Source organism: Ascaphus truei, assembly GCF_040206685.1.
Source record: "Ascaphus truei isolate aAscTru1 chromosome 12 unlocalized genomic scaffold, aAscTru1.hap1 SUPER_12_unloc_8, whole genome shotgun sequence".
Classification (NCBI taxonomy): Eukaryota; Metazoa; Chordata; class Amphibia; order Anura; family Ascaphidae; genus Ascaphus; species Ascaphus truei.
The window spans coordinates 308,628-380,716 of NW_027453844.1; the positions used below are offsets into that span (position 1 = coordinate 308,628).

The following is a 72,089-nucleotide window of genomic DNA, read 5'->3' on the forward strand; positions in this document are numbered from 1 at the left end:
CGCGCCCGGCTTCCCCGTCTTCCCCGGCTTCCCCAGGCTTCCCCGACACCCCTGGAGTTCAAATCTAGGTAAGCGGGGGTGCGGGGAAGCAGAGGGGCAGAGTAGAAGCCGGGTTCGGGGTGTCTTTGGGGGGGTAATTGCGCGCGATGTGGAGGGGGGGTGCGTGGGGGAAACGCGGCGGCGCGCGTTTCTGACTGGCGGCAGCTGGGGTAGATCCCGACATGCCGCCGGCATTTACTAGAATAAAAGATGTCGCTACTGTACGACACAATCAAAAGTATGTACTCTGAAAACAAAGGCTGCGTGAAAGTTAATAACTAAAGGACAGACTTCTTCCATCAAGGCCGTGGAGTTAGACAGGGCTGCAGTGTGAGTCCCACACTTTTTAACATTTACATCAATGAGCTCACAGCAGCCCTAGTATCCTCCTCAGCACCTGGGCTCAACTTGGCTGGAACTGAGGTTAAGTCTCTACTATACACAGACGACCTGCTCCTGCTGTCTCCAACAGAACAAGGCCTCCAACAGAAACTGGCAATACTAGAAAAATTCAGCCAGGCCTGGGCACTCTGTGTGAACCTAGAAAAAAACAGAATAATGGTATTCCAGAAAAAATATAAAAAACATCCAACCATATCGCAATTCACACTGGACGACAATGCACTGGAACAGACAGCGAGTTACACATACCTAGGTCTAACAATCAGCTCATCAGGGAAATTCAGCCTGGCCATAAAAACACTGAAGGAGAAGGCCCGCAGAGCATTCTACACAATAGGGAAACAGATGTACCACCTCAAACCACCAATACAAATCTGGATGAAAATATTCAACAGCATCATCACACCCATCCTTCTGTATGGCAGCGAGGTGTGCGGCCCTGTAACATTCCCAGACTCCACAAAATGGGATACCAGCCCAACAGAAATACGGCGTCTGGAATTCTGCAAAACACCTTCTCCAAGTACACAGGAGTACATCAAACAATGCATGCCGGGCTGAGCTGGGCCGCTTTCCTCTACTGCTCACTGGACAGAAGAGAGCACTGACATGCTGGGCCCACCTAAACACCAGCCATCCACAGTCTTACTGCTACAGAGCAATGAGAAGCCAGGACCTCCTCACTAAACCCTGTGACATCAAATAACTTGTCCTCACACTCCAAGGACAAAACCCCACACAGATCAACAACCTGCCGAAAAAATAAATCAACTCAATCGCCAACGAAATGAAGAAGCGGTATGTGACTAGGTGGGACAATGAAATCCAGCGCTCAAAGAAGCTGGAAACCTACCACAGCCTACAGAGAGAATACACTCTGGCACCCTACCTACTGAAGGTAAAAGACCCAAAGCAGAGACAGACCCTGGGCCAGTACAGAATATGTGCCCACAGCCTAGAAATAGAAACAGGCAGACACAGACAGAACTGGAAGCCGCAGGAGATGAGACTGTGCCAAAGATGTGAGCTAGGAGAGGTAGAAGATGAAACACACTTCCTGTTGCGTTGCACACAATACTCTGAAATGAGGAGTGCCCACCTAGAGAAACTCACTGCACTTATCCAGAACTTTAATAATATAGAGAACCAAAAAATAGCGATCCTCCTGGGAGAAGATGAAACCACAGCAGAACTGGCTGCACACTATGTCAGCACCTGCCACAGGCTGAGAGACATCCACTAACCCCCACATCCCTGTGTGAAACTGTTACCCATATACTGTGCAACCATTATACCCTACCCCCTAGTATTCATGTAATCATTGTCCCCCACCCCCTATTATTCACGCGAGGGCAAGACAGAGGGCGAGACTTCAACTTACACACACACACACACACACACACACTCTCCCACACACACACACTCCCCCACTTACACACACACACACACACACTCCCACTTACACACTCCACTCTGGTATGCTGCATCTCCCTCCTCACACACAACCACACTCTCTCTCTGCCACTTACACACACACAGACACCAAACCCCTCCCCTACGCGAGAGCGAGTGTCCGCCCTCTCAAATTCCTCTCTCTCCCTCTTATCAGCGGTGCCGACAGGAGATGAAATACAGCAGTGACCGGGTGGATGCTCTTATGTCTGAAGCCGGCTCACTGGAGTGGTATGCTGCATCTCCCTCTCCCCCCCCCACTCTCTTACCTGCCATGAGAGTGAGGAAATCCAGCCTGGGGGGCTCCCTCCGTCCGCCTCGCCCGCGATACACATGGAAGCAGCAGCAACACGAGCAACACTTCCTCCAGCCACACAGCGCCGCTCCGCAGACACATCCAGCTAAAGCCACAATCTCCAGGCCTCTCTCCGCCTCTAGTCCCGGCAGTTGCTAGGAGATCCTTAGTGCGGGAGGGCGTGCCTGTATGCGCCTGCGTTGGTGTGTGGCGTAGCGTCACTGCAGTGCCTCCAAGGGATGTCTTCGGCTGGGCTATCCTTACGGCGTCCCGCGTTGCTAGGTGACCCGCTTGATCGTGTCCCGGCATCCTGAAATGAGCCACAGCACAGCAACGGCACTCTACAGGGGGTTAAATGCACTCCTCCGGGCGATCGGGGGTTGCATTTGTCGAACACTGGCCATAATCATGTGTGTGCATGGTCCATCTCAGCTTCAAACACTCTCCGGATTGGACAGCTGATTAAAGAGACAATGCTGAATGGCCTAGCCGACCCCTCTCCATGGTTTTGTATGAGAACCAAACCTATATAAGCCCAGAAAGACTTCCAGAGATTCAGAGAAACTCTGCGTCCGGTGGAACCGTTTGTTGACTGTTTTGAAGCAACATGCTCCAGCTGCTGGAGGTCCTCACCCAAACCTTTCTTTCTTCCAGAGGCCTCACAGTCTGCAAGAACTTAACCACAGGATAAGCAAGCTTAAGCGACATCATGAACTCTAGTAAGAGTTTATGTTCTATGTTTTCCCCTTTTAATTTCTATTGGGCTAGGCCTGTACTATTACCTCGTCCCCCTAGGATCCCTAGAAATGGTGTGATCTGCATCCGGGTCATGACAATGCATATGCAGAAAACACGTCCCCATCAAGCTCTTGCAATATCCACAACTGGGTGTGTTGTCTCAGACAGAGGTAAATAAGGTTTATGTGCAATGCAGCAAGTAAAGTGTGGCATAGATTTCCATATCCCAGTGGTCAGCCAACTACGTTACAGATGCACATCATACACAGATACAGTTGTATTGAGGCATACTCACAGACACCATGCAATGCCGATGCCGATTTGGCAACCAATTGTTTCCTGGCTGGCGAGAGCTGCTAACCCCTATTTGTAGTAGCACTGGTACTGCTTGTTGACTTCCACAATGGAGGTTGAGTATTGCCGGTAGACCGTGTAATCTTCAGCAGCACACCTTCAATTATAAATGCCATTTACAATGAATGTGATATATTACATACAAGCTTCATTACCCTGTCAGAGAGACGGAAATACGTCCAAGGGGTATGGACATTCCAAGAGCTTGATCACAACTGTTATAATGCAGACAAATACTTTTTGAACTCAGAACAGCTCAAGATACTTCAACAAGTGGGGCGGATTACTTGGCACCGAAAGTCCCCTATGGCCTATTATGGAGACTGAACCAAAACAACATTGTAATTGTGCATTAGGTGAGACTTATATTTGTTTGTTGAAGGGCATTCAGGGAGACATACTTCCAATTATACCACTATCCTGCTTATTATTGTAGTTTCTATGCACCTCCTATAGTTTTTTTTTTAGATTTCTGAGGCATGAAGAAGTGTGGTAACTTTGCAACATAATCCTACATTTCCTATAAGGATATGTAATGATAGCTCAAACTTTTCATAACTGTGCATTGTACCATAATTTACCACATCATTGTTTTAGCATAGCACAATTATCGCCAGTGTATATTCCTCTCCCCTGTGCCTTATTCTGTCTGGTGTAATTGCTAATTTCCGATTATAAGACAATGATAAAAAGATGGGCCAATGGGGATCATATTAATAAAGGTTAACCCATTGTCCATACACTGGCGACACACTTTATTCGAGCTCGGCTAGTCCCACGAATTCGGGTATACCCGGGTGTATTGAGGTTTGTGACTGTTTTCTGCCCGAGTGCATTGGGTTATTTTCCAAGCAGGGATTGAAGCATTTTATTCCCGCTGGCTGCAATACTGCACAGTATATATATATATACTGCATTACAATTCATGAATTTATGCCATCTGGTAGACACGCGAAGCATTGCAGCCTATTAAATCCTAATCATTATCATTTAACAGATCAGCCGCCCGTCAGCCAGGCATGAACCCAGGCTGGGAAGGCAAACGCAACGGGGCTTGTCAGAGGTGAGGAGCGGCGCATTCCAGGTATCTGCCAGGTACATACTGGGTATTTGCTCGAATAAAGTGTGTCGGTGCAGTACCTATCTTAAGGGATCCTCAGGGGTTAACCCAGTATCCCAGAGAATAATGTGATTGGGTTTATGTACCTCCCTGGTTAGAATGAGTATGTTTTGCTGCTGCCCATGTGTGCAGGGCTGGTAATCACTCACCGAGCCTGCACACACAGAGATAGGGTCCTGCTATCAGGAATGTGGGTGGGGAAGTGCCCCAGCCATTGTTAGGAGTGGGGAGGAGCGCTGACTCAGGTCTGGGGAACAATGTCTCACCGAGTGGCGCTATTGTTCAGTCCAGATTCTGAGGCGCCTATCTCTGAGGGATATATTGGGTTGTCTTGGGGAACCGTTGCTGGGTATAAGCCCCGTAGGTACAATTTCTATTTGTCAGTTTGAATTTCCCACACCTCTTCAAACCCACCTCTGTGGGGTGTCTTAGGGGCACAGTCACCTCCTGTGTCCCGGATTGGCCGATCAGACGAGCCTCTGCTCGGTGATTAGTCAGCACCCCGTCTTCCATGCTTTGCTATTAAGACAGGTAACCTATGTAAAGACAGAAAGTTACTCCCTGCACTTCAATCATTGGGTAGCAATACATGGGGAAATAAATATACATAGTGTAAACTAAATCTAAAAGACAAAGGAGACTTTTGGTTACATCCTTTGATCAAATAATGCCAAGCTTGGTAACCAACTTCAAGGTAAGTCTCAATAGCAGGTCCCTATGCTAAATGCATATACATGTTCTGTGAAATATACCCTGTAAAGAGCTGCCAATTTCTCATTACTATGCCATCCGAGGTTTGTGCCGGAGATAAACCAAAGTGAGGCGTGTAAGTGGAGGCGAGCAGGCGATTTGAACTTGCTATAGTGCAAATATCATCCCTGGATTACTGCGTTACCCACAGCGGACGGAGCGTGGAAGCCTCCCGGGTTAGCCTTGGAAGCGGCGCCTGGCACCTAGTTGAGAAAGGATTCCCTGTTTGGGTGTATTTGTGCCCAAACTGTGGGTAGCGCCGTCTGTCGACCTCATTCAAAATGTGTGTGTGTGTGTGTGTGTGTGTTCCCGATGTTAAGTGTCCTTGTCTCCTGTGACTGATATCACAACCTGCAAATAATATTCACCTCCCCAGGACCAGCTGTGAGATGAGGGCCGGATCTTTTCCTGGGAGTGCGTCTGTTTCTCTCCTGGGCTTTGCATGCACAGTAGACCGTTGGCATCTCGTTTCTCAAGGTTACGTTTCCTAGACAATGGAAAATTAAATAGAAACGTGTTATTGGGAGTTTATAAAACCCACTATTTTGGGGTGGGGAGGGGGAGATATTTTGCACACCCACAGGTTCCTAGTTTATGGTTGTGCTACTCCCCAATGTTGCTGTGATTAAGGATAAACAGCTCCTATAAAAATAAGAGTTTTCTAAGAGGTTTCAAATACGATGTTATGTCAATGTTTCTCCATAAGAGGAAACATTGAGGAATTCAAAATAAAATGTAATATAAAAATAAATATAAGCAAAGGTGAAGACGCCGCAAAGCCGCAATAATGGAGAAGGCTGATGGATGAAAGGTATTGATCCTGTGTTGATGCTGTTGGGTAATAATGTACGTATTCTTTTGGTGGGAGATGCATATTTGCAGTACTTACAGAAACCACTTCCATTCACTTATCCATCTCACCATTATGTGTCTGTAGTGACGATGATGGGATAAGCTGCCTAACCAGGATCACCTTACAGTGGGTGATTTGTGGAGACTAATTAGCAGAGAAAGCATTATCCTCCTGACAATGATGGATGACATTAAACTATGAGGTCACATAGAAAGCTATCACAGAGCCCTTACCCCACCTCCTCCCACCCCCTCCGCACAGCGCTAGGTACATGGCCGCCGCTGCTTCTCCTCTTGCTCCTCCGTCTTATTACATGAACCACATTCACCCACCGTGCAGCCTCCGAACTAAAGCCCGGTGCGCGGGGGATCACGGGAGATGTAGTTCCGGGGAAGTGAAGCTGGGAGTCAGGGACATGCATAGTAATGTATTGCAATGAAGACCTTACTGCGCATGCGCATTAAAAAGAGTCTCGGTCACCATAGAGATGAAAGACGATGCACTCGGCGGCCATGATTACTTTGGGCAGATCCCATTGAGTGTAATGATAACTAAGGGCAGAGGAATGAGGCAACCAAACTGTGCAAAACAATGTGACTGGAATAACATGGGATCTTTGAATGAATATTACGGAGCTTGGATTTAGAATAGAGACAGAAATTGAATAGATGTAAAAGTTTCACAAGTGATGTTGGGATAGTGAAGGAACAGCCCAAGTGTTTCTTATTAATGCGAGTTATACATTTGTGTTTTGCTGCCTTTCTCCCTCTATAGATGTTATGGGGAATGTGGCATCTCTGGCAGTCTCAGCACCTGTACATGTATTTGTGTGTTTTGCTCAGTGATCATTTTGCAAATTCAGGATTTTACTCAATGTTTTTCATTACATTATGGGCTATTCAAGGGATTAAACCTAAATGTATCAAGAATGATGCAGCAATGTCAGAGTCCTATTGATTTGGACTTAATTCACACCAATTCTTTTAAGGGAAGCCACACAACGTGCAGTGTGTCACAGAACTATCTGGGGGTAAAACCTGATTCAGATCATGTGAGAAATCCAGGTCTCCGGGATACACGTTAGTGCCAAAGCAATACCGCCACCGTGTGGTGTGTGTGTGAATGGCAGATATTAAATCCTTTGGCCCTTTTTACCTTCTCTGTATATTTGTGTTGCTTTTTTTTTTGTGTGGTTTTAGGATTAAAAAAAACAGGACGTGATAAATATTTGCGATTTAGAGTTCTGACAAGTTATCACAAAACCACATCAACTGCTACTGAAATCTGAGGGAACACATGTTGCTCAGCCTTGTTTTTATACTAAAAAGGTGCAATCCTTGATAACAGGTTGAACAAGGTGACAATAGAAGCCTTTAATGTAACACATCCCAGCCTATTTAATGCAGATTTGACCGATTTCTAAATTAATGTCCAACCCAACAGGACAATAAGAAATATCACTTGTTACATTTATGTAAATGGAATAAAAAATGTGCGACAAACTATAAAAGGCCAATTCTGATAATGCAAATGAATGTGCTCGTATCTAACGCATGTGGCAAACACGGATTGCATGGTCTGTTACTAATCCCAAACTGCACTAGGATTTTCCCCCGATCAGATGCGTTATATACCATGCGGGTGTGAGGGCATCATTTCATGCACACTTATTCTGACACGTGCACATATAATCTGTATTTTAGTGAGGCTCAAAAAAAGTAAATGAGGGAAAATAATCGCAGGTTATTAACCCCAAATCCCACTTCCCGAGCACGAACTCCATTACTAACACAGCAGCGCCACCCTGTGGGATGTGTGTGAACTGCAGATTATCTGAAGGGGATTCTCGGCGATTGTCACTTTGTCTGCGGTTCTCCCGCCTCTTACTAACAAAACAACACAAGTGCAGCGAACACGTGGCTGGGTAGGAAGACAGAAAGAGCTAAAAATACATCACATAAGATACTTTATAATATATAATAGTTACAAAAGCAAATAACTGAAAAAGTGCAATGTATAATAGAACACTTCCCTTTTATCCCGAGCACAGATGACATATGAGCATATCTCTTATAGTGATAAAGTGGGTGGCTCTTAGAAGAGCCTTTATGTTTGTGGGTCAGTGATGAGATCGGGGTTACTTGGCGCTGGTGTACTTGGTGACCGCCTTGGTGCCCTCGGACACGGCGTGCTTGGCCAGCTTTCCCGGCAGCAGCAGGCGCACAGCGGTCTGGATCTCCCGGGAAGTGATGGTCGAGCGCTTGTTGTAATGAGCCAGATGGGACGATTCCCCTGCGATGCGCTCGAAGATATCATTCACAAAGGAGTTCATGATGCCCATGGCCTTGGAGGAGATGCCGGTGTCAGGGTGAACCTGCTTCAGCACTTTGTACACGTAGATCGCGTAACTTTCCTTCCTGCTCTTCCTACGCTTCTTCCCATCCTTCTTCTGGGTCTTGGTCACCGCTTTCTTAGAGCCCTTCTTGGCCGCTGGCGCAGACTTGGCTGGTTCAGGCATGTCGGGCGATGCTTCTTCTCCAAACAGCAGAGAAACAATGTCACCTAAACCCCCAGCAGCTCTATTTACAGGAGTCCTATGCAAACTAGCAGCCCCAGCATTCTGTTCTTCTATTGGCTGACTTTATCATGTGACCGTTTATGACATCATCAGTTTTCTTTCAAATTAGATGATTGGTGGTTTCAGGATTATGGCACTGATTGTCTGTTTTCAAAACTGACCAATCACAGAGGAGTTCAGCTGCTGTCTGAGTGTATAAATAAGGGCACAGGGGGCTGGGTTTGTCACTTCTCTTGTTACCCGAGCTGCTGTCTGAGTGATACACGATGTCTGGAAGAGGCAAACAAGGCGGGAAAACTCGCGCTAAGGCCAAGACTCGCTCATCTCGGGCTGGGCTGCAGTTCCCAGTCGGCCGTGTGCACAGGCTGCTTCGGAAGGGAAATTATGCTCAGCGTGTGGGGGCCGGAGCCCCGGTCTATTTGGCCGCAGTGCTGGAGTATCTGACCGCTGAGATCCTGGAGTTGGCCGGTAACGCCGCCCGGGACAATAAGAAGTCCCGCATCATCCCCCGGCACCTGCAGCTCGCTTTGCGGAACGACGAGGAGCTGAACAGGCTGCTCGGAGGGGTCACCATCGCTCAGGGGGGTGTCCTGCCCAACATCCAGGCCGTGCTACTGCCCAAGAAAACCGAGAGCCACAAGCCGGCCAAGAGCAGCAAGTGAGCTTCACCCCCGAGACCAGGAGCAGAGATCCCCACATACCCAACACAAAGGCTCTTTTCAGAGCCACCCACAGCATCAAAAAAGCGTTATAGTATTTCACATTTCCTGCAGGACATGTTTTTATTATATTTCTATCTCCATTCTAAGTCACTTTAATTGTTTATGATAATAGTTCTCTTCATTTGTAAAGTAATGTATAATTAAGTCCATGTATGTGGAGGTGTCAGTTCTGTCATTAGAAACAGTACTGCGTTTGATACGACACTGCAGAAAGCAAATCAATATTTAATACCATAAGGCACCTACTGTATATATAACTTGGGGGTGAACTTTAATTACCGACATGATGATTTTAAGGAAAAAATCCCATAAAATTGATGAACTGATTAAAGTGCATTTAGTTTGCTGGAACCATAACTATAAAGCTAAAAAAAAAAAAATATTCAACCAACGTTGTTTACAGATTGCCCTCGAACATGCAAAATCAAGTCATAATATAATTAATGTTGACATGTTAGAAAATAAAATAGCATAATGGTATGGAAAGATTCAATAACCAAAAGGCAGAACACATAATTACAGCATCTGGTCTTCGAAATAAACAGCACAAGTTTTTTGGAGGTACAATTTATCAAATTCATTCCTTTATGAGCAAGAACAATAATCAGAATTTATTTTTGTACCACTAATATACTCTGTGCTATAAACTAAAAATTACAGAACCTGTCCCTGGTCCATCTGTGAGCATGTGGCCCATATACTATCTGTCACAGACCGCACACAAGTGAGCATGTGATATGCAACCAGGGTTAATACACACGGCTACTCTAGCCAACTCACCTTTCTCCTGCACAAAGTACTTCCAATATGTTTATATTAACCCATTACTCAATTGCAATCCCATCTATGTGCGTACATCACTGGATAATTTAGGCAAAATATGTAATTATTTACCAGAGTCTCAGGTCCCTGTTTATTATAGAAAAAAAAAAATTGTGCACTTAACACACAATCAGTTGTAGCTAAATGTGGCAGCAATGAAAATACTCTGTACAAAGCGTGCACCAGTTTATTCTGAGCCCCAACACATTACTTATTAAATGTTTTAATACCCCCGTCCATGGTCAGTCCGGAGTCCCTGGGCTCTGTTCCCTGTATGGGAGCTGGCGGCACTCACAAGCCAATCGGATCTGGACTCAATGACCGGTTTGGCAGCATGCTGCCACATGCCGTCTAAACACGGGCCACCTGCAGGGACTTAGGGGCACCATCGGACAGGTGGCAGATGCTCTGGCCCAAACATATCAGGTTGGACAAGAGTGATGACCGTGCCAGGGTCCAACTGGCTGGCCACCATCATAGTGCTGATGGTATAAGGGCACAAATATTTCAACCGCACAATGATCTGCTCTAGCCCAATGGTGGCTCCTCTTTGTGTTGCAGCACAGGCAGCAATCTCGGCAGCCTCGGAGACTGGGACCTGTGTTTCCTGGGTGATATGGTGGGTCACCTGCTATTGCTCGAGCATGGGAATGTGACTTACCCTGGCGTTTATATGAGGAGCTGGGTTGTGGGTCCCATCGCAGGTGGATCGGTTCAAAGTGCAGTGGGGCAAACCACCCTCAGGTGGCACGCCCTGTTGAAACCAAAGCATTACAACTTATGGGTAAACTTGGTGGTCGGGTTCTGGAACTAGGGGGCACTGGGCAGCTCCACAAAGATGCATCGGACCTTGGGGTTTATGTGTGCCGAGGAGGTTGGTGGCCAGGAACTGGAACACTCGGTTGGGGTTGTTGCCAGAATAGGAGTCGAGCCGCCATGAACTCATCCGTAATCTTGGCAGTTTGCTGAGCCATTGATGGTTTGCCATCCATAATGCATTCACTCACCTCCGGGAAATGTTTGAGTACAAATTGCTCCTTCACGATTAAGATAAGGAATACATTGAAGGTACTCACTGAACACACAGTTACTCACCTCTTTGCATGATGGGCTGACCGGGCCACAGAGTCAGTGTGCAAATCCGTGGACCCCTTGTGCATGGCATGAAACTGGGTCCAGTAAGTCTCGGGCGTGATCTCATACTGAGACCAGAGCAGTGCTTTTACCACCTGGTAGTCACCAGCATCCTCCCAAACCATTGCTTGATAGGCTTCCATATCTTTCCCACGCAGCTTGGGGAAGAAGCCTGTCACGGGAGACCAGAATTTTTAACACACTTCGCCAACTGGGGTCTGAGGGAGAAGAATCTAGCCTCAACTAGGTGCAGGGGACTGCTTCAGTAGATTTGCCCTGTACAGCTCCTTCTCAGTGCTATTGTCCCAATAGCACTATTTTAAATCCCGCCAGTCGCCTGTCCGATCAGCTTCAAAACTTGTCTGGTACTCTGATAGGCTTCTCCCCTTACGTAGCTCTCGGGCTCCTATACTTTTCATGGAGTAGGGGCAACAAGCCAATCGGAGGACGATGTCTTGTCCGGCTGTACAAATCAGAGGAGGGTGCTGGCTTAGTCACCCTTGACCGCCCCTCGAGTAGGGAGGGTCTAGCGAGTGGGAAATTTGAAATAGCCAATGGAAATTATGCCTATGGGACTCAGACCCGGCAACGGTTGAATTAGCCAGCCCCATACATCCCGCTGGGTAGGCACCTCAGCCTCTCAGGTGAAAAAAGTCTTTGCACCAACGAGAACCAGTTCCCCGGACCTGATTACCATCCCTTCCCTACTCACCATTGTCCTCATACTCACACCGACCCCACCTTCTGTCACAAAGCAGCTTTTCTCCGAAATGCTAGCAAAACAAAAGGCAGTGCTCCTGCCTTACTAAATGTATGGGGAACATACTGTACTACTACAGGGCACAAAAGTGCCTTTTTTTACCGATACAATCCCTGTTCCCAATTCCTACCGTTTTCCCCCTTCTAGAGATTACACAGTGATTAGCTCTTTTCTTGAAGAGGTTACACACAATACATTATACACAGGCCAAACGAGCCTCACCGAGGTGGCTATTACACACAGTTTTGGGGTATCCAGTCGGGCTTCATCTTTATTATGTGAGGTTGGCTACCCCATACCATCAAATATCCCCCTTTAAGATGAAGGCTATGGGAAAGCTACCCCATCAGGTGTCTCTCCAAGACTGAAGACCCTGGAAGTCCATTTGTCGGGGCTGGGATCGTCGTGCTGGGAATGACTATTGGCGTTGCTGTGCTCATTGCACTTTTTTGTGTTGAATGGTAAAATTAAACTCCTGGAGGTCACACCAACTTCCCATTTTCACCTTACACCCGCTGCAACAAGCTAAGGGGGTTGTGATCAGTGATCACAGTGAAAGGCTTCCCGTAAACATGACCTATAACTTCTTGAGAACCCACACATTGTTGAGACCCTCTTTCTCGATTGTGGCATAGGTGACCTCCCAAGGCAACAGCTTGCAGCTTAGGTCGGTTAACATAGCCTTGCTGCAATCCTCACCTACTTGGCTTAGCACAGCACTGATGCCATAAGTTGAAGCATTGGTTGGCACCAAGAATCTCTTGATGTTATCGAGGACCACCAGGATCAGAGCACTGGCTCGAGCATCTTTGAAAGCCTGTAACGCTGCCCACACTCAGGAGACCAGGCAACTAGCACCAACAGCATCTTCTTTGTTAAATCAGTCATGGCTTGAGCCAGGGCACTATACTGGGGCAAAAACATTTTATAGTAGCTGGTGGTACTTATAAAAGTGATTACCTGCTTTATAGTGTGGGGGACTGGCCAGTCCACTATTGACACAACTTTCGTGCGCTCAGGCTTGAGATGAGCCCGGCCTACCCGGTAGCTGCGGTACAATACCCCCGCCATGCCGACTTGGCACTTGGATGGCTTTAGTGTCAGGCCAGCCTCCCTGATCCTATCTATGACTGCTGCTACATTAACCAGATGAGTATACCAGTCATTAATACAAATGGCTAAGTCGTCCAGATAAGCCCTAAAATAGCCCTTAATCCCTTCCAGCAACCGGTTGACAAGGCGCTAGAACGTGGCCGGCGTTTTCTTCATCACAAATGACATGACCAAACATTCTTACAAACTACGGATGATTAAAGATGACCTTTCCTACGCCTGCTGGGTCAATGGAATCTGTACAGATTCATGGTGGCCAGATACCTGGCCCCGATGAGCTCATCTAAGAGCTCATCCATGTGGACAAAGGATAGGCATTTGCCACGGTCTGAGTATTAAGCTGACGTTATTTTACACAGAACCAAGTGGTCCCACCCTCCTTGGCACCACAAATACCGGTGAAGCCCAAGGACACTGAGCACGAGAAATTACCCCTAATGCCATCATCTCCTCAACCTCCCCCTTAATGCTCCAGTTTACCTCCGCAGAGATCCATTACGCTTCTTGAGGAGCGGCCAATGATCCCCGGTGTTGACCGGGTGATCGGTTAGATGGGTAATGCCCTGATTATCTGTAAACATGACCTGGTACTGCTCTAGCATCTCTCGCACCAGCTTGGGAACCGTGAGTTGGGAACCCATCTCCACCTGCTCCACTAAGCCTCCCTGCCGGGTTTCTCCCAGGAGATCGGGCAGAGCCTGGCTTGCTGGATCCCCCAGCAGCGGGCTACAAATAGCAAACACCTCCGGACCGCTCTTGTGATACTCCTTTAGCATATTGATATGGTATGTTCTGTGTCTACCTGTCTCTGGATCCTGGTTTACCACATAATTAAAAACATACTGGACACCTAACAAGCTCCTATTAAACCCCCAAAATACCCACAACATATATATAAGCATATGAGTGTCAGAGGAGTGCTACTGAGCATGGCAATATGCATTAAAACCAGAGACATAACATAAAACACAGACAAAGCTCAGTTTTTAGCACATCTAGTGAGACTCATACACGGTACAGTGCCTAAATATATATGGATAAATATCTAATAAGTAAATGGTCTTTTAGTTTGACATTTTTGGCCAAAATTGTTGTAAGCCCCTGAGCCAACGCCAAGGCAGACCACATATCAGGGGTCCCTAACGCTAATATAAATTCTTAATAACCTGTTTAATAACAGGAAGAATGATTTATAGTAAATCTGTCAATATTAGCTGCAAAGTTCTGTCTGACTGAAGCTTTTATTAACCTGTACATTACCAGGTTAATAAAAGCTTCAGTCAGACAGAACTTTGCAGCTAATATTGACAGATTTACTATAAATCATTCTTCCTGTTATTAAACAGGTTATTAAGAATTTATATTAGCGTTAGGGACCCCTGATATGTGGTCTGCCTTGGCGTTGGCTCAGGGGCTTACAACAATTTTGGCCAAAAATGTCAAACTAAAAGACCATTTACTTATTAGATATTTATCCATATATATTTAGGCACTGTACCGTGTATGAGTCTCACTAGATGTGCTAAAAACTGAGCTTTGTCTGTGTTTTATGTTATGTCTCTGGTTTTAATTACCACATAATTACACTCATGCACCCGCCGGTGAACTGTGTACGGGCCTGCCCAGGCGGCAAGTAGCTTGTTCTACCAAGTGGGCTTCAGAACAAGCACCTGCTGCCCTGGGATTAATTCTCTACTATGGAAACTCCTATCATACCAGCGCTATTGCCTGATCTGAGCTGCCTCAATTTAGCCTGTTCCAACCCCATGTGTTCCTCTATCTGGTCCCTGAGCCCCACCACGTAATGTAGCACCAGAGCATCAGTATCTCCCCCTCCCAGCCCTTATGAAACAGATTGAGTGGTCCACGGACATGGCACCCATAGAGGAGCTTGAAGGGGGAACGGATTGTAAACTCCTTTGGCACCTCTAGCTACGCGAATAGCAGGTGATGTAAGTGAGCTTGTCAGTCTCACCCTTTCAGCTTCCACAAATGCGTGCAACATTGACATTAAGGTCCCATTGAACCGCTCACATAATCCATTCGTTTGGGGATGGTAGGGGGTTGTACAGAGAGATTTGACCTCGCACATTGCCAAGAGACATTGGAGCAGTTTGGACATGCACTGTGCCCCCGGATCAGCCAGGATCTCACTTGGGAAACCTACCCTAGTGAATATCTCAATCAAAGACTCTGCCAATTGACGTGCTTCAATCAAGGACAGAGCAACTGGGATCATGTGCGGATCCACTATATTTACAGCTACACGCTGGAAGGACTCACCGATCACCGGTAGCGGTCTCAGGGGAGCCTTTGTGTGGTCACTCGACTTGCCCACTAGGTGGCAGGGATTACAGTTATGGCAGAACACCAATACCTCCTGTTATGACGCCGGTGAGTAGAAAGTCTGTAGTAGCCGGGCTATAGTATGAGTGACTACCTGATGCCCCTACCAGCAGGATCACATGGCATATCTGCATCAACTGTGCCCTATACTCATGAGTAACAACTATCTGTCGCCTTCATGTCCCTGATCTGACCAGAGCACTCTTGGATTCCTGTTATGAGACACTGTGGTGCCAAAGGAACCGATGGGACACACCCTTGGAGTCAGACTCGGTCGCCCGAGTATCATGCCCTCCAGTTTGGGGTCCGATCACACAATGTCCATGAACTCCTGGCTCAGTTCTGGTAGGTTGGCCCTGTCAAACAGTCAGAAGAAATGTTGGGACAGGGTTCGGGACAAATGTCTGGCTTGTGCCTGCTTACCTGCTTGGTGTCCACCGGGACTTCAGCTCTCTTTGGCTCCAAAAGCTGGGGAGAGATAATTGGGGTGGTGTGCGGCAATGCCAAAGATACTTCCACCTGGGCAACTGCCTGACTTTTGCTCGGGGTAACCGCAGCCACTGGTGCATTGTCCTCAGCGTAGGAGCAAATAAAGTGCCCCAAGTCATTGCCCAGCAGGATGTTGGTGTCCAAGCCGGGTTACACTGTGACATCGCAGACTCCTCTTCTAGTGCCCTGATCAAGTAACACCCGGGCAACTTGCAATAACTTGGGGGCTCTGTCCAGCATTCTCACCGGCATCCCCGTGCCTTGGAGAAGTTTCTCTGGGCTGACCATATCAGGTTGCACCAGATTACCGTAACACCGGTGTCCATCAGGCCGGCCACCCGGAGATGGCCTCTGGTAACCGGGCACAAATATTGTTGGCGGGCATCATTGGATTCCAGCCCGATGGCTGCGATTCCATGTCCCTCCAGCTCCACTTCTGCATCGTTGACGGCTGCTGCTAGGTCTGCTGCTGCACATTCTGCACGGCCTCCACTTGCTATGCTTTTGGGGCCAATCTCACGTAGGGGATTGGTCTCGCTGCTTGTGAGCATTGCCCCATGTTGGGGTTACTGGAGCAGGGTGGGTTGGGGCAGTCCACCCGCAGATGGCCTATCCAATTGCACTGGTAGCACCGGCGCTCATGGGCAAACTCTGCAGGCTTTGGCTGCAGCACCTCCGGCACTCCACTTGTTCCATCCCAGTTTAGTGGCCTTGGGACAGTCAGCTGCGTTAGGTGGTGTTGTCGCTGGCACTGTATCGGGAGTCAGGACCCACTTCTCCAACTGTGGCCGCATGGTCACAAATTCATCTGCCATCATGGCGGTCATCTGGTGCATTCTCGGCTTATGCTCTATGACCCACTCCCGCACCTCCGGTACATATTTGGGCAAAAACTGTTCACGGATGACAATGTCCATCCTGTCTAGGAGCGAGGTGACTCTGCATCTGGCTACCCACCGAGGGCTGTGAAGGTCTAGCCAGGAGTTGAACTCCATGTAGGTGCCCCGCCTCCTTTGTCCAGAGCCCTGAACTGGGCACAATAGAACTCCGGTGAGAGGTGCACTGGGCTATGCTCATTATGTTTGGAACTATCGGTCCTGCGGTCTTGAAATCACGAACTACTCAGAAATAAAAGTCCCGCAAGAGATTCAGAACTGGGCCAAGTGATGTCCATTACTATCCACCAGATAAAAAGCCTGTCACAGGAGACCAGAACCTTTACACATCCCCCGGGATCACACAGTGATTAGCTCTTTTCTGGAAGAAGTTACCACTCAATACATTATAAACAGGCCAAATGAGTATCACAGAGGCAGCCATTACACACAGTTTTGGGGCAGCGAGCCGAGCTTCCCCTTTATTATGTGAGGCTGTGATAGGATGAGGCGGAGGAGAGCATAGTTGGTGATGGACTGATTATGGTTTGTGAGGTTGGGTTGAACAGTGGTAGTTCATCAAGGGTTAGTGGTAATTTTAGTGGGGATAATTAATGGAGGTGTCAGTTAATAATGGAGCAATCTATGTAGGGTTTTACAGGTACAGTTAATGGGAGAATCATTTTAATAAGGACAGTCATGTGTTAGTATTTGCGAGAGGAGGTGTAAATCTTGAGAGCACTGGGAAGGGGACAATCAGAATTTGGAAGCATTGTGGATGGGAACAATGAATTAGGAAATCACTGGGGAACAATGGATTATGAACACTTTGAAAGGGAACAATCTGATTAGGAAACAAAGGGGAAGGGGCCAATCTCCTCACTACAATAGATTAGGAATAATTGAGGGACACTACATTGCTTAGTACTTGAAACCAAGCATTAGGAATGCCATGGAAGTAGAGGCGGGAAATAATACAGAGTGCGACCGCTGGGGAAGGGAGCAACCCACAAACTATTACAAAAAGAATTAGGTCAATCTTGAAACACTTGAGAAGTGGACAATCAAAACAAGGCACTGAGGGAGGGAACAATGTGTTCTGAGCATTGGGCGAGCAAGAATGAGAACAATATATGAAACAGGTCACGCCGGATAGTAAGGAGGGGAGCATAGTTCTCGTTACATATTGCTTACTAACAATAGTTGCCACAGCAGACCAGGACTCTTTCACTGGATCACGTGCCAGACAGGACACAGCGATCAAATAAAGAGGTGTTTATTTCAGCAGTAGCCATCAGACACAGCACAGAATCTCCTAAAAGAGCTATACTCGCACCAACCAGGGAATACAGGGGGAATCCTAGCAGTCCTAGGTGCCCAGTGCCACAGAAATGGCTTACCCGGAGCAGCTTCCACTCTTGTAGAGGATCAGGAATTCCGGCAGTGCTGAAAACAAGTTGCAAGCAGGCAGGTTTAAATCTTCTGCTTCAGAAAAGCACACAGCCTTGTCTTGGGTGTCTCTGGCATGACATCAGAGAATACCATTTAGTCCATCTCCACGCCAGTCCAGAAATGATCTGTGGAATTGATATCTGCCACCCCGTTTCTAGATTCCTGTCTCCAAAGCAAATCATGGAGATAGGGTGGTGACCCATCAGAGTGCCTGATGTGTGTGGACACAATCACAGTTCCCCAGGCCTCAGTACACACCCCTGGGACCAGGCTTAACCTGTATTATTCTGGACCCCGTCCCTCCCACCTACCTGTCCTTTCCTGGGGCTCATCTGGTAACCAGACCCTAGTGCTGCCCCATTTTAATGTGCCATGCAACCCCTTCCATACCCTGTAACTGTAATTCTTTACTCTCGTGTTGTAAACTGTACCAAAGTATACACTGTGTGTGCATATATAAAGCATAGCCAAGGTCTCTGTACATTGGGCTGAGAATCCCACTGAGCAGCCCACATGTCCGGAGAACTGCTATTGCTTGGAGTGGAGGGGGAGGAGAGGGGCAGGAACAAAGGGAGAGTGGCTGGGGAAGAGATCAGGCTGACGGGCAAACACCCTAAAAGTGCAGCACTCCGCTGTATCCCGAGATATCGCCGATGCTCATGGGAGATATTCCTGATGGCCGGGAAGCCGCTGCCAGGCTCCCACTGACAGGCGCCGCTCCCACTGACAGGCGCCGCTCCCACTGACAGGCGCCGCTCCCACTGACAGGCGCCGCTCCCACTGACAGGCGCCGCTCCCACTGACAGGCGCCGCTCCCACAGACAGGCGCTGCTCCCACAGGGACGTTCATATTTCTCCAAAAGCCCTTTAACTTTCACCCACCCCGCGCCCAGCCATGATTGGCCAATGCAGATGTGACCTCACGTCCTGTCTCCCATGCAGTATCCACACATGATGGTCGCGGCTCCATCTACAGCGATTTCCTATAGCAGCGGGGACTGTATGTAAGGGGAACCCAGCAGCGCTCAGGGTCAGTGTGATCCCAGCGTGCAGGGAACTAAGCTGTGCGCCCCAAGGCTGCGCCAGAGACACCTTCACACGGCGCTGGGAGCTTCATCCAGCGGGAGATGTGAAAACGGTTCCGTGCTGCGGGACAGAGTCTCAGAAAGCAAACAGGTTTGAAAGCGCTGCAGTCTCAAACCCCACAGGAGTGGGAGCAAACCCTGGGGAGCCTTGGAAGTGGCGCCTGGCACCTAGAATCCCCTGTATTCCCTGTTTTGGGGAGTGTAAGGGGTTTGTGAGTTTGTGCTGTGCTGGATACGGACAGAATAAATTCTCTTTATTGAAACGCTTTGTCCGTTCTGGTGCCTTGATCCCGGGGTTACGTTCTGGTCTCCGTGACAATCTTTGAGATAAAGTGTGACTGAAATAAAAAAAACAAAGGATCATTGAATTAATTGAACAGATTGATTTAGTAACATTGTTCACAAAAGTAAGGAAGACCCCAAGTGTTTCATGTTAATGTGAGTTACACACGTGTGTGTGTTTTGCTGCCTTTATTTTGTTGCTGCTGCGTTTTCCCTGTATAGATTGTGTGGGAAATGTGGCATCTTTGGCAGTTTCAGCCCCCACATCAGTCACATATTTGTGCGATTTAAGAAGTGATGCAAGAGTCCTGTTGATTTTCAACTTAATTCACTAATTATATTAAAGGGAATCCGCAAAACGTATTTAACACAAATATCTGGAGGTGAAACCTTTGATTCAGATCATTGTGAAAAATCCAGGTCTCCAGAATCCAGATCATTTCCAAAACAATACTGCCACCGTGTGGTCTTTGTTTGAATGACAGATAGTAAAGCTTTGGCGCCTTTTTACCTTCTCTGTATAATTGTTCCGAGATCCCCAAACCGAGTGTTTTACACATGAAATGCGGGGTTGTATTTATGATCATAAAACCAAAAAACGTGTTCAATATGTATGAGATTTACAGTTGTGACAAAGAATCATAAAAGTCACAGAAAGTGCTAAAGAAAATCCGATTGCATTTTTTTCTCATCAAAAGCTGATACATGATGCCCAATATATGGGACTATTTAATGGAATATAAAAGGAGTGACTATTTTATGAAACATTTGCATTGGGGATTCTGTTTTAAGAGCAGAAAAGACAGCAAAATAATAATGAATGCTCAAACATTGTCATTGTTTTATGCAAGTCTATAAAAATGTAATTGTTTTCATAGCGGTTAAAATCAATACAGATAAGGCATTTATCAGATACATTTTCTTTTGCAGATTGTACCAATGTGTAATGTAAAAAAATATGTATATGGATCGAGCAATTAAAATCACGTATTTAAATCTATGTCAAGTGCAGGCACTTCTAATTCAGAGAAGTTATATCAAAAAGTGAAACCAATATTTGTAGTTTGCTTTATGAATGAGCAGTTAATAGCATGAAGGGAGTATAGCAAAGTTTATATAACTCACGAGTGTACATGTCAATTCATAGAAAAGAATCGTACATAAAGCGCTGTAACAAAATGCTGTAACATAATGTGGGTGGTTTTGTGGTGAATTGTATTTCTCTAACCCGTTTCCAATATGAAATATTGAGTCCCGTCAGAGACAGCAACATGAAAACGGGTAAGAATAAGATGGCGGTGTAACCAGAGCTCTATACAGGAGAATGTGGGTGGCCCTTAAAAGAGCCTTTGGGTTAAATGAATGTGAATTCCGTATCATCAGTTGGTAAGAAGTGTCACCGTTTAGCCTCCGAATCCATAGAGAGTGCGGCCCTGGCGCTTGAGAGCATACACCACGTCCATAGCGGTGACTGTCTTCCTCTTAGCGTGCTCGGTGTAGGTGACCGCGTCCCGGATCACATTCTCCAGGAAAACCTTGAGCACCCCACGGGTCTCTTCATAGATGAGACCGGAGATGCGCTTCACTCCTCCTCTGCGAGCCAGGCGGCGGATAGCAGGCTTGGTAATGCCTTGGATGTTGTCACGAAGAACCTTCCTATGCCTCTTGGCACCTCCTTTCCCGAGCCCTTTTCCTCCTTTCCCGCGACCAGTCATTCTGCAAAGTGTCAAAACAAGAAGCGAATGAGGTAATTGCGGTAAAGCTGCTGCTTATGTGCAGTATGAGCGGACCTGAGTGAAAACCACAGACACCCCATGAGGGGAGAAAGTGAATTGCACTGGAAGACGTTCCTTGATTTTGATTGGCTGAAAAAGTCTTTAGTCTGATTGGCTCAGTGAAAACCGTTACTTTTTATAAAAAAAGGCCGCGTGGTAATGGGATTGGTTGGAAGTTTATCTCATTAAAACTGTGATCACATTTGCTTTGCCTAGTATTGCCCAACTCACACGAACACATTTGTGTGCCATCTATTTCATGTATTTAATTATATTGTGTCTGCATCTATATGTCTGTAAATGTAATTCATTTGTAATATGTAGATGTGTATGATCAACTACATTCATCAGTATTTTGTTGAATAAATATCCCTGTTTTATGAATTTGCTTTTATTTCTAATTTACCCTGCATGAGGTGACACGGGGAAGAAATGCAGACCGGGGAAACAAGTTCAGCAAACACAAATCCTCCAGTAGAAATGTCTGAAGTTGACAGTTACTCCACAGGGTGGCAGTGCTGCTTCGAAATTGAAGTCACGTGGGAATGAAGTTTTTTGCTGTCCTGACAGAGGAGACAACAAGCGCTTGGGAGGCGGGTAGCACTGTGTGTGTGTGTGTGTGTGTGTGTGTGTGTGTGTGTGTGTGTGTGTGTGTGTGTGTGTGTGTGTGTGTGTGTGTGTGTGTGTGTGTGTGTGTGTGTGTGTGTGTGTGTGTGTGTTATATAAAATTTTAAAAATTAAAAAAAAAGACATGTTGTGAGAATAAATTATTTATTAACATTGTGCAACTTTGATAAATATATTCACGCACGCACGCGCACACACGCATGCATACACACACACATGCATACACACACCCACACATGCATACACACACACACGCATACACACACACGCATACACACATGCATACACATACACACACACATGCATACACACACACACACATGCATACACTCACACACACACACACACACACACATGCATACAGACACACACACACATGCATACACACACACATACATACACACATGCACACACATATGCACACACACACACACACACACACACACACACACACACACACACACGCATACACACACACACATACATACACACACAATGCACACACACACACAATGCACACACACACACAGACACACAGGAGACAGGGATCGGGCAGAAGGGGGACAGGGATCGGGCAGAAGGGGGACAGGGATCGGGCAGAAGGGGGACACGGATCGGGCAGAAGGGGACAGGGATCGGGCAGAAGGGGGACACGTATCGGGCAGAAGGGGACACGTATCGGGCAGAAGGGGGACACGGATCGGGCAGAAGTGGGACACGGATCGGGCAGAAGGGGGACAGGGATCAGGGCAGAAGGGGGGCAGGGATCGGGCAGAAGGGGGACAATGATGGGGCAGAAGAGGGACAGACCGTCAGGGGGCGGGCCGGGGGCAGGCCAGTGACGTCTCGGAGCTGGTTCGCCCTCATTGGGCGAACCGCTCCCGTGACCGGCGTGTCTCGCTGGCAAGCGGGGGAATTTTAAATTCCCCTAAGACCTGCGCTTCCGCAAGCGCGCGGAAGCATAGGTGAGCCCCTACTAAAGCCGCTCTAATTGCGGCTGTAGGGGCTCAGTGCTGAGCGGGAGCGCGCGTTAGCACGATCCCGCCAGCAAGCGCCAAACATGGCCAAGGCCTAAGGCTGTGCCTATAGTTATAGTGCCGGCGACACGACGGGTGACGTCACCCGTCGCCACCGGCGAAAGTTATGTTTCGCAGGGGCGGCGGCGGCGCGGGATTCCGGGCATTTAATTGGTTCAAGGACCATCACGTGACACGACGGCCCTTGAAAAATCAAATTTGCCGGCTTCAAGTTTTCGCGACGGCGACGTTGCTCCGTCGCTTTGTCGCCGTTGTGTGCACTATAAGCGCACGCAGCGGCGGCAATGCTTTTGTGTTTGTGCGATGTTGTGTCACTGTCGCAGGCACTATAAGCACGGCCTAAGGGCTGTTAAATAGTGTGTGCAGCCGTGCACAAATGTATTACATTTGTGCACACACAAATTGCACACACACAAATACATATACACACACACACGCACACATATACATACACATGCATACATATATGCACACACACATATACATACATACATATATACACACATACACACATATACATACATACATATACACACATACACACACACACACACACACACACACATACATTCAGCGCCGGTAGAAGCGTAAAAAGATTATTTTTCCCGTTTTCGCCGCTGTCTGTCGGCTCCCCGCTCCCTGGCGTGCGCGCGCGGCCCTTGTATAGAAGGGCTGACTCACCTCAGCCATCTATAACTGCCGTGCGCGCACCCCCACCACTATAGAACGGCCCTAAGGCTGAGGACCCGCTGCGGACGGCCGCGCGCGCGGACCACCAGCCCCTACCTGCTGCCCATCTGTCCCCGCTGCCTCCTTCCGGCGAGGCTCACTACGCGCTGTGACGCGTCAGCCGCCTGGGGATGCAAGAGAATTGCGATCCCGAGCGGTGACGCGTCACGTGGTGCGCTGGTGAGTCTATCAGCGCTGGGTCAGGAGTGTTAGAGGCAGCTTCCCCACCTCCAAAAGGTGGGGGGTAAGTGTGTGTGCGCGTGTGTATGTATGTGTGTGCATGTGTATGCGTGTGTATGTGTGTGTGTGTGTGTGTGTGTGTGTGTATATATGTGTATATATGTGTATATATTTGTATATATGTGTATATATGTGTATATATGTGTATATATGTGTGTATATATATGGTGTGTGTGTGTGTGGGGACCGATCGACTGGGGAGGGGTGAGGGGGAGGAGGATCAGCACGGAGAGCCCTCCGCTCAAACCACACGCCCCCCCCACTCAAGCTCCCGCTCCCTACAGCCCGCAGGTTGAATTGCCTCTCAGCGTGCCGCCTGCATGCAGTGCTTAGCCTAAACTATAACAAGCTGTGCAAATCCAGCTAAAGGCAAACAGCCACCAGGCACTTTTCTTGGCTATAAAGGTGCAATTCCTGATAAGAACATATGTTGGAAAGGGAAATAAGGTGAGGAAGCATGTTAGCAAGGTAACACTCCCAGACTATTTAAACATAGTCACATAATGCCACAAAATCAGGTCCTCAGCGGGAAAAAAAATAAGTTGCATGCATTTATCCCTAACCACTTTGCTGTATGGTGTGTGTGTTGTGTTGTGAACCCTTGTAGAGGTGTAATGGGTAAACAAAATGTATATAATTACTCATTGATAAAATATAGAATACATTTTTAATAGGGATAGATTTAAAAAAAATTGCTTGTACTTTATAAAACATTAATGTAAATTAATCTGTGCGATCATATCTGTGTTAAATAAATGTTACGCTGTGCTCACCACGGACAAGGAGGGTCCCCGAAACTGAGGTGAGATGGGTAACAAACTGCACCCACAGCTACGGGGACACGCCTGGAAAGTGGAAAATAGGCGTCTGGAACCGTCTGGGAGTATAAGATAAAGTAAGATACTCGCCAGACGAGAAGGGAGGTTCCAGAAGATAGGTGGTACCGAGAGCCTGGGGTCCAGAGCCGGGAGGTAGGTCGGAATCCGCAAACCGAGGTGGAGGGGTCGGGGAGTCCAGAAGGTCAGGATACAAACCAAGGGTAGAAGACCAGAGCGGATCCACAGCCAGGCCGGTTCGGTACACAAGGGATCACTAAGGAGACAAAGAGACAGGAACTGAGGCAGGCACGACCGTGGTTAACACAGGTCATATAAAGCTATGCTCAGTCAAAGAATGAATGGCTGAGCAAGGTATAAGTAGGAGGAAGGACCAATAGGGAGAGGGGGAGTAACGAGGGAGCGGTCCCAGGAAAGATAGGGAGTGGTAGGGAGAAACTCACCACAGCTGTGCTAGATGTGCAGCTTGTGAGTGGTGCACGCGCATCAGGCGTGTGCGCCACGCGGGAGAGGCGTGCACGGCCTCAGCTGGGGGCGGGAACTTCCCCTGAGGGAGGATGTAAAAGTCCTCTGCCGTGCGCGAGATCAGTAGCCGCCGTGGGAAGCGGAGGAGAAGGGAGATCCCGCCCGCGGCGGCAAGAAGGCAGAGCTGGAGCGGGGGTGAGTAAAGTCACGGGGGGAAACCCTTTAGAGAGAGGTGTTCCCCCGGACCTTACAGTACCCCCCCCCTTGAGGAGCGGCCTCAGGACGACTCCAATATGGCTTTTGGGGATATTTGGAGTGAAAGAGTCTCAGCAGTCTGGGGGCATGTATTTGATGGTAGGGTACCCAAGATCTTTCCTCTCGCCCAAAGCCCTTCCAGTGAACCAGGTATTGTACCGAACCCCTCGTCCTCCTGGAATCCAAAATAGACTGGATTTCGTACTCTTCCTGCCCCTGAACTATGACTGGTCTAGGGTCAATCGGTGTCCTATGGAACCGTGGACTCTGGGACACAGGTTTCAGCAGTGACACATGGAACACGGAGGGTATCCTCATGGATGGGGGAAGTTCCAGACGATATGCCACAGGATTGATCCGTTCTACTACTGAGAATGGACCCAAGAACCTGGGAGCCAGTTTGTGGCTTGGACCAGTTTGTGGCTTGGAGTCTTCAGTTTAATGTTCTTGGAGGAGAGCCAGACCTTATCACCTGGTTTGAAGACTGGTGCCTGACAACGGTGACGATCTGCCTGTGCCTTTAGTCTATGGGTTGCGTTTCTCAAAGCCTCTTGGATCCTTTTCCAGGATTCCTGAAGATCCTTCATTTGGTCTTCGGTCGCTGGAACCCCGGAAGGAACTGAGGTGATGGGCAGCTGACCCGGGTGAAAACCATAATTAATGAAAAAAGGGGATTTCAACGTGGAGCTGTTCTTTAAAGAGTTATGGGAGAACTCTGCCCACGGAAGTAAATCTACCCAATTGTCCTGGCTGTCTGCGATAAAGCATCGGAGGTATTGCTCCAGAGTTTGGTTCGTTCTCTCGGTTTGCCCATTAGTTTGGGGATGATACCCGGACGAAAAATGGAGGGTGATATCCATCCTGCGAGCGAAAGCTCGCCAAAATTTTGAGACAAATTGTGTACCTCGATCGGATACGATGGAAAGAGGAACTCCGTGAATGCGGAATATTTCCTTAACAAAAATGACTGCCAGGGTAGGGGAATTGGGAAGGCCTTTGAGAGGAATGAAATGGGCCTGTTTGGAAAAACGATCCACGACAACCAAAATGGTATTCATCCCTTTAGAGGTTGGCTGTTCCACCACAAAGTCCATGGACAGATGACTCTATGGGCGTTCTGGTATAGGGAGGGTTTGTAGAAGGTGTAGAAGGCCGTATGGCTTTTTACGAGCGGTCTTATCCTGGGCGCAGATTGGACAAGTTTTTACGTACACTGAAATGTCCTGCAACATGGTTGGCCACCAAAAGGTACGACCAATGAGGTCAGAAGTCCTGCTAATGCCTGGATGACCGGCTGACCTAGAAGAATGACCCCACTCAAGAATCTTCTTAAGGAAGCGTGGAGCTGCATACAGACGGCCGACCGGCACCTTAAGGCCCCTCGGGAGATTAGACTGTGCTGCCATGACCTGATCCAGGATATCAAAAGAATTGGCCGAAACAATATATTTGGAGGGTAAGATTGTTTCGGAGATAATCTCGGAATTATCTTCAAACAGGAATGTAAGATATGAGATAATTAAATCTCGAAAAAAAAAGAGACCATCGATCCTGACGCGCCCCAAGGCGACGTGCACTCTCAATGTAAAGTAAGTTTTTATGATCAGTAAAGATCGAAATGGGGATCTCCGTTCCCTCCAGAAGATGTCTCCATTCCTGAAGGGCAAGTTTAATAGCCAGGAACTTTCTGTTTCCGACGTCATAGTTCCGTTCTGCCAAATATTTTTTTTTTTTAAAAGAACCCACAGGGATGAAGTTTGGCCTGTGGGGACTGTCTCTGAGAGAGAATGGCACCAGCACCGATGTCGGATGCGTCTACCTCTAGGGAAAAGGGGAGCCCGGGATCAGGGTGACGCAAAATAGGAGCAGAAGCAAAAGATTTCTTGAGGGAGTCGAAAGCTTGGAGAGCTACAGAAGACCAGACTGCTGTGTTAGCTCCCTTTTTGGTGAGGGCAGTCATTGGGGCCATGGTAGAAGAAAAATTATTGATGAATTTACGATAGTAATTCGCAAATCCCAAGAATCGCTGTATGGCTTTCAGGGAAGTGGGTTGTGGCCATTCTAAGACAGCCTTGAGTTTGACTGGGTTCATAGAGAAGCCAGTGCTAGCAATGATATATCCAAGAAAGGGAATGGAAGAAAGATGAAAAGAACATTTCTCTAGTTTAGCATGGAGATTGTTCTCCCGAAAGCGGGACAGGATTATCTTGGTGTGTTGAATGTGGTCAGAGAGGGATTTTGAAAAAATAAGGATATCGTCAAGATATACGATAACGAAGCTGTCGAGGAGATCACGGAAGATCTCGTTGACAAACTCCTGGAAGACCGCCGGGGCATTGCACAGGCCGAAAAGCATGACTAGATATTCATAATGCCCATCCCGGGTGTTAAAGGCGGTCTTCCATTCGTCACCCTGACGGATGCGGACAAGGTTATAGGCTCCGCGGAGATCAAGTTTGGAAAAATTGTTGCCCCCTGTAAACGTTCGATGAGTTCGATAATAAGTGACAGGGGGTAACGGTTCTTGATCGTAATTTTGTTAAGACCTCTGTAGTCAATACAGGGGCGCGAGGCGCATGCGCGAAGCCAGGGTGAATGGCTGCTTGGGGATTTAGCTCCCTTCACACTGGCAAGAATTATATAGCACAGTGACAACAAAAATCAACATAAAATCCTCCGGAAGGCTGATAAACTTGGCAGAATACCTGGGGATGCCAGGAAAAGCAAAATCGAAGCAAGAGGACCCCTCGGTCAAGCCATATTTTAATAAAATCACTCCGTCGGCAGCAGGAGGCTCCGTCTCACCCACACCGACTATGCATTCAGAGTCCGACAGCGAGACACTAACCCCACTGGCAGATGACCAGGAACTGGTCAGGAGAAAGGATCTACGAGAATTTTGTGGGGAAATGAAGAACTTTTTCCGCAAAGAACTGTGGAACCTGCGGAGAGACCTGGACGCGGTGGGCGAACGGACCGGGACCCTTGAGACAAAAATGGATACCAACACGAGGGCCATAGTACAAACTAACAAAACAGTCTCCCAACTGGCAGAGAAGGTCTGCGAGATAGCAGACAAGCAGGAGGATTCAGAAAACCGGGACCGCAGGAACAATGTTCGCATAAGGGGGATCCCAGAAACTATCACTGACCACGAGGACTTTGTGCAAAAATGGCTGGAGCATTTGCTCCCAGATAAATCTGAGCAGGAATAACACTTAGACCGCTGCCCCCGAGCACTCTGTTCAAAACCGCAAGCGGGAGACCCTCCTCGAGCCATAATAGTGAGTTTCCACTATTACCGCATCAAAGATGCTGTCTGCCAGATGGCGAGGGAGGCGAGATCCCTGGAGTTCGAGGGATTAAGGCTTAAGGTCTTCCAAGATCTATCGTCAGCTACCCTTGCCAGACACAAGGGTCTAGGCCCTGTAACAAAGATATTGCAAGAGAAAGGGACCCGCTACCGGTGGCTGTTCCCGTTTGCCTTGCTCGTGGTAAAAAACGGAATCGCAAACACGCTTAGGAAGGTGGAAGATGGCGACGCATTTCTAAAGAAGCTGGGACTGTTGCAGAGAGCGCCTAGCCCTGGTCCCTCCCAACCTCCTCACCTTAATCCGGAGCCCGATCCAGTGCTGGAGGCATCCTGGCAGAGAGTGGGGACTTCGGTAGCTGCTGATCAGTGAAGAGCCGTGTCTCCCCGCAGCAGCCGTGTCCAATTAAACATTTAAAGGCAAAGTGCCCTATATCCCCACCCCACAGAATACATGGCCGCCGGGTTCCCTTGCCTGTACCTGTTTTCTTCTCTCTCCGTCTCCCCCTGGTGGTTGTCCTCGAACATTGCAGGCCGCATTGGAAGTAGACAACCATCCTCGGCAGCGTTTGGCGGGAATCCAGGAAAAGAGCGCGAAGGCAGCGGAGGCGGCATCGTAAGATTGAAGAAGGCTCCGCGTCACCACTATGCCATGGCCCATGTGACTTCCGCCTGTCCCGGCGACCTCTGGGAAAGCGGAACTTCCGGTCTGACGCACACGGAACCATTATTCCTCCACCGCGGCAACAGGAGGATTACACCCTCCACAGAGGGGCGGCGGCCTTCACGGGCATGGCCGGGAGGAGGGAACGCCGGGGACTGCAGAGGGAGAGACGACTGGACTCAGAGGGGTGGGAGAGGCCAGATTGATGACCTGATCCCCGTCGCCCCCCGGGGATCCCACGGGTGGTAGCTGGGCAGGCCGTGTGCAGCGGGCAGAGGGAGGATACCCAGAGGGTCCCTCAATCTTCATCATCATGTCCCGTTCCAGTCGGGGCCCGGGGGGGCGGGGGAGGGGGGGACAACTCCCTATACTGAACACCCCTCAGATGAAAGGGCCTAAAGGGTTGCTTAAAAAGACACGGTTATGCCAGAAATACCCAAATTGTTTGCTGTCTAGTTCAAGAGATAGCCTAATGTTGTCTTATTTTACATTTTCTTTATCTCTACAGCAGGCGGTGGGACTGGGAGTCCGGGGATGCCCGTGATGGGGCTCGCCTCGTGTGCCCCGCTGCCCGACAGTGATGTGGATCCTGGCTCGGCCCTGCCCTTACCGGAGGGCACGGGCGAGTCAAAGAATGGCAAAAATAGTATAACAGGGAGAGGTGCGGCAGTAGAGACGAGGGGGACCATCCCGTCAGCGGGGATCTCCGGACGTCCATCCACAGCTGCTAGACTAAAGTTAAGTCAAGTTCAGTTAAAATTATTCGGAGTTGTTAGGAGGTTTTACACTTACACTGTGCCACTTTTTATACTATGTTGACTTGCCGGTGTGAACTACCCTGGTAGTTCGTCGGCGCCTCGAAAGGTGCCTCATGGAACTAGTCCATGAGGACCGCTCTTCCCTACAGAGGACAGAACTACAAAGGCCTGGTAGCCCAACCCAGCGGTACCAGGCAACTGTCCAGTCCGTAGTGCTGAAGAGCCGGCTCTGGCTCACCCCAGACAGGGCTCTTTCCATTTGTATTATTCTTTTTGCGCGTTTCCACGCTCCCTCTCTGACCCCCTTCCCCAGGCCACCCCGCCATACCTGGGCGCGGAACTCCTATGATAAAAGATCACCGACAACTACTGCAGCCGAGACCCTCAATGTTCACTCCATTTAGTACAGATCACGATGCGTACACATACAATTTGAATGGCGTTAAATATCATATCTAACAACGTCAACGGCTTTAATAGCCCCATAAAAAGGAAAGCCGCATTCATAGATTACAAAAGGAAAAAAGCAGACATGCTCCTCTTACAGGAAACCCACTTCAGTACCAGTAGGTCCCCTAAATATTTAGATAACCACTACAAACAATTCTACCTAGCGTCTGCCACAGAGAAAAAGAGAGGGGTAGGGATCCTCTTTCATAATAGCGTACCATTTACAATGCAGACACTAAGGAGGGATAGTGCAGGCAGATTCCTGATTGTCGTGGGAATTATCCACGAACAACCGATAACCCTGGCGACGCTATATGCTCCTTGTGAGCAAAGTCATGATTTCTTCAGAGATTTCTTCCAAAAACTGTCCCAAGCAGCCAAAGGCAACATTATCCTAGCAGGTGACTTTAATCTCACGATGAACCCAAACCTAGATAGGTCAGGCACACCTAGGAGTGGGCAGCGAAGGGCTCTGGAGGCTCTAAAGAAGGGACTTAAGAAAAATCAGCTGACTGATATCTGGAGGGAGTTATATCCCACAGAGAGAAATTACACCTTCTATTTCCATCCTCATGATGCATATAGTAGAAATGACTATTTCTTCATCTCTAGTAGACTGGTCCCCTTGGTCTCCTCTACAAGGATACATGATATTTCATGGGCTGACCATGCACCTATAGAGCTACGGTGCACTCAAATTCATTCTGATAGACCTGGTGCAAATTGGAAGCTTAATGAGTCACTGTTAAAAACTCCAGATATCTGCGGAGCAGTGAGGGAGGAAATCAACCAATTCTTTAAGATAAATCATGGTTCAGTAAAATCATACTTTACCCTTTGGGAAGCCCATAAGGCAACCATAAGGGGCACATTAATTGGTATAGCAGCTCGCAGAAAACGAGAGAGAAACACCAAATTGGTAATGCTCCAAAATAAACTACATGCCCTCACAGCAAGGCATAAAAAACGATCTGACCCGCAGACATTAACTGAAATAAAGAACACCAACATTGAACTTAATCTTCTGCTGACCTCGCAGGCAGACAAATCATTGAGTTGGTCAAAGAGGAAATACTATGAAAAGGCAAACAGGCCAGATACTGCTGTGGCACAGTTTATTCGAGCATTTGCCCGTTCTGTGCCGCAGCAGTAGCCTGGCGCGCGCCCGAGTGTGACGGGCGCACGCCGAAGCAGCGGAAGAGCGCCCTCCGATCGGGGCGCTCTCCCTACCGCTGCCGGGTCCGCCGGGTCCCCCGGAACCCCCTGCCGCTGTCCCGCGATCGCGGGACACCAGGGCTCCCTCGGGGAGCCCCTGGACACGCGTGCAGCGGGCGCACGCTCCCGATGACGCGTGACTGCGCGTCTATGACGCGCGGCACGCCGAGGGGCGGCCACTAGCAAGCCGGGAGATTTCCCGGCTTGCGGTACCGACCACACTTCAATAAAGTGTGTCGGTAGTGTACTATGCTAGCGCGCAAATTACAAACCAAACACTCAAATTATAACATACAGGCGATTCGCTTAAAAACTGGAGCCTCTACATCAAATCCGAAAAACATAGAGGAAGAATTCAAAGCTTTCTACGAAAACTAATATAATGGAGAGAAAGTGGCACATAATATCAAAACCACAAGGGCCGCAGAAGATTTTCTGGCAAGCGCCAAACTGACGGGGCTAGATGAGGTGGACAGAGGGGTGTTGGAAGCAGAGTTCACGATAGAGGAACTTTCCCAAGTCATAACTGACCTCAAGCCTTCTAAGGCCCCAGGCCCTGATGGCTACACAGGGCTGTATTATAAGAAGTTCATTAAGAACCTAGCCCCATGGCTGCTCCGAATGTTTAATGCCGTATTGGCAGGAGCCCCGATCCCGGAGCAGATGCTACAAGTGTCTATCTCAGTGATTTATAAAGAAGGAAAGATCCGCAAGATTGCAAAAGTTATCGCCCAATCTCCCTCATTAATACTGATGTTAAAATATACGCCAAACTAATAGCCAATAGATTGAGTCACATCCTGCCCAGACTTATACATCCAGATCAAGTCGGCTTTATTAAGGGTAGACAAGCTGCGGACAACACCCGACGAATCATTGATCTGCTAGAGATAGCCAATAATAAGAAAATACCATTTGAGCAGCTGTGTTCCAGAGATACGGACACAAGGGGACTCACGTCTAGAATGTACAGGGAAGTGATCTGCCAGAAGTCGCCCATTGACAATAGACTGAGTTACATGAGACACTGGGAGTCAGACCTAGGAGAGACTTTAGAGGACGACGAATGGGACAGAATTATTCAGGCGGCGGCAAAAAGCTCAATCTGCACCACATTAAAGGAGAACGCATATAAAGTCCTTATGAGGTGGTATTACACTCCGACGCGCTTAGCGAAATTTGTAAAAGGCTACTCCCCTCTCTGCCCTAAACAGTGTGGGGAAGCAGCTGACCTCCGACATATGCTGTGGTCTTGCACTAAGGTGGCCCCTATTTGGGAACAAATCAGAGATTGGATTCAGCGGATTCTCGATTTGGAGATCCCCCTAGACCCGTGGCTGTTCCTATTGGGCAGGCGGATCCAGGGTCTGTCAAATGCGTCGCATAAATTAATCGCGCATTTTGCTACTGCCACAAGATGTGAGATCGCAGCATTATGGAAACAGCAGGAGATACCAATTATCCCTAAGATCAAAAATAGAATTTGGCATGTCTGCCGGATGGTACAATTAACGAGTTTAGTTAATGACTCCGGCACAAATTTTCTAAAAGTCTGGGACCCATGGTTGACCCAGGTAGACATCCCAAGAGTGGAGGCCTCCTCAATCTTGCACTAATAAAAATAGGTGAGTTCTCCTTTAAGGACAGATTAGACAACATGACTTAGCGACGCACAACTAGCAGACCTCCCTGTAGTCATAGAATTGGGAAAAACAATTGAAAGAGAGAAACCCCAGAAGAACCTGTCCCAGTTAAATTCCTTAGTGAATACCTAAAAAAAATTAACAAGAGATACCTACATACCTACTCCAGAGCATGGCAACCTACCACCTCCCTCCCCGCACCCCCCCCCCTAGCCTCTATCCCTGTCCCCTTGTCTACTTTTTCTGGTCTTGTTTGTAAAGTGTTAAGTGGATATGTCTTCAAGGCGTCACTATATGTGTTTGACAAAACTGGAAATGTAATGATGGGATGTGGATCATTGGCTGTATTTGTACTTTCCAATAAAAATTTAAAGTTGAAAAAAAATAAGAAAATACCAGCTATGATGTTGAGTCTGGATGCAGAAAAAGCTTTTGACAGGATTGACTGGCCTTACCTACAAAAAAAGCTTGGGGCATTTGGCTTTGGGGACAAGGTGAGTGGCGCTTTAATGGCGTTATACTCTGGCCCTGCTGCTAGGGTCATACACCAGGGATTCCCATCAAACACATTTCAAATTAAAAGCAGTACACGTCAGGGGTGCCCATTATCTCCCTTTTTATTCGCCCTGTGTATGGAACCACTAGCAGCGCAGATCCGCAACAACCCGGATATCTCAGGGATTAATATAGACTTGAAATCCCACAAGGTTGCCCTGTATGCTGATGACATCTTATTGATGATCTCCAAACCCCTTACCTCTCTGCCGAACCTATTTGACCTGTTGGAAAAATTTAATAGGATATCTGGCTTTAAAATTAATCAAACCAAATTAGAGGCCTTGAATATCAGCCTCCAAAAGGAAACAGAAAAACTACTGAGTCTGAACTTCAATTTCAATTGGCAACCAAAACACATTAAATACCTAGGAGTTCATATCACTAAAACCTATAAAGGCCTCTACGAAGCAAATTATCCCAAACTGATTTGAACGCTAAAAGAGGATCTGAGAAAGTGGATGCCATATAGGATCTCCTGGATTGGTAGGATACATAGCGTAAAGATGAATCTCGTCCCCCGTATCCTATACCTCTTTCAGACTCTGCCAGTGCCACTGAGACTGAAGGAAATACTCTCACTCCAGTCTGAAATCTCCAATTTTGTATGGGGAGGAAAAAAGCCGAGAGTAAACAAGACAATTATGAGAAAGACAATTCGGACAGGGGGACTAGCGGTACCTTGCCTGGTATCTTATTACAAAGCGGCGCAATTGTGTCAACTCACACAATGGCAGATCAAACCAGCATTGAAAAGATGGGTGGATCTGGAGACATCGGTTTGCTTCCCATTGGAGTTAGTCAATCTGCTGTGGTTACCTAAAACAGCCATTAAATGGGCTGACCGGCCGCTTTTCTCGATGATCAACTCATTGTCGATTTGGGAGGCCTCTAAATTTAAATATGCCCTAACGTCCAAACACTCGCTGATATCCCCGCTTTGGGGTAACCCCGACTTTGCACCAGGACTGTCAGAACACACCTAAGAAATCTGGAAACAAAATAGATATAATCGGCTTAGAGATCTGGAGGGGATACCAAATAAAATTAAATCATTTGAACAAATTAGATCTGAGAAAAACATCCCACATTCCGAATTTTTCCGATACCTCCAGCTCAGGGCGTACTTTAACAAGAACACGCCATACCCGCCATTAACTACATTTGAAAAGCTCTGTCTGACAGAAACAGACACGCGGGGACTTACATCGCAGATTTATGGAGAAATAGTAGGTTCTGGGAATACACAACAGGAGCAAAAACTAGCATACAGAATTAAGTGGGAGACGGATCTGGGAGAAGCCCTGGAGGAAGACGACTGGTCGGCCATTTTGGAGGCAGCAGCCAAAAGCTCTATTTGCATGACTTTGAAGGAACACATATAAAGTATTGATGAGATGGTACCTCACCCCACTGAAATGATCGAGGTTTGTGCCAGGATACTCCCCGCTGTGTCCGAAACAGTGTGGAGAATCGGCCGACCTGTGGCAAATGCTGGGGTCTTGCCCCCGTATCTCACCCATTTGGGAAGAAATTAGAAATTGGATCCAGAGGATTTTTGACCTCACAATTCCCCCGGACCCGTGGCTGTTCCTCCTGAATAGACCATGGCCTGGTCTCTCTAAAACTGGTAATAAATTAGTTGAACATTTCTCAACGGCAACGCAGTGCGAGATCGCAGCTATGTGGAAACAACCCGAAATCCCAAATATCCCCAAGATTCAAAATCGAATGTGGTACATATGCCAGATGGAGAAATTAACGAGTTTGGTTAATGACACTGGTGATAAATATCTAAAAGTCTGGTCGCCCTGGTTGGAACAGACAGATATCCCAGGGGTAGAGGTCACCACAATTTGGCAATAATAGTTCAAAATGTGTTTTCATTCGAAGGACGGGAGCATTGCAGTAGGCAACTCGGGCACACCCAGGGAAGCAATAGGACATAAGAGACCTAAGAGCTAAGTCGACAAGAGCTGAGGGATGATGCAAATCGTGATCTGAATACTATTTTTTATTCTAAAAACTGGAGAGGACCGCGCCCGTGAGGTCATCACCCCCCCCCCCCCAATCTCCCCCACCCTATCCTAACTTTTATTTTATTTCCCCCATAGCGCAGCACCCTAATTGTACCACATAATGCAAAACCGGAGTTATGTTAAGGTTCAGACTGCATAGGTACTCAGGAGAGTACTTTGGTATCGCACTGGAATGTTATGTTTGAGAGATTCACTTGATGTGTACTGTGATACTGTATGTACTGAAAACTCTTTCAATAAACTCAAAGTTGAAGAAAAAAAAATACAGGGGCGCAAGGAACCATCCTTTTTCATAACAAAAAAAATCCAGCTCCAGCTGGAGATGATGAATTGCGGATGAAACCCTTCCTCAAATTATCCTGGATATACTCGGTCATGGCCTTGGTCTCAGGTATGGATAGGGGGTAAGAACGGCTCTTGGGTAAGGTAGCACCGGGAAGAAGCTCAATAGGACAGTCAAAGTCTCTATGGGGAGGTAACACTTCAGAACGGACCTTATCAAAAACGTCCGCCAGGTACCAGTAGACCGTTGGAAGGGAAGTTTTATACTCTGCGGGTAATTCCACTCCGGCTAACGTCCGTTTGGGGGGGAAGACAGGTCTTCAGGCACTGGGGGCTCCATCATATGGGCTCCTTACCAACCCAATCTAATTGTGGGTTATGAAGTTGCAGCCAGGGGAAACCTAGAATTACATCTACCGATGGAGTATGGATCACGTCCAAGATAATCTTCTCTTGGTGACCGTCCTCCGTGGGAAGGGATAGAGAACAAGTCTCCAGATAAATAAAGGCTGGTTGGAGTGGACGCCGTCTATGGCCTCCAGACCAACTGGAACAGCCTTAGATCGAAAAGGAATCCCATTCCTATAGACAAAACTCTGATCAATAAAGTTCCCCTGAGACCCAGAATCTATAAATGCAGAGGCGGGGATCAGGGAGTTTTTCCAGGCCAGAGAAATAGGCAGCATTATACGATTGGGAAGTACTTTAGAAGAAGAAAGAGGGGAAGAGATTATACCCAATGAGACCCCCTCATACCTTATTGGGTCCTGGCATTTCCCGGTCGCAGAGGACAGCTTACCAGCAGATGACCGGGATGACCGCAGTAATGGCACAGTCCACCATCTCGTCGGCGCTGTCTCTCAGACGCGGATAGACGATGACCTCCGTGCTGCATAGGTTCGGGCTCATACATGGGTTAGGGGACGTGATGGACGAGACTACGGCTGGAAGATCGGGAGGAGTTGATACGAGGAAGAGCGCGTTCAAGTCTCCTCTCTCGTAGCCGCTGGTCCACGCGGATGCAGACTGCAATGAGATCCTCCAATCTGGTGGGTCTCTCCATAGTGGCCAGCTGGTCCTTGATGGCATCCGACAGACCCTGCCAAAAGGCTGCTGATAGTGAGCCATCATTCCAGGAGGTCTCCGCCGCGATAGTCCGGAAGTCCAAAGCATACTCGGCGACAGGACGAGTACCCTGGGGAATATGGAAGAGAGAAGAATCTGCCGTAATTTGACGACCAGGCGTATCGAATACTTTCCTGAATTCTCGAAGAAAGCGAGAATAGTCATGCGTCATGGTAGGCTCCCGCTCCCAGATGGGGGATGCCCAGGCTAGGGCCTTTCCGTTCAAGAGAGACATAATATAGGTCACCTTTGAACGAGCAGTGGGGAAGCATAAAGGTGATAATTCAAATTGCATCTCACACTCATTAAGAAACCCTCTGCACTTGTGGGGATCCCCTGCATAGCGGTTGGGAGCCGGGAGATGAGGATCCACAGCCACGGGAAGAACCGGGGAGGGAAACGCCACAGTTGCCATGGCAGAGGAGCCTGGGGAAGGCTGCAATGAGGAGAGTCTAGAGAGCTCCTGTGTCATGGAGGCAAGCTGCGCCTCTAGCTGGAGAAGTCGCTGAATGGGGCTTGGTTGCTCAACCTCTTGGGGTCCATGTCTGTGGGGCTGAGCATAATGTTACACTGAGCTCACCACGGACAACGAGGGACCCCGAAACTGAGGTGAGATGGGTAACAAACTGCACCCACAGCTACGGGGACACACCTGGAAAGTGGAAAATAGGCGTCTGGAACCGTCTGGGAGTATAAGATAAAGTAAGATACTCGCCAGACGAGAAGGGAGGTTCTCAAAGATAGGTTGTACCTAGAGCCTGGGATCCAGAGCCGGGAGGTAGGTCGGAATCCACAAACCGAGGTGAAGGGGTCGGGGAGTCCAGGAGGTCAGGATACAAACCAAGGGTAGAAGACAAGAGCGGATCCACAGCCAGGCCGGTTCGGTACGCAAGGGATCACTAAGGAGACAAAGAGACAGGAACTGAGGCAGGCACGACCGTGGTTAACACAGGTCAAACAAAGCTATGCTCAGCCAAAGAATGAATGGCTGAGCAAGGTATACGTAGGAGGAAGGACCAATAGGGAGAGGGGGAGTAACGAGGGAGCGGTCCCAGGAAAGATAGGGATTGGTAGGGAGAAACTCACCACAGCTGTGCTAGATGTGCAGCTTGTGAGCGGTGCACGCAAATCAGGCATGTGCGCCGCGCGGGAGAGGCGTGCGCGGCCTCAGCTGGGGGCGGGAACTCCCCCTGAGGGAGGACGTAAAAGTCCTCTGCCGTGCGCGCGTATGCGCGAGATCAGAAGCTGCCGCGGGAAGCAGAGGAGAAGGGAGATCCCGCCCGCAGCGGCGAGAAGGCAGAGCTGGAGCGGGGGTGAGTAAAGTCACTGGGGGAGCCCCTTTAGAGAGAGGTGTTCCCCCGGACCTTACAATAAATAAACAAGAAACAACAACATAAACTATAAGCAATGGTGTATCTCTTAATATGGGGAACCATGGGGGCCGGGGAACAAGGGGGAAGTCCAGAGGGGACCTGGACTCTATGTGTTATTTGTATTACCGTATTTCCTCTTGTGTAAGCTGCCAGTGATTGTAAGACACACCATAGATTTGACACTTACAATCAAGGAACATTACTTCTCACTTACCAGGTTTCAGGAGAGGTCCCAGGTCAGCGGACAATGAAGCGGGTGGCCTTGACAGGACAGGTCCCACATCTGCAGCGGATTGAAGTAAAGACTGTCAGCAGTAGGTGAAGACCATCACGGCATGATAAAATGTTTGTGTTGATGTGTAGTTACCACATCCCTATCCCCACTTTATACAGTTTTCCACTTCCAGACATCAGTGATTAGCTCTTTTCTGGAAGGGTTACACAAAGAAAAAATCCTATACATTGGGCACAATAAGCCTGGCAGAGGTGGCCATTGCACACGGTATTGGGGTAGTCAGCCGTGCTTTGCTTCCACTCCCACTGGGGAGCTGCGAGCTTCAGATCTGTATCACCCTGCTCCACTAAGCCTTCTCCCATTGCTACTGCCAGGGCGTTGGGCAGAGCCTGGCTCTCTCAATCTCCCTTTGGAGGGTTATATACTACAAATACCGCTGATCCACTCCCAGCCTCTCACTGGAAATGCTCACCTAGTCCCGGTGGCATTCTCCTGGGAGCTCTCACACTGTCTCCTGGCCATGCCTTCCGGACGGCAGGTTTCCCGGGCACGGTCAAACGCTGATGCCTCCTGGGATGCCTTCAACCCACAGAACATTTGCACTAGACAGGCTCTGGTGTGAGCAACCCCTTAATGCCCCATAAGCAGGATCTCCTTAGCTCCCTATAAACTCTGTTCCCTACCCACCCAGTGACACAATAGCTGGCCCCTCTCTGCCCATAGCTGGCCCAGTAAAAAAAACACATAAGGTCTGGGGGACTGAACAGACAGACTCAGCCAACTGAGGTCTCATGCCCTCCATATCGGGGGACCACTCACTGAGCTCTGGCCATTCACACTCCGTCACACTGTCAGAGGATTTGAAAAAGGTGGGGGGGGGTTGTATTCAAGTAATTAGGGACACAGGTTTTGCTTGGTTGGGCTTTGTCTGGTCTTACCTGCCTTGTCTCTTCACAGATCATGACACTCTTTGGCACCAAAAGCTGGGGAACAAGAAACACTGTGTCTGGCAGCAGCACCAAAGGCACCTCCGCCAGGGTAACTACCCAACATTTGCACCCTTTGAAAGCAGTCAAATAGCATCCTCTGGCAGCTCCACCCGCATCCCCGTTCCTGGGATTGGATGCTCTGGACTAACCATATCAGGTTGCTCAAGAGGTGCTGTAGTGTTGGGGTCCCCCAGTCCAAACGCCTGCCGATTACCTGGGACCCCTGGACGCAAAACTGTTCTTCTATGGACTGCATAGTCCTCCAGCCTGATTGCTGCACACAGCCGTAGGGATCGCTGACTGGGTCCTCCGCTGGAACCACACAACTGCTTGTGGTTCCTTTGCTGGGGCTAGCCTCTCATAGTCGGTAAGCCCTGTTGTTTGGGGACTTTGCCCCAGATTGGGGATAATTGATTGGGATGTCTTGGGGTACTCATCCGCAGATGGTTTAACTGGTCTCCCCGGGAGCACTGGCCCTCATGGGCATCCTCTGCCGTCTTTGCTACAGCATCTTCGGCACCCGGCTGACCCACATGGCTTGGTGACTTGCAGAGAGTCAACAATTTGGGGTGCTCTCCTAACCGGCATAGTAGCAGGGGTCAGTACCCACTTTTCTTGCTGTGTACTCGGGGGCACACCGTCGTCCGTCATCTTGGCGGCCAGAAGTCAAAGCACCTGTGTGGCACATTCCTAAGCCAGCAAGGTTGCTCTCATGGAGACAGATTCACCGGCAATGTCTCGGTCAATCTCTCGTTCAGCCCCTCTGGCTCATGGCTGACTCAACCTCGGCTAGTGTCTCATGTAGAGTCAGCTTCTGGAAGTACTTGGCTTGCCAGCACTAGGGTTGCCAAGTGTCTTGTCCAAAAATACTGGACACAATGGTGAAAAATGTGGTGTATGGGGAGGTATGTTATTTATAAATTATCAGACCCCAGGGAGGTACTGGGGCCTCATTTTGGGGTCTGGGATAGGGCAGGAGAAGGTCTGACAAGGTCTCTCAGTATTTAGGTTAACTGTAGGTGAGGGTCTGCCATTGCGCCTTGACCCAACATGGCAAACAGAGCCTCACAATTATACGCCATAGTAGGAATGGCAACTGGGGAAAGCCCTGGAGGGTTGAGGTCCGCCTCTGAGATAGTCTTCAGGGTCTCGGTCTCCGGGTGCTTAGCCCCACAAATAGTGGCCACAACCACTACCACATCAGCGTCCCGCCTGCTACACTGAGCTTCCCTGCCTTGCTTCTCCAAGGACATCAGGCAGGATCCGGCTCTCCAGAACTCCCAGCGATGGGCTACAGAAAGTGAATGCCGCCGTCCCACTGAACAGCCTTGTGCTGAAAGGGCTTACCTAGCCCCGGTGGTGGTCTAAGGGGAGCCTTCGCACTGTCACCTGGCTTGCCTACTTGCTGGCAGACATCCCAGGCACGGCCGAATGCCGATAACTCCAGTGATGACTTTAGGACAAATAGAACATATATTTTTAATAAAGTGCCTATCTGGCTGCAGTTTTAAATGTACAGGCAGGATGAGGCTTTTTCTACTTGCCTTTGCAATGCAACCAGTAACAACATGTTTTACACTGATGAGCTGGGGGCACTTCCTTCTGCAAACTTCAGAGACTCCCTGTTAGGGCAATGGCTATGGATCTAGGGAAGTGTTGCAGATGAAAGCCCCAGAGCCACAAAGTGTGAATTAGCCGGGATGCTCGCTGACCAGGAGATCCTGTTAGTCATCTGGGCTAGTTCACACCTTGGGTCCAACTCCTAGCCTGGGAGAAGCCAGGTAAAAAGGGGAGCACTCATATGGTAAGCAGCCCAGGTGTCAGAGTTGCACAGGCGCTGTATCAACTGGAAATCCCTGTAGTGCCCATCTGCAAACTGGGGGCAAGATGGAGATTGGTGGGATGGAGGTTCCCACGAAGGGGATTGGGCGGGTATGTTATAGATATGCTAGCCGACCCTATATACATGCTCCCTAAGCTATCCCCGTTGTCTTTCGTCTCTCTTTTACAATATGAACAAATTTCCACTTTGCTTCTACAAGCGGATAAGAGCAGCAGCAACGATTCCCTAACGCAACAAGTTAATTACATCAGAACCAAGGACATAACTCTTCTTCAGGATCCCGTTAGTGCTGGGGGTTATCTAACGAACCCCAATGGACCAGAAAGAACTTTGCAATTTTCACAGACTTATTGGGCTGGCAATTTACGCCCCTTGCAAAAGGACAGCATTTTAAAAGACAATATTCTGGTGCTTTGTTTTACTTCTGGACATTCTATCCCATTCTCTTCCTCAGTAAGTGTTTTGTCAAGTATATTCTAAGGTTGTCGTGTGTCTGTCTATTAAGGAAATAAATGTCAGTTTATTTTGCTCAACTTGTGTGCTCAATCTATTTCCCTAAAATATAAAATTGTTGATACGATCCGTCCATCGTGACAGTGGCCACACGGCCACAGTTGGAAAAGCGTTTCCTTACCCTTACTCCAGTGCTGGCGGTCAAAAGACCTAAGGTAGCTCACCCTCCCCAGGCCACCAAACCAGGGGGGAAGAAGTCAAAAACCCGGGGTGTTGAAGTAGAGCCGATGGAGGTTGCCCACGAGGGCCAGTGCTCCTTGTGTAATTGGCTGGGCCACCTGCGTGTTAACTGCCCAAACTACCCCTATCCAGTGTAAGAGGGTATGTCCCATAATTCCTCTCTTTCCCACATAGTGTATCTATTATGTAAGTCCCTATTATGTTCAGAGCACTAACAGGTTAATCTATGAGCCAGTGACCCCCCAGTGAAGGAAGTAAGGTGGTGACTCATGGCCTGTGTAAGCCTATCCAAGATGGGTACAGTCCATGAGCCCGCCCCTTGCAGAGACTTCCAATTGGGAGTATCTGTAACCCGTAGCTCACTACAAACGAGGCGTGACCGTGGGGCTGAGGTATGGATTTGTATAGAACGCCAACCACAACCACGAGGGCACATCTAGAGTATAGGACAGTCGTACAGGCCGGATCAGAGTAACAGAAGACAGGGTAAGTGAGGTACTTGTGAATCTTGGAGTATAGAGCAGCGGATTGTTGGGGTACGTAGCCAGGGTCAGGGTGGTAGAGCGTAGAGTAGTCGTGGAGCCAAGCAGGAGAGCATCACAGAGTAGTCGTTGCCAAAGCCAAGGTCAGTGCAGGAGAGCATCACAGAGTAGTATCCATGCAGGGTCAGGCAGCAGGGTTCAGGCAGACAGGAACTAGGTGATGACTGCAGCGTCACACAAACAGAGGTTATGCTCGGCAATGACTGGGAGCTCTGAAAGCATATTTATAGGACCTCCCACCAATGGGAGGCAACCAGGAAGCAGACGTGCGGACAGGATAGGCTGCTGGATCATGCAGGTGTGTCCTATTACACAGCCAATAGCTACCGCGTCAGAATTTGTGCATGCCCCCCGCAAAACCCGTAGGTGACCTGGTCACGCGCTGTCATTGTGCGCCACGACACCCGCACCGCCATGAGGGCGGAAACCAGAGGCGAGACCCATGGAGATAGAGGAGGGGCGCAACTGCGCCGCATTACAGTGATATCAGGACAGGGCCGGGTACCAGAGGCAGGACCCGCTGAGGTAGAGGCGGAGTGAGGGGCGTAACCGCGCTGCATAGGGGTGATGCCAGGACGGGGGCGGGTCAGAGGGGCGGATACCGCAGACCACAGGGAAGACCGTGTACCATGCATGCGCGCTGCGCATCAAGACAGGAGGAGCAAGAACGCGCTCCATGCCCAGAGACCGAAGGGGACTGCACAGAACCCGCGCACCGTGCGTAAGTTCCACCCCAGTTTGCCACTCTTGAGTGTTATGGTAGTCCAATGGGCAAGTGAGGGTTAAAGGGGCAGGAGCAGCAGAACAGCGAATCCTCACAGTATCACATTTAGTCAGTCTTGTGCTGGGAGGGGAAGAAAGCACAAGGGCTGTCATTGTTCCCCATCGGGGGAAAGCATGTCCACCCCAGGCTCAGGCCTGGGGACCATTAAAGCTTATGGTGAAAAAAAATGGTGAGCAGGAAAGGGCTAGAAATAAGGTCACTGGGCTAGAGCCAATTGTTTCCCGCAGACCTGGTGGCGCCTTCCCAGCGGGATATTTGGGGCTGACCGGGGGGACCTATTGCAGGGTTGGTCTTGAGCACTTAAGCTGATCCCCTTCCCCCATTTGTGCAGCAGGGCGAGTGCTCATCCTGTGTTTGGCGGCAACGTCACAATACAAGTTGTGATTGGTCAAGGGCCCCTGCTCCATGTTAAGGATATCCAGCAGGGGCTATGTAAGGAGTGAGGCCGGTGTAGGGAACCAGACAACCTATGGAGGCGATCGGAGATGCGCTGGCAGGCTTTTAAAAAGTGCTTTGTGTTAAATAGCATACACAAGCACTGATCTCAGCTGAGAAGCGCCAGAGAAGCCCGGTCAGCGGAGCAAGTGGGAGTTTTACGGAGACACAGCTGAGAGACGCCAGGCTTTACCTTATTATGTGAGGCTGGCTACCCCAACCGTCACATGTATGTTGTGTGTTTTCTGGCTTGCCAGAATAAACTTTTGTTTATTCAACTAGTGTGTCATTCGGGAGAAGGAGTGGCTCAGTGAGTAAACACTGAGTAAAACACACTGGCATTGAGAGTGAGTTTGAAGCCTGGTTCAACTCCTAGTGTCAACCACGTGTGACCTTGGCCAAGTCATTTTATCTCCCTGTGTCTCTGGCTCCAACAAAATAGATTGTAAGCTCCACGGGGCAGGGACTGTGTCTGCAAAATGTCCCTGTAAAGTGCTACATAAAACTAGCAGCGCTATACAAGAACGTACTATTATTTTTATTATTATTATTTATTTCTGGTGATAGTGATCCTGATGTAAAGATGTTAAAAGTTCTGGGCTCTGGTGACAATGGTCACAAAACATGTCAGTTCCTATACATAGTGCTAATAATGACATTACATAGTTATGTAACACACAGGGTGATTAATAACCTAATCTTCCATTAATATCACATACACATTTTTTTGTAACCCACAGATAAACATATTTTTAACACTTCCCAATTGTATTATAAAGCTTAAACAAAATAGTTGTTTGATTATTACATTATTAAAATATATTTACTGTCATTCACATGATGTGTATGTTACTATGATTGTTTTTAGAAAACATGTTACATACATATCATTATAAACTATTCATTTGCAGAACAGATGGAATACAAAACTTTTCGAATCTCCCATTTAATAACCAATATTCATAACTGACAATGGAATAATACAGAGCTTAGTACCGGGGAAATGGAACAACATGAAATAGCAATGTACACTGCACAGGAATTATTGTGCTACTTGTACATATATAGTGAATCCCCAGACCATGTTTATATATTTATATGCACATTATTTTAAACTGATACTGTAGAATAATATGTTCTTAGTGTCACTGTATGAGGATGGAGGTTGCACATTTAGTCTGAGCAAAGTAAAAGTGACAGAAATAGACAGATATGAATGAAATCTGGCAAATCCCGGGCTACAGAGCCGAACTTTCACCCATTATTCCTAATTGTGTTTGTACTTTCCCAGCAGAAAAATGATACAGCAGTGAAGAGAATATAATTCCTTATAAATTGCATGCAAGAAGGGGGGATGTGAGTAATAATTAGGGGATAAAATGCCCTTTTCTTGCAGCCTCAGAAACACAAAGTCAGAGCAGTGTTTGTGATCCGGGAGGATGAGAGTCAGGGGCGGGGCTTAGTGATTATACCCAATGAGAAAGAAGCTCACTCCGATAACTAACCAATCACAGAGCAGCAGGCTCTCTATATAAGTTCCGGCAGGTCCCCGCCCCCAGTATAACTTTCTGTCAGTGTGTTGGGATATTTTACCTGCAGCTGCAATGGCCGAGACCGCTCCTGCTCCTCCTCCAGCTGAAAGCGCCGCCAAGAAGAAGCAGCCGAAGAAAGCGTCCGGAGCCTCGAAAAGCCGCCCAGCAAAGTCCGGTCCCAGCGTGTCCGATCTGATAGTGAGAGCTGTGTCCGCCTCTAAGGAGCGCAGCGGGGTCTCCCTGTCCGCTCTGAAGAAGGCTCTGGCTGCAGGAGGCTACGATGTGGAGAAGAATAACAGCCGCCTGAAGCTGGCTCTCAAGGGCTTGGTGAGCAAGGAAACCCTGATCCAGCTGAAAGGGAGCGGAGCCTCCGGATCGTTCAAGCTGAATAAGTAGCAGCTGGAGAGCAAGGAGAAGGCGGCCAAGAAAAGGGATGTGGGGAAACCCAAGAAGCCAGTGGCAAAGAAACCCGCCAAGTCCCCCAAGAAACCCAAAAAGGCTCCGGCGGGAGTGAAGAAAAGCCCCAAAAAGGTCAAGAAACCGGCGGCCGCCAAGAAGCCAGCAAAAAGCCCGAAGAAGTCTAAAGCTGCCAAGCCCAGGAAGGCTGTGAAGAGCCCGGCGGCTAAAAAGGCTGTGAAGACAAAAGCTGCTAAGAGTCCAGCTAAGGCCAAGGCAGCCAAACCCAAAGCAGCAAAGCCCAAGAGGGCGGCAGCTCCTAAGAAGTGAGACCGAGAACTTCAGCCTCTTACAAACACAAAGGCTCTTTTAAGAGCCACCACAACCCCACATAGAGAGCTGTGCACATAATGTGTAACTGGGAATGTTTCTCCAACTTATCCCATGCAGGGGTTTGTGTTACACTGCCAGAGCATAAGTGTATATGAATTGATACTGCGAGCACTGTAAGGTGCATGTGTAAGTTTGTAGTCCCTAACCTATTTCACGAATAAAAAATTCTCGGACAAACTGACATATTAGGTGACATTATGGTTTTGTTTGTCTACATAATATTCACATACACGGTTTATATAAAATTAAAAAAAGTGTAGTTTACATCAGAAAAACGTATTTATCACCATGTTATTAAAAAAATTGTTTACATCACATTGAAAGCATCAAGCACACGCTATTCCATAACACTTCAGTTTGATCACCAGTGGCACATGGGAGGGGGGACATTTACAGGTTTGTCTTTACGTGCACCCATATACAGCATGAAATGGTGACTATGCATGCAAGTCTATATATCACATGACAAAGAATACACAAATATTGAAGGTGCGTTTATCTATATTGTCACATATCAAGTACATATGTTGGTACAATGATAACACACTTCTTTAATTCTCTATATTGAGATCAGTATCCGTGTGTTCATATTGATCAGGCAATTTCATTGAAAATGTGGTGGCTCTTAAAAGAGCCTTTGTTTTTGGGGTGTAAATGAAGTCAGGGTGCAGCCGGCCTAAGCTCTCTCGCCTCTGATCCTGCGGGCCAGCTGGATGTCCTTGGGCATGATGGTGACCCTCTTGGCGTGGATAGCGCACAGGTTGGTGTCCTCGAAGAGCCCCACCAGATAAGCCTCGCTGGCCTCCTGCAGAGCCATGACAGCCGAGCTCTGGAAGCGCAGGTCAGTCTTGAAGTCCTGGGCGATCTCCCGGACCAGGCGCTGGAAGGGCAGCTTGCGGATGAGCAGCTCGGTGGACTTCTGGTAGCGGCGGATCTCCCTGAGAGCCACAGTACCGGGCCGGTAGCGGTGAGGCTTCTTCACTCCGCCGGTGGCCGGTGCGCTCTTTCTGGCAGCCTTGGTCGCTAGCTGCTTACGGGGAGCCTTCCCTCCGGTGGATTTCCGGGCGGTCTGCTTGGTCCGGGCCATCCTGTGCTGCTGTGTCAGTGCGCGTCTCCGGTCAGGAACTAATAAAGAAAAAAAACGCTGCAGCTGCGTATTTATGGACTGCAGATCGCTGTGATTGGCTGCTTTGGTCCCGCCCTTCGCTCTGATTGGTTCTGTGAAAGCCGTTGCGATGTTCAAAAATCCCGCCTCAGACCGATATCGTCCTAATAAAGTTATTATATATTTAGTGCTTGTAAGTGGGACAATTAAAAAGATTTAATGTGATAACATTAGTGTTTGCACAGATACAGCACAGAGCTCTCTGACATGGAACATGTACTTATACCAAGTATTCAAATGATCTTTAATCGGTGAAATGTAATATGAGGGGTTTTCTTTCCCAGATCATTGCTTCAATGGGACTTTCTTGGTTCCTCTTCTTCTAATGTTCACATTGTGTTATTATTATAAACCCGAACACAGAGACACAAAGAAGCGGATCCGCGCGGCTCGTTTCCTTAATGCCTGCAGTTCCCAGAGCACCACACGGTGGCAGTGCTGCGCTATAAATGGGGCTTCCCTCAATGTCTTCTCGCTGTCACTGCTCTGTGTGATCTGATCAGCTCCTAACCGGGCTCTTTGGCTTCCCTCTAATGCTCCAGTCACAGTAGTTTGCTTTTAATTAAAATACCAAGTCTGTATATGTGTATACACAATGTGTTATAGTTTAAGCACAAATTAAATATTCCATAATGTATTGTGTATTTTCTAAATAAAGATGAACATCTGATGTTAGAGTAATATAACTAGACTGAACAGGGGCCTGTATTTAAAGATATCTATTAAACGTATCCTCATTCCTTATTTATTGAACTATATCACTGCATATGAAATATTAAAATTACCAATGTAAATACACACTATCTAATACATTTAAACAGAAGCTGAACTATATCAAGACTTGTTTTTTATTTTTCATTTTCAATATTAGCATGTAAGATGACTATTTAATTATGCATTAATTGTTGCTGTGTTTTTGCATCTTTTTTCCAATGCTTGTCAAACTATTTCACCATTTAGGCAGATCTGGATAAGGATATATTTCCATTGTTTCAATATGTTTTTTTTTTATTAATTAATGTATCTTCTCATACTGTTCATTCTTTTTTAAACTATAGATTTCTTATGTATCCTGAATAAGTCAGTTAGTTATTTGTAACTACAAATTGAAGAGATATTTTCCCCAAAGCTGCACTCAATATCCCATTCTTAATAAGCCTTCACTTTTAATACTTGTCACACTATTACTATGAACAAACATTACACATGAACCTACCAATCTTTACTTTAAGTGGTGAAGAGAAAAACAGTTGTTTCTCTCCAATAGTTCACCTCCTCTAATTAATATATTATCTATAACGTATCCAATGCTGTTTTGTTCTTTTATTATTTATAGATAAAATGCATTACATATGTATTGGAATCAATACATTCAATACTCTAATTTTTTGGAGACCATCATTTTTTCCCCCACAGAAATAAGTAAAATAAAATTAATACGTTGTTTGTGACAACCTCAGTGAATGAAATCTAACATATAATAATAATAATAATAATAATAATAATAATAATAATAATAATAATAATAATAATAATAATAATAATAATAACAACAATAACATTATTATTATTATTATTATTATTATTATTATTATTATTATTATTATTATTATTATTATTATTATTATTATTATTATTATTATTATTATGTGCCTAAACCAACATGGTGATTACTTTTACCTAAACAGGTGCTCAAGCGACCAAGTTAATAACACTAGTGTGATCATTTTCTATGCAAATAACTACTTAGTGCTCAAATGTGTCACAATCTCCACTAACCAATCCTACTAAGTAACTATCTCCTATACAATTGCTATCATTAGCTACTCTTACAAACTAGTGTAACAGTGATATATGTTGCAACCAATCTACAATAATAATCTCAGGGGGAAGGTATCTCTCTAAATTGAAAACATTCAGTGTTTGATTCAATGTATCAATCTGCATATCTTTCTACTCTCCTCTGTAGAGGAAATATTGTATATAGTATATTGTCTGTAACCTGGCATATCACCATTATCTTGTGTTATACCATGTTTCCACTGCAGCTATGGTTTCTGGGAAATAAACACACATATATGCATACAGTGTCACCTTTAACTTAATATCCATATTAACATGATCTCCTATAAGCATAGTTCTGCCTTATTATACTGAATTTTTTTGCACAGCTTGCTACATATCGTATAACTTCCATCATGTTTAAAATATAGTATATATATTTCTAAAACATATGTTAGTATGTCTTTGAATATCTGTAATCTAAACAGCTGTTAGATTGTTTTGTGAAATGTAAATGAAGGGAGAGAATGAAAAGCCTGAAAAGCTCCAGCCTCATTGTATTGTATGGGGGCTATGCACTAAGCTCAATGGGTTTGCGTTCTGATGTTAAAAAATAGCATGTCCGTTAAAAAGTGAGGCCGGGGACGCGTTTCACTAAGGCCTTGAGCCCATTTTTTAACGTATGTGCTCAAAACACCCACAGCGTACGTGTTGCTTTTTTCCCCCCTGCTAGCATTCTTAAACTTCCCATACACTAGCTGATAGAAAAAAAAGCTGCATGTAACATTTGCATGGTGATTTGCCATCTCCATGCAAGGCTGTTACACAAGCGATCGTACACTAATTAAAATCATTTTAATAATAGTGTACATGAGCAGGGGGTCTCCGGAGCTGAACCGCATTGGTTTCAGGTCCGAGGACCCCCTACTTCAGGAGATACAGGCCCCGTTATGGGGTGCCGGTATCCCCTGCAGCATTTAAATGTCCCGGTCACGTGACGTGGAAGCTTGAAACTGCAGGGGATACCGGCACCCCATAAAGATGCCTGTATCTCAGGAAGCAGGGGGTCACCGGACATAAAACCAACGAGGGTCAGCTCCGGAGACCACCTGCACATCTACACTATGAAACACATGTATATTAAAAAAAAGATTTAACAAACATCAATACACGACTCTCCGCCCAAACCCGTACAGTAATGTGCAAAATAACTATTATCCACATATGGATAAAAGATTATTTGCCCATTATTAAACACTGCATTAGCATACCTAAATAAAGTAAATAAAAACAGTAGCCAGCTAAGCCAATGAATACAAGCAATAAACAACACGAACAATGAATTAATTAAACCATTAACCAATGAAACCAATTAATTCCTAAACCAAATCAAAATGAATAGTAATACTAACCAATCAAACCAATGAATTAATACAACATTAATGAATGTAAACATTAAAAGACAAAGAAATAAATTCAAACAATATCTGAAATAACCATAAAATGCATTAGCTAATATAACACAACATTAACTACAAACGAACACCAATCGCAAACATTTTATTAGCATTAAGCAGGAAAAAAACAAACAATCACATCCACATAAGAAATTGAAATTAAAACAACCAACAGCAATACCAAGCCACAAATGCCCCCCAAATATTGTCATAATAATGTAATCATCTGTACCTTAAAGTGGTACAGATTAATATATTATCAGTCAATGTGCCTCCCCCAAAAATAAAAAAAACACATCATCCAATGAAGAAACCTGTAATAATAGACATTTACAAACATTCAATATAGTACTTACCATTAGAAGCGGTGCCCCTCCGACTCCCAGGGTAACAGGAAGCTCACGTACCTTGAAGGCCTCAAACAGCATCCGATGCCATCGCCATGAAGATCCGGATCAGGTACCCAAATCTTCTTTTTTCTTTCTTTAATCACCTTCTTCTATCTTCTTCTGTCACCATGTCTTGATCTTCTTTATCTTCTATCTTCATCTGTCAGTCCAAAAACCCCATGGTGAATCCCAACCGTTGTTGTCTCGTCGTCTTCTTCGGCTCAAATGAGGCGTCACGGCCTTAAATATGGCTTGTGAAGTCACATTTAGCCTCAAAATGGTTAACAGTCACCTGATTGGCTGTTAAAACCATGTTCCGACTATAATTTTTTTTTTTGTGACATGACGTCACTTAAAGGGAATGATGCCAGCCAATCAGAATGGCTGTGCTTCATTTGCCTTTAAGATGACATCACAAAGCCGGCGTTACATGGTATTTCAGCCAATCAGAGTGTGGACGCCGTGTGATACCATGTGACACCAGCCATCTTGGATTTAGTGAAATCATCTTAAAGGCAAATGAAGCACAGCCATTCTGATTGGCTGGCATCATTCCCTTTAAGTGATGTCATGTAAAAAAAATAAAATAAAGTCGGAACATTTGTTTAACAGCCAATCAGGTGGCTGTTAACCCTTTTGAGGCTAAATGTGACGTCACAGCCCCATTTAAGGCCGTGACGCCTCGTTTGAGCCCAAGAGGACGACGAGACAACATCGGTTGGGATTTACCATGGTTTCTTTTTGGATTGACAGATGAAGATAGAAGAAAAAGAATATCAAGAAATGGTGACAGATGAAGATAGAAGAAGGTGATTAAAGAAAGAAAAATGAAGATTTGGGTACCTGAGCCGCATCTTCATGGCGATGGCATCGGATGCTGTTTGAGGCCTTCAAGGTACGTGAGCTTCCTGTTACCCCGGGAGTCGGAGGGGCACCGCTTCTAATGGTAAGTAATATATTCAATGTTTGTAAATGTCTATTTTAACAGGTTTCTTCATTGGATGTGTTTTTTTATTTTTTGGGGGAGGCACATTGACTGATGATATATTAATCTGTACCCCTTTAAGGTACAGATTAATACATTATTATGACAATATTTGGGGGGCATTTGTGGCTTGTTATTGCTGTTGGTTTTTTTTATGTCAGTTTCTTATGTGGATGTCATTGTTTTTTTTTTTTCCTGCTTAATGCTAATAAAATGTTTGCGATTGGTTTTCATTTGTAGTTAATGTTGTATTATGTTAGCTAATGCATTTAATTGTTATTTCAGATAGTGTTTGGATGTATTTCTTTGTCTTTTAATGTTTACATTCATTAATGTTGTAGTAATTAATTGGCTTGATTGGTTAGTGTTATTATTCATTTTGAGTTGGTTTAGGAATTAATTGTTTTGATTGGTTAATGGTTTAATTAATTCATTGTTGATGTTGTTATTGCTTGTATTCATTGGATTAGCTGGCTACTGTTTTTATTTAGTGAAGTATGCTTTTTTGGAGTTAGGTTTTACTATTGTGTATCTGGTGCATTAATGTATTGTAATTAGGGTGCCCGTTGAGTGCTATAGAGGCTTATCATGCCCATATTATTATTATATGGGTATGATGTACCACTATACTACTCAATGGGTACAGGGTGGGTATAGTCAGTTCAGGGTGGGTGCTTAGGCCTCCCGGGTGTGTATCGGGGCAGGCTGGGTTAACCCCTTAATGACTATAGCGGTTAGTAAACGCTAAGGTGATTAAGGGGTTAGGGGCCATTAGAATGTCTTTATTATGTATATTCTGTATGCTTTCTTTCAACGGAGGACAGAGAGACCTGTTGTTGTGGTAAGTATAACTGTATTTATTTACTTTATTTATGTATGCTAATGCAGTATTTAATAATGGGCAAATAATCTATTATCCATATCTGAATAATAGTTATTTTGCACATTATTGTACTGTATGTGTTAGGGGGGTGTATTTAGTTAGAAATAATGTTTACTATTTTTGTAAGCACAACATTGGTACCGCAGGCCCGCGGGTACCCCGGGACTCTCGCGGGGTAAGCCGGGGACACCCGTGCGACCCCGATCTCTCTGGGGGACCCCCGTGGGGTCTCTCGGGGACACCCGCCGGCCTGTTGTATGGGTTTTGCGCATGCAGAAATGTAGAGCAAGAAATTTTTCAAAGTCCAGCTTTTTTTGCGTCTACCTTGAGCTGACGTGTTCTGTTGAACGCAACTTTCGCGTACGCTAAGGTTACGTAGTTTAGTGCATCCCGCTTAAGGGCAGAATTTAACGCAAACAAAGTTGGACTTTGAAATATTTCCTGAAAAGTGTCAGTTTTAGAGCGCAAAGTGCCTTTTTGCGTGGCTTAGTGCATCGTGTTCAGCGTAACATCAGGTTCTAAGAGCACTTTGCGCTCTAAAAATGACTTAACGGAGCTTAGTGCATGACCCCCTATGTCTTTATTTGTGTAGCACCATTAATGTACATAGCAATTCCCATTAGTAATACACGTGGTAATCATATAAATAACACATAATATATAAATAACTGGTCAAGGGAATAAGTGCTTCAGACAAACGTTACATTTAGGAAGAGGAGTCCCTGCTCCGAGGAGCTTACAATCTAATTTTTGAGTGTCTCTGGCACAGTCTCAGGGGGCACAGCTTAATCTATCACCACGTTAGGATCAGAATAAGATCTGAAACTGATTGGGTTCCCATTTCATAGATTTCTTGCTTCCCTAGCAAATCATGGCAAACAGGGCTGCGGCCAATCACAGCATTAATGATGCACAGGAGCCATTCAGGACACATGGTCTTGTCTGAACTGGCCAATCAGGGCTTGAAATGGGTGATTGCAAATTAAAGGGCAGCGGAAAGAAATATGAATTGGCCTATGGGAGCAGCATCCACCAACGGGGCCCAACAATGGTTTCCATGGCTGACAGGATGTCCCATGCTGGGCTCGGCGTCCGGATATTTGGATGGATGACAAAATGTTCTGCTTTTTGGGTTGATTGCCCCCTGGTCTGATCTTCTCCCATGGTCACTCCCCCTTGTATTCCTGCAACGCTCTTCACCTCCAGTCGCAGAATTTGCCAGTTCTCTCGACATGCGAGCTGCACAAAGGGTTTCTCAGCCCTGCATGTACAGAGACCTTAGCTATGCTTGTGATGGAATGAGGCCCAGGGACCGGTTAATAAAGGTTACGCCCTGTCACTTGGGTTCATCTGGCTCCAAGGCCCCTGAGATACAGGGTTTTTTTGCATGCCTGGTTGCACTTTGCATCCCATGTAAATGGAATGCTTTATTTCTAATGTGTTCTGGCAAGAGACCGGGACTCTTTTGTGGGATCAAGCACCAGAGAGGACACAGAGATAAACACATAAACGGGTATTAATTTCGGCCGACGCCACCAACATGACTTTAACGGGGCAGATTCTACTTTTGCCGCAGGTCATGAGTTTCCAAGCACCGCTGGATGCAATAGTGAATATAGAAATATAGAAAATAACCTGGCGCAAAGTGTACAATATATTTGTGAATATTACTATAAAAAGCAATGTCCATAAAAATAAAGGATATAAGTGATGAGAGTGGAGTCCTTCCTTTCAGATGTTTGAGTGGTAAATGGACTCAGTTCCCAAGATTTGTGAAGAAAAACGGGAGGAGTTTTTTTCTTTTTTGCTGCAGACTGTTATCCTGTGGTGTATGATAAAAACCATGGACAAAACATTGAGCAGTATTGTTTCATCAAATGAATTCCCCCATATACACTGGCGACACACTTTATTCGAGCTCGGCTAGTCCCACGAATTCGGGTATACCCGGGTGTATTGAGGTTTGTGACTGTTTTCTGCCCGAGTGCATTGAGTTATTTTCCGGCAGGGATTGAAGCATTTTATTCCCGTTGGCTGCAATACTGCACAGTACATATATATATACTGCATTACAATTCATGAATTTATGCCATCTGGTAGACACGCGAAGCATTGCAGCCTATTAAATCCTAATCATTATCATTTAACAGATCAGCCGCCCATAAGCCAGGCATGAACCCAGGCTGGGAAGGCAAATGCAACGGGGCTTGTCAGAGGTGAGGAGTGGCGCATTCCAGGTATCTGCCAGGTACAAACTGGGTATTTGCTCGAATAAAGTGTGTCGGTGCAGTACAGCTTCAACCAGTACCTACTTACTAGATGCAAAGCAGACAGCATGCAGTGGAGAGAATCTGTGATCTTCCAAGTCCCAGCGTTTTCAGGCACAGCACGAACCCCACGAGGTGCGCCGTCTTCGGATAGGCTCAGATAGAATCTTTTTCTCCAGGTGTTGTCATCTGTGTCCACTCCCGTATTCCTGTATATGCAACTCCAACCAGGGATAAAAAAGGGGGCAGAGGATTGCGCAATACCTAAAAACCTTTTAATACCTCCAATGCACAAACAGACATATACTCACAGACACAGTGAGTTTTAAAATCAATAGGAGCGCCCGACCCGGCTGTCCAGCAGCAAACACCAGTCCCTGGCAGTCCTTGCCGGTAGCCGCGTGTATCTCGCGATGCTCCGGTGTCAGCGCGGTGACGTCACCACTTCCGCTTCCACACGGGTAGCTGAATGTGTAAACAGGCCGGCGTCTCCTTAGGCTCCTCCCTAAGTACAGAGACCTTAGCTATGCTTGTGATGGAATGAGGCCCAGGGACCGGTTAATAAAGGTTAAGCCCTGTCACTTGGGTTCATCTGGCTCCAAGGCCCCTGAGATACAGGTTTTTTTGCATGCCTGGTTGCACCTTGCATCCCATGTACATGGAATGCTTTATTTCTAATGTGTTCTGGCAAGAGACCGGGACTCTTTTGTGGGATCAAGCACCAGAGAGGACACAGAGATAAACAAATAAACGGGTATTAATTTCGGCCGACGCCACCAACATGACTTTAACGGAGCAGATTCCACTTTTGCCGTAGGTCATGAGTTTCCAAGCACCGCTGGATGCACGTTGTGGAAAGGTAACTTCAAATCTCCAGCTTGGCGTACAAGCAGCCTCGACTTCAGGTGTCTCTGGCACATCCTCAGAGCCCCCCGCTTAGTCTATCTTCACGCCAACCCAGGAGAGGCTTGTGGAACTCAAGTTGGTCGCTGCTTTTCTAGGTTGCAGTTCTCAATGGAAAATCATGGAGAACGGGGCAACGACCAATCCCAGCATTGATGCTGAATGGGGAGCCAATCACAGAATGAGGGCTCATCTGTGTTGGCCAATCCGGTCTGAACTTGTGACAGGGAGGCTGAGGCAAGGAAGGTGGGAATTATGAGCCAGACAATGAGAACAGCGCCTCCCTCCCTCCTGTTCTCAGTGCCAGCTCACTATCTCTTGGTGAGATAGGTGCCTCTGTCTGGGCACTGGATCTATATCATGAATACATTGCATCCCTACGGTATTAATACCGATTGGGAGCTTAAACATTTCCTAGTCTAACTAAAGAAATATGTTTAAGTTTTTGCTTGCTTCTGCTTTTTGCTTCTCTGGTGTTGTTATAATGTCATTTAGATATATGCTGTTGCTCACCATATGGGATATTATGTATACTTTATTATCAGTATATTTATGATATGCTATATTTCTATTATTAATATATTTATTTTTATATTTATCTTCTTTATTATTGTTTTCATTTTTGACAATTTCTTATTTTTATTTCTTTCATTTATATTGATATAAGACAGGTTATTATTTATGATTATTATAATTGTTTTATTATGTTGAGTGATTATAATATACTTTTCAATATTGCTTATTGTAATATAATATATATTTTTTACCTGTCGTTTATCTTTCTTTATTATATCATTTCTTTATATTCTAATCCATTCCTTGTTTTCATAAATGTTGCTTGAATGTTGGTTTTAAATGATCTTTTGCTACTACTGTTTATACTATTTTACAATAGTTTTGCAATAAGTTGTTTATTTGTTGTTATATATGTACTATGTTTACACTTGTATGTTGTTATCATTCTCTCCCCTTCTACACACCACTATGCTTGTATAGATGGAACGGCAGTCTCATCAATTAACCTGCAGCTGCATATAGGAGTTGCCGTTCTAAATCAATTTATTATTGACCTATCACAGTCAAGCTGGTGGTATATAGAGGTGTATGAGATAGTTCACCACTCACGCCCCATCTGCGCAGGTGTGCCGCAGGGATCAGTCCTGGGACCATTCCTGTTCAACCTCTTCATGAATGACATCCCCGCAGACCTCCACAAGACTCAACTGGCACACTACGCAGATGATGTGGCAGTCATCTCCCAGTCCTTCAGCGAGAAAGAAGTAGCTAAGAACATCCAGAAAGCACTAGACATGCTATCAACATGGTACAGTGACTGGCAAATAGGACTGAACTCCAGCAAGACCACAGCTACACTGTTTACCAAAAGGAAGATCAAGACACACCCGCCTATCAGCCTCAACGGAGAGGCAATCAAATGGGAGCCAAACAGCTGTTACCTAGGGGTAATCCTAGATAGCAAGTTAAGCTGGAGAAACCAAATTGAGAAGACTCAACAGAAGGCAACAGCCAAGCTGGCAGCACTGTACCCCCTGCTGAAGACAAGGACCATGCCCATCCGGAGCAAAGTCAACGTGATCAAGGCGATCAATAGACCCACAATGACATACGCCTCCCCGGTGTGGAGTGGCTGCCACCAACGGCTCAGATCATCTCATCAAAAACTACAGAACAAGGCGCTGCGGATTGCGTCCAACGCACCACTTCCTACAAGAATAGCGGATCTTCATAGGGAGCTGGGCATCGAGATCTTGGATGAACATCTAAAGAAGCTCAACGAGAAATTCTACAAGGAACTGGACCAGAACTCAAATCCGCTGATCAAGAAGCTTGCTGCGATCTCTGCAAACCCATTTGACCGCTACCCACGATCCATCACAGCGCTGACCCTGTGAAACTAACTCAACTGTGGCAAGTAACACAGATCAAGAAGCTTTCTAAAGTGTGCGACAATATACTCAACAAGAGAACTTGGAGTAATGAGGCTCAAGCCTCGGTATCCAATATCACCACTGACAGATTTAATCTGTCAGTCAGAACAGAACAGGCAGGTTCACCACTTACTCTTTGACAAAGTCCCTTGCGGGATGAAACGCGTAAGAGGTTCCTAGCTTCATGATGTTTGTTCCCTTTTTTTCAATAAATTAGTCGTTTTTTTGTTAGAGCTGCGTGTGGTTCTCTACTTACCTCAGTGCACCGCTTCTTTGTTTGGCTGTTCCGGTACCTTTGCTGGTTGCACGTGGATTCCAGGACACACATCACTGGAGGCATTCACTCAACGGTGCTTCAACTTTATCTCTTTGGCTACACCGGATCAAGCAGTGTGACAGCAGGTATTATCATTGGCAGAGGAGACGGTGGGTGACTTAGCGTCAGCCTGGCTGTTCTCTGGATGGTCAGCGCCTCTTAGCGTCACCTCACCTTACCCCTCCCCCCAGCCTGCTCCACTGGGTCCACTTAATACGCTTGTTTAGAGTGATAGTTATATGCTGCAGATGTGTGCCATTATGTTCTAAGAATAAGACATTCTACGCTTTGGCCCTTGAGCACTGGCAGCAGAATTCTTCTGTGTTCCCTCTGGCCTCTGTCTGGACAGACAATGACTTTGCTCTTCGGACCGACGCCTGTGAGATTGGAGGCTTGCCCATCCCCATCCTCTATTGTCTACAAACTCCCTGTGAAACCAGCCTAACCAGGGTTCATGGTCGTGGAGACTGGGTAATTGTATTTTTCCAGCTTGCATGCCCAGGGAATAAATAAATGCATTTAACATCTCTGGACATGCAGGGCTGAGAAACCCTTTGTTCAGCCAGCATTTCAAAAGAAAATGGTAACTGCAGGGTCTGGAGGGGGAGGAGAGGGGCAGAGTATAAAGGCAACAGCATCCAGGGGCGGAGATCGGGCCATGCACATTTGCTGCCTCCCCAGCCAGAGCGGTGCCAGCCCAGGGGGAGATATCCTGTCAGCTGGGGAAGCCATTGCCGAGCACCCCTGGTAGACGTTCATTGACTAATAACATAATTATCAATGCTTGTAGTCATACTGTTGGTAAGTGTGTTAACCTGTGTACCTACCATGTCCGAAGAAGAGCGTACTCCGGTAGGCACAAATAATGCTTTCCAAAGAAAGTTCCGAAATAACTTCATCAAATCCAAATCAAGTTAAAAAAAAATATCAACCCGATTTGTGGGCACAAATCAGTTATTTTTGCATCTTATTAGTCTCTATGTCCATGAGAATATAAATCAGAAATATTCACCATTGGTAAAACCTGAGGCTTTGTGATCTTGTGACAATCCGACTCTTAGCTGACCTGCATTTGTGTCCTTATCTGATATAATTTCTTTCCACGTTAGACCGGTTGTGACTGTAGGGGTAGCCAGCATAACATAATAAAAGTTAAGACAGGCAGGCTGCCCCAAATCCATGTTTAATTGCCACATCTGTCCGGGTCATTTTGGCCTTTGTGCAATGTGTTTTGTGTAAATCTCTTCCATAAAAGAGATAATCACTGTGTGATATCTACAAGGGGGGAAAACTATCTGTCTTGGGGAGCTGGGATTGTAAAAAATCACTGTCTTTCCCTGTGTTTGTGTTTTCCCCACACAGTTAATAATCCAGCATTGTCCTTTGTGTTGCTAGCATTTATCTGTATGCAGACACAGTAATTCACTTAGCTGGGCTGCATCCAGAGAAATGTCTGTCCGTGACAGAGCTTGGGAGCAGCTGAGTACCTGGAAAATGGTGAGTGGGGAAGGGCTGTAATTCAGGTCCAGGAACTGGTAATCGACGGTTCAGAGCCTTTGTTCCCCGAGACACTGAGAAATTGGGCTGGCCAGGGGATCCTTTACTGGGTCTCAGCCCCGAAGGCATGATTTCCATTGGCCAGATCTAATTTCCCACCCGCCAGCAGCTCACACCCCGAGAAGCAGTCCAGAGTCAATAAGCCGGACACCTGCCCTAATTGGTGCAACCGGACAAGCACTCATTCTATGATTGGCTGCACCATCACAATCTGTGCTTTGATTGGCCGGTGGTCTCTGCTCCAGCAAAAAAGATAGGAGACTTAGGCCTATGTAAGGAGCACAGCTGATCACAGTACCATACAAGTTTGCAGAGTGGATCGGAGACAGTGATGTCACGGCTGGTGGGCTATTTTAAAAGTGTTGCTTGCAGAAGAGCACAGAGAAGCCGGGGAAGAAGCCGTTAATGCCAAGCCTTCCGAAGCAGGCTCCTGCACCTGCCTGAGGCTAGATTATTGCCCCACTTGGTGAGTGTCATACTGTGATTGTGTGATTTGTGTGTTTGCTGGCTTGCCAGAATAAACTTTTGTTTATTCAACTATTGTGCCCTGTCTGGTGATAGTGATCCCAGTGGTAGTGTGATAATACAGCTGGTCTCCAGTGAGACTGGTCATGATCGGTGAGGGATGTTGTGAGTATCCTCGTTCTAAAAAATCAGAGTAATTAGAGTCTGAGGATTGTTGATAATAACTTCTAGTGTGGAATATTCTCGGGAAGGGCAATGAACCACATTGTGCTTCAAAGCATTGATATGTCCAACGATTCACTCTGCTCGACTGGTAGCCCTAAAGATCCCTTTGGAACGTTATTTTTTTCCATCTTGTCACGGGAGATCAGGACTTTTTACATATTTATACCGGGATCAATCACTAGGCAAAACAAGGTAATAAAAAAAAATGTAGATTATTCGGGTAAACCCGCATGCACACAATGAATACACAAAATACAGACAACATACACACTTACTGGGGGTCTGGGTAGTGAAATCTAGGCTCAAATAGGTGCCTGCTTTGGAAGGCTTACCATGACCAAGATATACACCTGGGCTTCCTGGTCCTCTTTTCGGCTAAAGATCCTAGCCGCGACCGCTATGTTCAATTCTCAGAACTTTGACTTCACATCTGACTTAGTCCCTGCAGGGCAGACTGTCCTAGCTTTAAAACAAAGCCAGTTGCTCAGCAATTTCAAACAGAGCAACTTTGAAAAGCGTGACCTAGCTTCATCGACACAAGCCACTTGATGGTATGGCTCTCTCAGTCGGCTACCTCCTTACATACCCTCCACTGTTCTATGTTCAGCATGGAGGAACAACCAATCAGAGTGTGGGAATTTATTCCCACTACCTATTAGGAATAGGGGCTCATTCTTTGGCTGACGTCAGAGGAGGGGGCAAGTTAAGCCGGCTGAGCTTGCCCAATGGGTGGGGCATATGATTTGACCAATGGGAAATGCACTGATATTCTCTGGATTCCCCCAGTCAACCCATTGCCACCTACTGCGGCTCAACTGACTCTGGCAAATCAGAGTGCCCTCCCCACAGGGGGTCTCTGTTCTCCGGATACAGTACTTCACCATGCTCTAGCCACTTCACACCCCAACACCTCTCCACATCCTGTCTCCTCTTTGAACTCCGATATCTATACAGACATCCCGGAACTTGTATGGAGCCTGTACTGACTGAATACACATTTACAGAAATTGCACAACCATGATAAACCATATTTAAATACATGATATACTTTGGGAAAACCCATATATATGAAGGAAATAGAGTTGGGATATCTGAGCTTGAGAACCTGGAGTCTGGGGGATACAGGGCAGCCACAGTGTAATTCAACCCGCATACCAGAAAATCATGCCTGCACACCGGGGAGAATTAGTTGACTACAGGTATATTTGTCCCCCAAACTCCTGCAAACAAAACTACTGCATTTCTACCAAAAATTCCCACATAAGAGTTGCACACAGAAAGTGTCATGAGTCTGGGATAAAGTGAACATGAAAAGTGGAAAAACAGGGGACACTTTAAATTTTACATGTTATAACCCATGGAAATGGCTTATGGTGCTATGCAGCTGCCAGTGACCACAGGGGTTTCAGGGGTAACAAGATGGGCTTAACCCGGAATTTATCAATACATTCATTGATTTTACATATTTTTTTTTCCAACTTGAATTTTATTGGTAATTCACATGTACATCAGGCAGGCAGTGCATACATTATTATCCACATCAATGTCAGAACATTATCCAGTGTCCATGCATTCTAACTATCCACATATCATCACAAGACGTACTGGGGAGACATACAAACAGACATACAACGCTAATCTAATAGAAGGGGGGTAGGGGTGTCTGGAGGGGGTTAGGGGGGTGATACTGCTGCGGCACAGTTTATTCGAGCATTTGCCCGTTCTGTGCCGCAGCAGTAGCCTGGCGCGCGCCCGAGTGTGACGGGCGCACGCCGAAGCAGCGGAAGAGCGCCCTCCGATCGGGGCGCTCTCCCTACCGCTGACGGGTCCGCCGGGTCCCCCGGAACCCCCTGCCGCTGTCCCGCGATCGCGGGACACCAGGGCTCCCTCGGGGAGCCCCTGGACACGTGTGCAGGGGGCGCACGCTCCCGATGACGCGTGACCGCGCGTCTATGACGCGCGGCACGCCGAGGGGCGGCCACTAGCAAGCCGGGAGATTTCCCGGCTTGCGGTACCGACCACACTTCAATAAAGTGTGTCGGTAGTGTATCTTCTGCCGTGGTTCCGCTGTGAGCTCTATTACTTCCGGCTCATCGCTTACTGGGGGGATTGGGGATTGGAGTCTCCCCGGTCTGCACCTCCCTCGCGGGACTCCTTTCAGATCAGTCCTGATAACTCTTAATCATCATGTCCATCTATTTTTGCACTACCACCCCAGGGGAGAACGCATTTCTCTCTATTACTGCCAAATCGTGGACCTTTCCACCCCCAGTATATCCGTCTGGGCCAGCCACGGCGTCCAGACTTTTAGGTAGTTTTCGCCTGTGGTCAGCTTCTACATCTGACAGACTGTCCAAATTCTGTTCCGAATTTTAGCTATCAATGGAATCTCATTTTGTTTCCAACGTGCTGTGATCTCCCCCCGTACTGCCGTTGCGAAATGTGTTATCAATTTATGAGCATGTTTGTGTAGGCCTTTTATCGGTCTATTAAGGAGGAACAGCCCCAGGTCTAACGGGACCTCTACGTCTAGGATCCAGTTCAGCAAATCTTTGATTGAGTCCCAGACCACAGCTATTTTGGGGAAAGACCACAGCATGTGTAACAAGTCTTCTTGCTGTCCACATTGTCTAGGGCACAATGGGGAGTAACTAGGAAGACATGTAGCCAATTTTGTGGGGGTCTAGTACCATTTCAACATAACTTTATATGCTTTCTCCCTTAGGGTCGTGCACATGGAGCTTTTGGAAACTGCCACTGCAATTTTCGTCCACTCCTCCAGTTCCAAGACTTCCCCTAAGTCCATCTCCCATTTGGTCATATAACCTAGTTTTTCTATCACTGCAGCGCCCGAACCCGTTACTTCTTTGTACAACTGCGATATGAGCCTGGTAGAATGCTCTGACCTGGAGGTATCTAAAGAATTCAGCATTTGGGATGTTTTAATTGGTTTTAAGGATATCAAATATTTGTATGCCTCTTCTACCCTCCAGGCCTACTAATCTATTAAGGTGTTTAGCTTTCCAGATTGTGAAATCGGTACTGATCAGTCCCGGAGAAAATAGAGGATTATCCCATAAGGGGGTCATACCCGATGTTTTGTGGGTCAAGTTGCATTTGATCCTCATGCTCTCCCACACCAAGAGTGAGTTGGTCATTGAGGAAAGCGGCATTTTGGTGTTTGATCACACCTTTTTGGGGAGCCAAATTAGACTTTTCAGTTCAATTGGGGAGCAAATCTCCTTTTCTATCTCGACCCATCTTTTTGAGTCCAGGTCGGTGTGCCATTGCACAATTTGGCATAATTGTGCCGCCTTGTAATAGGAAAACAAGCAAGGTACCGCTAGCCCTCCTGCCCCTAATTGTTTACGCATTATCTGCTTGCCCACTCTCGCTCTCTTCCCTCCCCAGATACATTTATCTATCTCTGATTGCAGCGCGAGGGTGTCCCTCAATCGAAGTGTCACCGGTATTGTTTGGTAGAGATATAGGAGGCGAGGTAGCAGATTCATCTTAATGCAGTGGATCTTCCCTATCCAAGAAATGTTATACAGTAGGTGGCCCATCGCCTCACGTCCCCTTTCAGGGCGTGTATCAATTTGGGATAATTGGCCTGATACAGCAGTTTGGTTGTCTTAGTTACGTTTATTCCGAGATACTTAATTTGCGTCTGCTGCCATTTAAAGTTGAAGTTGAGGGTGATCAGCTTCTCCAACGGTTTTGGTAAGTTTATATTCATGGCCTCAGATTTAGATTGATTAATTTTGAATCCGGAGATCCTGTTAAATCTCCCCAGTAATTTGAATAAGTTTGGTAGAGAGGTAAGGGGCCTAGTTATTGTCAGGAAAACATCATCCGCATACAGTGCCACCTTATGCGACTGGCTTCCGGTGGCAATACCTGAGATGTCTTTGCTGTCTCGTATCTGAGCAGCTAAGGGTTCCATGCATAATGCAAAGAGAAGTGGGGAGAGAGGGCAGCCTTGCCTCATTCCGCTCCTAATCAAGAAGGGATCCGAAGCGAATCCCTGGTGGGTCACCCTCGCTGACGGATCTGAATATAGGGCCAATATAGCTTTTGTCAATTTCTCTCCCAGACCAAATGCTCCAAGTGTGGCCTCTAAGTACGGCCAGTCTATCCTGTCAAAAGCTTTTTCTGCATCCAGGCTGAGCGCCAAAACTGGTATCGATCTCAAATTGGCTATTTCTAACAGATCAATAATTCGTCTGATGTTATCTGCGGCTTGCCGACCCGTGATAAACCCGACCTGATCTGGGTGCACCAGCCTGGGCAGGACAAGACTCAAACGATTGGCCAATAATTTAGCATAAATTTTGATGTCCGAATTAATCAGGGATATTGGTCTGTAGCTACCACAGTCCTGCGGGTCTTTTCCCTGCTTATGTATTACTGAGATTGACGCCTGGAGCATGTGTCGGGGGAAAGGGGTGCCGCCTAATACTTGATTGAACATACGGAGGAGATACGGGGTGAATTGTTTTTTGTATTTTTTGTAATACAAATTTGAGAATCCGTCAGGACCCGGGGCTTTAGAGGGTTTCAGATGTGTGATAACCTCCATGACTTCTTCTGGGGTAAAATTTCTTCCCATTACCTCTCTATCTACCTCACTCATACCTGTCAGATTCGTGCCCCTCAGGAAATCCTTCAGGGCCCCTTCTGTGCCAGAGGAGCGGGTCACCTTCCCTCCATCATATAATTGCTCGTAGAAGTTTTTGAATTCCCCCACTATATTCTTAGGGTTGGCGGAAATTGTGCCTGATTGTGTTCTTATAGCCTGGATGTTATAAGTCTTACCCTTGGGGTTAATCATTTTGGCCAGCAAGGTATCTGGCTTGTTTGCTTTTTCAAAGAATTTCCTCTTTGACCAAGTCAGCGTCTTCTCAGCCTGAGAGGTGAGTAGCAAATTCAGCTTGGTCGGTGTGTCCTTAATCTTCTGAAGGGTAGCTGGGTCAGGAGACCGCTTATGCTGATCCCACAGGTTTTTCAGCGTTTCTCTCTCTCTTTCTTTTGACCGCTATACTGATGAGGACCACCCTTAGTGTTGCTTTATGTGCCTCCCAGAGGGTGATATGAGATCTGACGCTTCCTGTATTTTCTCTAAAGAAATGTGTAATTTCCCTTCCTATCTTCTCTTGTAATTCCGGTATTTTAATTAGGGATTCATTCAGTTTCCAATTTGCTCCCGGCCTGTCCAGCCCTATTTGTGCGCACCTTAGCTCAGTGGGTGCATGATCTGACCACAAAATATTGTGGATCCCAGTGTGGGAGATCTGCAGGACCAGTCTACTAATGACAAAGAAGTAATCGATTCTGCTGAAGGAGTTATGTGGATGTGAATAAAATGTACAGTTTTTGTCCAGGGGGTGAGATTCCCTCCATATGTCTACCAATTCTAAATCTCGTAGACCCTTTTCTAGAGCTTTTGGTCTTTTCTGTGATCCAGTCCTGGGGGGCCCTGATCTATCTAGGTCTGTGTTCAGCACCGCATTCAAGTCTCCGCCTACTATTAGGGTGCCCTTGGCGTGCTTCTGGATTGCTTTAAAAGTTGCTGCGTAAAAATCAGTATCATGACCGTTTGGAGCATATATCGTCACTAGTGTGATGGGTTGCTGATGTATAGATCCTGTCAACAGGAGGAACCACCCTTCTCTGTCTTTTTTGATTGTGTCTACAACCATATCTACTCTATTATGTATGAGTATTGCAACTCCCCGTTTCTTCTCCTTTGCAGAGGATAGAAATACCTGCGTGAAATGTTTGTTGAATTATTTCGGAAAACTGGTGGAGCTAAAATGAGTCTCTTGTAATTAAGACCACATCCGATCCCTTTCTCCTGTAATCCGTGAGGGCCAACTTTCTCTTACGGGGGCAGTTTAACCCTTTAGCGTTATGTGATATAACCGTCAGCATCATGGTGTGTGTCTTTTCTCACCTCTCGTCAGTCGAGATCCCATGCTAGGTGACGCGTCGACCCCCGGGAGCCCCTGCCACCCTGCGATGTCCTGCAGTACCTCGGGCCACAACGTTGCTCCACCTAGGCAGAAGATAGGGGGGGAGGGGGAGGACACACAAGGGACAAAGGACACATAAGGAAAGATACACAAAATGGGAAAGAAATCAATGGCCCATGACCATTGTCCTTCCCATGCCTTTGGGATGTGGGGATCCCTTGAAGCCTCTTCCAGTACTCCTCCCTCAGACCTGGTGGCTCCGACCCCACTCCTTCCAAGGACTTTCTCAGACTTCGGGGTGAAAGCCCCGAGTCGAGGTTGTAGGCCCACGGAACCGACCAGACTGCAGCTCCAGCCGGCGACTGCGTCTGGAATTATCTTAGCAACTATTGCTCTTATGATCATGACCTGCTACCTGCAAGCTACCCTCTCTATGCTCTTCGATGGATCCCTATTCGTCTATATTTCCTATATTTACTGTAGCTGTTAGATAGTTGCTGAATAGGTCCTGTGTGATGTCTAACCTATCCCCTAACTTTCGGTTAAATCTAGTTCTCATCTCATAATCCAATCTTAAACTCTTCTTGATCCACATCCGTCACGGTCCCTTCAGATTTGCAACTACCTCTGAACTTGCATGTAGTGTTACTCTCTATTCCTCACTTTAGTTGTTCCTTGAGACTCTATTGAACTCTGTTTTTTTAACTTCAAACATTAACTACCAACTTTAACCTCAAACTTATTTAAACCCTACCTGCTACTCTAGTAACTTCGCCCTCATGTAAAGCTCGGAGGGCCTGTGTCCTGAATTATGTACTCCCTCCTTCTCTGCTACCCTAAGCGTGAGTAGCTTGGAAGTGAGCCCCAGTAAATGGGAGATAGTTATGTGGGGGTTCTTTGAGCAGATAGCCCTGTTGTGCCTACTATGTCTCATGTATATGTCTAGCCAACTGCTACTCTCTCTTGCTAGGGGTGCTATGATATATTGCTGCGTGATTGGGTTCTTTTTTTTTTATGAAATATTTTTTATTTTTTGAGAGCCCCCTTAGCGTTCCCTTCCTCCCATACTCCTTTCCCTTTTCCTTTTACATTCCAGCTTTTTTTATTTACTAATAGAGACAGTAGGTCCTATATTCCTGTTGCTGCTGCCCATTCCCCCACTCCCCCTCATCCCGTGTCGTGCATAGTCCACTGTGCCTTCGCCTTGTGGTGTTGCTTCCAAGCTTTACTGCCGCCTCTGGTCCCGGCCAGTACCCTTTAGGAGACTTCCGGAAGGTAATCGTATCGTCATCCTCTCCATCCGGTTCCGGCGCTATTTTGTGTGTGGCAAGTCTCTTTGCGATCCGGCCTCTCGCGATAAGTGGCACTTCCTCCTACGTCGCCATCTTGCTCCGCCCCCTCTCCAGTGTGGAGCGAGAGCCGATCAAAGATGGCCACCATTCTCAGAGGAGCGCTGTCAGGGCTGAGGGACGGGAGCGTCAACTGACCTTAACAAGTCTTTAAATAGGCTCGCAACGACGAAACATCAACTGGAACAGGTAGGTGAAGGCACTGATCTGCAACTTGGAGCACAACCTCACTTTGGATTTCGGGATTGCTTTTTCTTGTCTCCTCTCCTGTTATCCTTCCAGGATGGTTCTGGGGCTGATCCCCCTGCGGACATCTCCTCCGGTATTTTGAGAAGTACTGGATTATCCCCCCCTTCATTTGTTTGGACTCTATTTGGGACTTATTGGACTTTTTGGGTGCTGGTCTGTATATGTTCTTTGTGCTTTCTCTGGTGGTGTTCTGCTAGTGTTCCTGGCTGCCCTGCATACATTGTGTACTGTTACATGTTCTATTTAGTTTCTATATTGGTTGTATTTCTATTTTTATGGTTTGTAGCGCCTAAGCACTTTCTTTTGTGTTACAACATCACTTATTGTCACTAAATATTGTAGGCGTTAAATTCACTCTTAACCCCAGAGGTATTTGTTTTACTCTAAAGTATTCTGCAAGTGTAACTCCACGCGGTGATTGGTCCCATCCCCTCTTCCATGCTTTCCTACGGTAGAGGGAAAGCTAGATAAGTGGCACCCGATTAGCACTCCAGAGTTCATTCTGATCCTAACATGGTGGTGAACAAAGCGCTGAGCTCTGATGCTGTGCCACCTGAAAACGAGGCTGAGATCCTTGCCAGCGGGAAATTTAAACATGATTTGTGTTGTGGAACTGTGGCTCTGCCGGAGAAGCGGAGAGCAGGACTTTAAAGCAGGAGATTGGAAAGTCCTCTGCTGCAAATTGTTCCAGAGAGGTTTGGACGATCCCAACCCAATGGGGTGTGGAAGAAAACCCTTGGTAAGCCTTCAATGTGGTGCTCACTATAACGGTAGGGTCCCAGAAACCAGAGTATTAAAGATAAGCCCACTCCCTGGCCCCTATCTGTGTGATAGGTGTACAAGGTAATCCTGTATATCCATCTACCTGTGGCTCATGTGGCCACCATGTTATGTGTAAACTTGTATTGTCTGTGAAATGTATTTGTGCTTGTGTAACTGTGTGTTTCTTTGTTCCCTGTGAATGCTAGGCTGGTAATACACTTACCCAGCCAATACATCCAAATATCTGGGTTTATCTGGTTCCACGAGTGTGTTGTATTGTATGTCTTTATTTATATCGCACCATTAATGTACATAGCGCTTCACAGTAGTAATACATGTGGTAATCAAATAAATAACAGATAATATAAATAACAGATCATGGGAATAAGTGCTTTAGACATAAAAGTAATAATTCGGAAGAGGAATCCCTGCCCCTAGGAGCTTACAGTCTAATTGGTAGGTAGGTAGAACGTACAGAGACAGTAGGAGGGAGTTCTCGTAAGTGTGTCTGCAGGGGGCCAAGCTTTATGTATCATGTGTTCAGAATATCCACAGTGCTATTCATATGCTTCTTTAAGCAAGTGTGTCTTAAGGTGGGTCTTAAAGGTGGATAGAGAGGGTGCTAGTCGGGGTACTGAAGGGAAGGGCATTCCAGAGGTGTGGGGCAGTCAGTGAAAAAGGTTTAAGGCGGGAGAGGGCTTTAGATACAAAGGGGATAGAAAGAAGACATCCTTGATAAGAACGCAAGAGTCTGGATGGTGCATAATGAGAAATTAGGGATGAGATGTAAGGAGGGGCAGAAGAATGTAAAGCTTTAAAAGTGAGGAGGAGAATGGAGTGTGAGATGTGGGATTTGATCGGAAGCCAGGAGAGGGATTTCATGAGGGGAGATGCTGAGACAGATCTAGGAAAGAGCAGAGTGATTCTGGCAGCAGCATTTAGGATGGATTGTAGGGGAGACAGGTGAGAGGCAGGAAGGCCGGACAGCAGGAGGTTACAGTAATCAAGACGGGAGAGAATGAGGGCCTGAGTCAGAGATTTAGCAGTCGAGCAACAGAGGAAAGGGCGTATCTTTGTTATATTGCGGAGGAAAAAGCGACAAGTTTTAGAAATGTTTTGAATGTGAGGGGCGAATATGAGAGAGGAGTCGAGTGTGACCCCTGGGCAGCGTGCTTGGGCTACTGGGTGAATGATTGTAGTTCCAACAGTAATGTGGAAGGAGGTAGTAGGGTCAGGTTTGGGAGGAAGTATGAGGAGCTATGTTTTAGCCATGTTGAGTTTAAGGCGTCGGAGGGCCATCCAGGATGATATAGCAGAGAGACATTCAGAAACTTTGGTTTGTACAGCAGGTGTAAGGTCAGGTGTTGAAAAGTATATTTGTGTGTCGTCGGCATAGAGGTGATAATTAAAACCAAAATATGTTATTAGGTCACCTAGAGAGAGTGTGTACAGAGAAAAGAGAAGAGGTCCCAGTACAGAGCCCTGGGGTACCCCCACAGAGAGATCAATAGAGGAGGAGGAAATGTTAGCAGAAGAGACAATGAAAGTATGATGGGAGAGGTAGGATGAGATCCAGGATAGAGCTTTGTTCCGAATACCAAGAGTATGGAGAATGTGGAGGAGAAGAGGGTGGTCCACTGTGTCAAATGCTGCAGAGAGGTCGAGTAATATGAGCAGAGTGTAATGACCTCTGTCTTTGGCAGCATGGAGGTCGTCAGTTATTTTAGTGAGGGCTGTTTCCGTGGAGTGAGCAGTGAGGAAGCCAGATTGTAGAGGGTCTAGGAGAGAATAGGTGTTGAGAAAATGGAGCAAGCGAGAGAGTACAAGACGTTCAAGGAGTTTTGAGGCAAAAGGCAGGAGGGAGACAGGTCGATAGTTAGAAAGACAGGTAGGGTCAAGCTTGCTGTTTTTGAGTAATGTGTTAATGACAAAAGAGTGGGGATTGGTCGACCTCCTATCTGGGTGCCAGTCTGCCCACACAGAGAGGCGTATAAAGAGATATCGGGTCAGCATTGAGAACATTGGCAGGTAAGAGCATTTTTCATTTTTGGTTTATAATTCCACCCTCCTTACCTCAGCCTCCCCATCATACTCGCCGCCCAGATTGCCCATCGTGCTGTGATTGGCCCAACTCACGGTATCTGAGCTGTGATCAGTTCTGCCCTGTTCTCCATGATTTCCCATGGAGGCTGGGAATCTGTAAAAAGGGCAGCCGACCTCAGCTCTAGAGACTTCGCTCAGGCTAGCGTGGAGAGGTTGTCATGGGAGACCAGATACTTGTAACAACTTTTATATTTGTTCATTGATCATACATTAGGCAAAACTGAGTAGTAGAAACAAAATGGAGTTTATTTTGGAAAACCTGCGTACAACAAGAAGATATACACAATAGACAGACAACAAAAGCACACTTAATGGAGGTCTGGGGGGTAATGTACACTTTCCTAAGTGCTGGGCGCCCGCTTGGAGTGGGCTTACCCTGACTGGAATATACCCCCAGTTCATCTGCTTTTTCGAAAAGAGTAACTTT

The 72,089-nt window shown here is 46.8% G+C and overlaps 5 protein-coding genes across 5 annotated transcripts; 2 read left to right on the top strand and 3 right to left on the bottom strand.

Moving 5' to 3' along the window:
* Positions 1-8,140: 8,140 nt before the first annotated feature.
* LOC142473881 (histone H2B 1.1-like) lies at positions 8,141-8,521 on the bottom strand. Its single transcript, XM_075580822.1, has one exon. The coding sequence runs from the start codon at positions 8,519-8,521 to the stop codon at positions 8,141-8,143; it is 381 nt and encodes a 126-aa protein (XP_075436937.1).
* Positions 8,522-8,847: 326 nt separating this feature from the next.
* LOC142473882 (histone H2A type 1-like) lies at positions 8,848-9,243 on the top strand. The gene has a single exon (XM_075580823.1). It carries the CDS (start codon positions 8,848-8,850, stop codon positions 9,241-9,243), a length of 396 nt encoding a protein of 131 aa, XP_075436938.1.
* An 11,821-nt stretch (positions 9,244-21,064) lies between these two features.
* Positions 21,065-21,376, bottom strand: LOC142473883 (histone H4). Its single transcript, XM_075580824.1, has one exon. The coding sequence runs from the start codon at positions 21,374-21,376 to the stop codon at positions 21,065-21,067; it is 312 nt and encodes a 103-aa protein (XP_075436939.1).
* A 24,762-nt stretch (positions 21,377-46,138) lies between these two features.
* On the top strand, positions 46,139-46,994 carry LOC142473871 (histone H1.5-like). Its single transcript, XM_075580814.1, has one exon. It carries the CDS (start codon positions 46,165-46,167, stop codon positions 46,486-46,488), a length of 324 nt encoding a protein of 107 aa, XP_075436929.1. The 5' UTR covers positions 46,139-46,164; the 3' UTR covers positions 46,489-46,994.
* A 169-nt stretch (positions 46,995-47,163) lies between these two features.
* On the bottom strand, positions 47,164-47,986 carry LOC142473873 (histone H3). Its single transcript, XM_075580815.1, has one exon. The coding sequence runs from the start codon at positions 47,966-47,968 to the stop codon at positions 47,558-47,560; it is 411 nt and encodes a 136-aa protein (XP_075436930.1). The 5' UTR covers positions 47,969-47,986; the 3' UTR covers positions 47,164-47,557.
* Positions 47,987-72,089: the final 24,103 nt, after the last annotated feature.

Coding starts and splice junctions, on each gene's coding strand:
- LOC142473881 (XM_075580822.1), bottom strand. CDS start 8,521: ATGCCTGAACCAGCCAAGTCTGCGCCAGCGGCCAAGAAGGGCTCTAAG.
- LOC142473882 (XM_075580823.1), top strand. CDS start 8,848: ATGTCTGGAAGAGGCAAACAAGGCGGGAAAACTCGCGCTAAGGCCAAG.
- LOC142473883 (XM_075580824.1), bottom strand. CDS start 21,376: ATGACTGGTCGCGGGAAAGGAGGAAAAGGGCTCGGGAAAGGAGGTGCC.
- LOC142473871 (XM_075580814.1), top strand. CDS start 46,165: ATGGCCGAGACCGCTCCTGCTCCTCCTCCAGCTGAAAGCGCCGCCAAG.
- LOC142473873 (XM_075580815.1), bottom strand. CDS start 47,968: ATGGCCCGGACCAAGCAGACCGCCCGGAAATCCACCGGAGGGAAGGCT.